Source organism: Amia ocellicauda, chromosome 7 (assembly GCF_036373705.1).
Source record: "Amia ocellicauda isolate fAmiCal2 chromosome 7, fAmiCal2.hap1, whole genome shotgun sequence".
Classification (NCBI taxonomy): domain Eukaryota; kingdom Metazoa; phylum Chordata; class Actinopteri; order Amiiformes; family Amiidae; genus Amia; species Amia ocellicauda.
The window spans coordinates 8179516-8249494 of record NC_089856.1 but is presented as its reverse complement, the minus strand read 5'-3'; the positions used below and the strand labels follow the sequence as shown (position 1 = coordinate 8249494).

The following is a 69979-nucleotide window of genomic DNA, read 5'->3' as shown; positions in this document are numbered from 1 at the left end:
GCTTTCTCCGCCTCGGAATACATGTTTTAAACGGCAAACGTCTCCCCCAAACAGTGTCTAAAATCCACCGACTATCCACGAAGTCCGCCGCGGGGTTTGCAAGCCTGCAGTCTCGCCCAGGCTGTGGGAGTGAGTTACTCAACAACAAGGGCGTTTTTGTCCTCCTCTCCCCGTCGCTGTGCGCGGCTGCTATTCGGTGAAGAGCAGTGATGTTAGCAATCAGGTCTACCTTTCCCCTGCCCGCGAAAGCCCAGCCTCCCTTTTCACTGCCAGAAACAATACACCTGGATTCTTTCTCTCTAAACATCCAGTTGAGCTCCTAATCTGAAGTTGTGTTGCCCTTGTCAATTGTAGGGATTCACAGATGTTGGATTTAAAAAAAGGAAGTAAACGTTCAAGTGCAAATCTAGAAAAAGAAACTCAGAGGAGTAAACAAAACAGACTCATGTGAAACATGACGTGTTCCCCACTTCGGGGTTTCCTGCCTTTGTCAAAGAGACACAAGCGCCTGCCACACAAGTATTTCTAAACCATTTTCTTATTATCTGCCCCCACAGAAGAGGTGGCATGCGTCCCACAGTCAAACAAAGCAACTGGCAAGGATGTGAGCTTGGCAATTTGTCAAAGGAAAAAGAAAAAAAGAGATGGGTACTGACACATCTCTACCAAATAAAGATGTCGGTGGAAACAGTCTTAGTCATGTAGTTGGAGTAATACAAATATGCAATAGTGCACATGCTAAAATAAAGTTTACAAACATACAAAAATTAACAAATGTACATTTTAATATATACATATATATATATATATATATATATATATATATATATATATTTTAATAATTGAACATGTAAATTGTATTAGAATACCTCAGAATTAGGGGAACTACATGGATTTCTGTTTGAAAACTCATCTTCCTCAAAACGAACTGTAACCTAGAATCCTTCTGGCATTTTCTAGAAAGGTGTTGGCAGTCATAAAAAAAAATAATGTTTTATCATAAAACAAATAACAAAGCTTTACCATGAGTGGGATTAAAATGCAGACATACACCCCCTGGAAGTCCAACACCTTAACCATAGCCTGGTTAAAACAAGAAAACAACAACAGTCTGACAATGCTGTGATTTTAGGATATTTAGGGATGTGGTTTCACAGACCCAAATCAGCACTAGTCATGGACTATGTTCTCTTTTAGATAGAGTATTCATAGATTAGACATAGACAAGGACTGTGAAACTAGCCATTAGAGTATATTTACAACTCCAATGATATATCCCCTTCAGTCACTGTGTCATTGTGTACACCTTTTTCATCAGGCATAAATGCTAAAAATGTGTTTGAAGGGCTTATTGTAAGTGTAGGAAATATGCAACCAAATTATATACTTTAGGACACATTCCTGTATTGTTTTCTTCTGGGATGTTGTAAGTTAAATTCCAGGCCAGGGATGACTCTTATTTTTTCTGTCATCCACATGCTTCTATTAAGCAATCTACTTATCAGTCAACCAGATAAATCAATGGATCTCAGCAAAAACAAAGCAGTGCATCCCTTCAGCTCCCAAAATCTCCTATTTCTGTTTCCATTCTCCACTTCTAATTTAAATCTCACTTCTCTCACTTGGCTTCTCACTGGGTCAAATGAGGGTTCCAGACAGTATCCCAGGGACTGGATCCTCCAATCCAATAGGTAAAGAGGGCAGATCCAAATCAATGGATATTATGCTCCACTCTCTACCTCAGCAATTGCCAATCCTGGACCTGGAGGGCCATTAACCAGCAGGTTTTCCAGCTCTAGTTAAATCGCTGTCACTCTCAAATCAGGGAAAACAATAAGTAGTTGAATTATAGTGCACAGGTGAAAGCAAAAAACTGAAAATGCTGCTGCTCTGCATGGCCACATTTGGCCCTACCTTATTATCCTAATCTTTTAAAACATCAGGAAGTTCTATACACTCCAAACAGCACTTCAAGTTCAGTTCTTGTAATTTATACAGAGAAATATGAAGAAACCTTAGCAAAAACCAATTGAGAAGTTTGCATCTCCAATTAGTATAAATGGATTCATTTGGAGTTTTAATATTTTCCTCTCTGTGACTTTGTTTAGTTAAGTTTATATGAATCACTATCCACTGACAAATCTGAGATGATTATTTTTGATCTACAATTTGTTTTATGAAATCAATGTACCTATATTTCTTTTAGTATCAGCCAAGCTGTTTTAACATAAGTTAACCAAAGTAAGGTAGTGTTTGGTATTATGGACTGGACAGGACAGGGAGTTATTTACTATCAGAAATAGAAGCCAGAACAATGCTTTAATATATATATTAAGCAGGATTTCAACTTGCCTATTGACACTTCATTGGATTTCAATTCCAACAACTTAAGCACTCGGCTACCATGGCTACCTAAGCAATTCTCTGAAGAAAAAAAATAAGGAATTTAACAACAAAGTCATAAGTGCTAAATAAATTGTATGTTTATGCACTGGCAAACACAAATAGTGGTGAATTGTTCAAAATATAAAGTATTAATAATACCTGACATAAATACTAGAATTACAAATTTGTAATTGTTTTAATATTTTGTCCCCTTTTCTCAAAATTATAAAAGGCATCTACAACCATGAAACAATATCAGCAAAAATTACAGATTATTGATTGTTATTTTCACATCACAAAGAGAAGATCAGTTAGTAAGTACTGCAAAAATCTTCCTGATGTCTAGTGACTACATCCCACATCTTTGAAGCTTGAATCAATAATTTATTGTTACTCATGTTTTGCAGTTCACAAGCAAAAAGTATGCTTTTACACATGTTCCAATTTGTATTTTTCCCCTATATATTTTTCTCCAAATCACCTCATTCTCACCCTCCTTCTCATCTACGAATCTTGGAGTCTTCCTTGACCCCTGCCTCCTCTACTCCCAGCACATCTCCACTTCTAGCATGCACTTAGCATTTCTTCCTTTGCAGCATACAAGGAATCTGATCTATCCACACCGACTACTCAGCAAAGCTCCTGGTACTCTTCCGCTGACTACTGCAACTAAATCCCCTCCCCACCATCCAATCCAGCACACCCACCAGATGTTCTTCTTACAAAGATTCATCCAGACTACTTCACTGCTGTGGCTTTTTTCCACTGGCTCCAGATCACAGCTCACATACAGTTCAAGACTGCCGGCTCTAACAAAACTGTTAATTCTACAACTATAACACCTCAACCCTTCCCTGTGGACAATATCGCACCCAACCTTTAATACACTTTTTAACTTGCACTTACATGCTCTCCACCTTAATGCTCCCTACTATCATTCCTTATTTCTTCTTATTTCATCGTTTCTCGTTGACAAAAAAATCAAGCAGTTGACCAGGCGACAGAAACCAAGTGAGCAAAATTTAGAAGCATGTGGCCATTACAGTGTCATATTTGCAGAATGATTGCCTTCCTGAATCAGCTCATCCAAGAAGATTTCATTTGTGAATGTTGTCAGCATGTTGAAGTCCTACAGATCAAGGTCCGTGATTTTGAGGCTCAGCTTATTGATCTGCGCTGTATTAGTGATATGGAAGAATTGGTCAATCAGCCAATGAGAGAGATGGATTGCACACCAAAACCTAGGAGAGTTGAGACCTTAGAGCAGGAAAGTGTAGAGAACTGCTGAGTTACAGTAGGTCATAACCACAGAAAAGGGCGCACACAACCCTTAGAGACACCCCAAGAGCTAGAATTGCCCAACAGGTTCCAACTGCTAGACAGCGAATTGGACAGTGACGGCTCAGAGGGTGATGGGATGGCAGTTGAGCACCAGAGCACCATGGTACCCACTCCCCTCTAGAACAGGGAGGTACTTATAGTAGGAGACTCAATTCTTAGAGGTGTAGATCACAAAGTGTGTTCTAGTGATAAGGAGACCCGCATGGTATCTTGCCTGCCTGGTGCTTAGGTTGCAGATCTCCCGAAACTAGTATAGAAGGGCTACTGGCCAAAGCTGGGGGGAATCCACTGGTTATGGTCCACATTGGAACCAATGATATAGGAAAAGGTAAGGCAGAGGTTCTTCAAGACAAATTTGAAGAGGAAAGAAACTAAAGAGCAGAACTAACAGGGTAGTTTTCTTCAAAATACTTCCGGTACCACGTGCCAGGCCAGGGAGACAGGCAGAGATTAGAAAGTTCAACATGTGGTTGAAATCCTGGTGTAGGGAAGAGGGTTTTAGGTTTATGGAGCATTGGTCTTTCTTCTGGGATAGATGGGACCTGTACAAACCGGATGGTCTACATCTAAACAGAGGGGGGGCTAATGCATTGGGAGAGCGTATGTGCAGAGTAATTGAGAATCTTTTAAACTAGGGACCAGGGGGGCAGGGAGCTCTGACAATGGGAGATGTTCCACTAAGGAAAGAAAACAAAGGGAAACTCAAATTAGATCCTAGTAACAAAACAGAATCTTTGTGGGTTAAACTTTTGAATAAAAGATCTGGAGGATTAGTGGTAGTGGCGTTTTACAGACCACCCGATTCAGATATTCAGAAAGATGTTGTACAATGTAATCAGCACTGCATGTAGCAAGGATGTGGCTGTTATAAGGGGGGATTTCAATTTCCCAAACATAGACTGGGAAAGCCCAGTTGGGACTACAGAGCAGAAATAGAAATGGTTGAGATGGTAAATGACTGCTTTCTACCTCAATCTGTCAGGGAGCCAACCAGAGAGAGTGCATGTATTGATTTGATCTTTTCAAATGACTAAGATCGAGTTAGAGGGGCATTAGTCAGAGAACAAATGGCAAACTGTGATCACAATATGGCTTGCTTTGAGACCTACTTAAAAAAAAACAAGGACCAAGTCTAAAACAATGGTCTACAATTTTAGAAAAGCAAACCTTGAAGGTATGAGGTGGCAGAAGAATTAGACTGGGGCACACTGGATACAGATTCAGCTGAAAATTGATAGTTATATTTTAAGAATATACTACCTGAGGCTCAGGAGAAATGTGTACCAAACTTAGCAAATTGAGGACCAAAAATGGTTTAATAGAAGTATGCAAAAAAATATAAAGAGAAAGAAAATATTGTATAGCACATACAAAAGGAATGGAGACTAAACAAAATACAAAGAATATATAGAACTCCAAAGAGATATTAAGAAAAGAATCGGGAAAGCAAAGAGTGAAATAGAAAGAAACATAGCTCTTGGAGCTAAAACTAATGCAAGTGAGTTTTAGAGTTTTTTTCAATACTACAACAGCAAGAGGTCAATAAAGGAGGAAGTGAAACAGATAAAGGGCAAAAATGGAAGTATCTTAGAAAAGGAACAAGATGTGGCAAATGCTCTAAATGAGTATTTCACAGAGGTTTATACAAAAGAAAAAATGGATGACATGTCACAGTCCAGTCAAACTCTAAGAGAGATCAGGATAAATGAGGAGGAGGTACTAAAGGGACTAGCAAAATTAAATACAAACAAATCACCTGGGCCAGATGGTATATTTCCAACAGTACTTAAAGAAATGAGGGAAATTATTTATAGGCCACTAACTAAAATATTCCAATTGACACTTAGAACTGGGAATGTGCCAACCGACTTGAAGACAGCAAATGCCATACCAATCCACAAGAAAGCCAGTTTCTAAAACTGAGCCAGGAAATTACATTGCAGACCAATCAGTCTCACCTGCATCACTTGTAAAATGTTTAGACAGAAAATCAAGGCGCAGAAAACCATATTCTTGGAGATAGTCAACATGGGTTTAGATCACGTCTTACTAATTTATTATAATTTTTTGAACATGCAACTGCAGCTGTAGATCATGTGAAAGCATATGATATGATATACTTAGATTTTCAGAAAGCTTTTGATAAGGTTCCACACCAAAGACTGATCCTCAAATTGGAAGCTGTAGGCATTCAGGGTAATGTAAGTAGATGGATTATGAACTGGTTGATGTCTAGGAAACAGAGGGTGTCGATTAGTGGAGTTGCTTCTAACTGGAGTGAGGTTGTTAGTGGAGTTCCACAGGGATCAGTACTAGGGCCTTTGCTTTTTCTAATCTATATTAATGATCTGGACTCTGGGATAGCTCCTTCAGTTTGTTTTTAACTAGTCACGGCACTGCACCGTGTCCTGTGAAATCCGTGTTCGGAAAGTTTTTAATACACTCGGTTATTAACTGTAAGCAGTAATTGTTTCTGTACGTGGATTTCACTCCATGCTGCTTATTAAACTGTAATTTCTTTGTGATCCCACACGGCACTTGAGATTATATTTTCCAACATAATGTAGCGGATCTCTACCCTGTTTGTCTACAAGGCGAGCACACATCTCCGCATTTTTCGCATCTGAAGCATTTCCTCAGTGGGGTGACGGACGCTTACGGCCACGTCTGGCAGCAGATAGTGAAGCGTCCACAAAACCCCGCCAGTGGAAACGGGGCATAAATTACTAATGGACACCGAATAAGCAAGATGTGTCAAATGGCCTCCTCTCGTTAACTTTCATACTGTCATAACTGTCATAACTTTCTTATGTTCTTATATTCTTTTTATATATTTGATTGATCTTGATCTTTGTTAATTTTACTCTAGTTAGGGCTATGCAGGAGAAGATCTCTGTTTTATTACAAAGGAACTATATTCAGTCTGAAGCAGGAACATATCTCCCAACAACTAACTGACTGAATCAAATGATCAAACTCATAAAACCAGAAACATTACGAACTCTCATTTTCCATCTTTTAAGTATTCTTTTTATTTAGTTTCTTATAGCAGGTTACAAATCAATTAACATCTTTATTTTTTATTTTTAAACTCCTCTTATAAAGAATTTAAATTAAAAGACATAGCACCTTTAAAACCCAGCCATCACAACCGGAATAACTGTGATATATATCAGAAGAAATATTTTTAAACTAAGATTTTTGGCTGTGTACAGCTAAACAAGAATACATGATTGCTTAAAAGTATGTTAGTTGTAGTCAGCTGATATGGTGTGACTATCTTGCTAATCTCTCAGTAATACAGAGCTGCAATATATGTGAAGAAAACTGTGAAGAAAAGCTTGAGATCTAAACTCAGCTTGATTACCTTCCACATCTTTAAAGTGCTGAGGAATAATTTACTTTGACTCTTGTTTAACAGGACACATCCACAAAATAGACTTTTAGACATATTCCTTTGGTGATTTCTTCCCATATACTCAGTTATTGTATGGATTTAAATATGTTCCTTTGTTTCATTTCCTAATATTGAAACATTGTATTACTGATCTAAATTGAAAATGTGCTTCCTATGCCAAAGAGTAATGCCAAAGATTCAAACATCTAGAATATATATGTCTGTATTTGGCTAAGCAAAAGTAACACTGGATAATTGTTAGACACATTCAAAGATGAGTATTTTTTGCACAAGTTCCTTCCTGACAAATATGTACAAAATATGTTTTAATTCATATTTTAACCTGTATATCTTTCTATAAGATGGGATGAAAATGGTTGTCTCAGTACTTCCCATTCACTTTATTTTGTAATTGGTTCATTCATTTCACTATAATTAGTTCTAATGTGTATTTTCTAAATTGTGTTTCTTTAATTTGTATATTATGTGACAAGTATGCCTAAGGTTGTCTGCTAAGAAGTAAATTATAATAATTATTTAAATGAGAATATTATTGTATCAAGTCCTTAAATTGAAGATTAAAATTGATTTCTAAAACCTGATAGATTATGACTCTCAATGTACCAGAGTTGGCCACCACTGGGCCTAGCAGATTAGTTTGTTGGTGTCTTGCCATAAATTTCCCCTCTCTGCAACGCTGTAAACATGTCTTCATTTTCAGCGTTTGTGGTTTCCTACTGGGAAAGAGAAGTGACATAGTGTAACTGCAAATTTATTGTAAAGTAACAGATGCCTCAAATAGCGTCTTAAAAGTCATCACTTGGCAGACCTACAAAGTATTGCTGTCATTTCACCTGTTGCTCATTTTTTTTTTTTTTTTGCTTTTGACACCTCTGATGGTAACACTATATTGTTTTTTTGCAAATAAGTGATGAAGAACTTTTCATTTGTTAATACATATAAGGTTCCAAACAGTCTACCTGAGCAATAGGACATGTTTGGTATTGGTATGAAACAGAACCAGAAGATACAGATTTAATTACACCAACATATAAGCCAGGCCAGGTCAGGGCCAGGTCTGGAGACATACCCATTATATTTCAAGTACAACTTAACCATTCAGCCGTCACAGCTAGCTGTTGGGAAGAGCTGCAAAATCCTGGGGGGTGGTAGTATAGAATATATATTTTGTAGTTGTGTATTGCAAAACAAAAATACTGGTGAATTGTTTAATCCTTACGCACCCAGTGTGACATATATAGATGGGTGACAAATTAAAGGAAAAACCAATATAAAGTGTCTCAGTAAGGTGTTGGTCCACCACAAGCCGCCAGAACAGCTTCAATGCACTCATTCTTCGAGTCTCTGGACTCTACTGGAGGGATGGAACACCATTCTTCCAAAAGATATTCCCTCATTTGGTGTTTTGATGATGGTGGTGGAGAGTGCTGTCTAACACGTCAGTCCAAAATCTCCCATAGGTGTTCAATTGGCTTGAGATCTGGTGACTGCAAAGGCCATAGCATATGATTCACATAATTTTCATACTCATCAAACCATTCAGTGAGCCCTCGTGCCCTGTGGATGGGGGCATTGTCATCCTGGAATAGACCACTCCCATCAGGATAGAAATGTTTTGCACCACTAAAATCTCTAATGTGCATTAGTCTTTGTAATGAGGGGTTTATACACTGCAACCCTACTATAATATCCCTCTCAGTGTAGTTTTCGAGGGACTGTTCTTGCTGACACTTTGACATTCTCAGTCACCTGGGAAAGAGTTGCTCTTCTGTTTTTCCTTACATATCGCAGTAATACACAAGTGTCACAGTCATCGAATGTGTACCTTCAACCACAATTTCCAACCCTATTTACTTTAGTCACTGTTCCTTTTGAAACACTAGCCAGCTGAGCTTTGTGACTGAAGCTCCTGCCATTCGTGCCCAATAATGATTCCTCTTTCAAAGTCACTTAGATCCTTTTCTCTTGCCATTTCGATCCAAAATCAAGGTCAACTGGGCCTGCTCAGCATTTTTATACATGCCACATTCTCCTCCAGAATGAGTTGATGTGGGAGCAGGGGCTCAGCAGGCCGCTCCTCCTTGGGCTCTGTGAGACACCGAGCCTCCCGGGGTTCTGCGAGGCAACTTACGCCATCTCGGGTGCCTTCCTCCTCCTCCTACTCCTACTTCTCCACCAGCTTGGAGGCTTCCCAGGCTAGGAGATCCACCTTTCCCTCCCCACCGCCTCCATGCGAGTGCTCTCCGGAGAGATGCCCACACTCCCCCAGGAGAAGATCCCTAGGGCAGAGGCGCTCGCAATCCCCTAGGCGCGCACCCCTTGACGCACCCCGCCCCACTGGTCTCTGCTGCCCAGGAGACAGGGAGCATCGTCCTCCTGGAGTGATACAAAGGAGGAGTTCAAGGCGACCCTACTTTGCCAGATGTGGGAGATGACAAAGGCCATGTCCAAGCAGCAGCAGATGCTGGACACAATGTAGGTGGAGAGACGGGCACCACTCGAGGGGACACAGAGGAGATGGTCTTGCTGCCGGAGCACTTCATGGGCTGATGGTGGAGTTCCGTGCCCTTATGAGGAGAGCAGCATAGGTGGTGGAGGTCGAAACTTAAACTGAAACAAACCACATGATTGGTTATTGATATATTTTGGAAGGAGTCTCGATATTTTGGGGGAAGCCCGAAGCCAGAGAGGACTCTGAAGGCCTCAGAAGTTTAACAGTTTGGAGTTTATCATTCATGACATTTGAGAAATCAATTAGAAATGTTATTCTGTGATTCATAACTCTAGAATGTGTAATATCATTTAGTTTTGCTTAAATATAAATGAGTGCTGCATTAAACTGTTTTGTTGACAATTTTAAAAATAAAACCTGTCAACTCCGAGAAATATCTTCTCATTCCTGTTTAACTGTTTAGTCTGAAATTGACACAAGTTAATAGATACTAGATTATTGGTGGCCCTGCCTATCCTTAATCATTGAATAATAATCAGTTAAGGGAAATTGTGGTAACAAGTAATGATAGGATCTTTCTCGGCACCTAAACATAAATGAGATGGATATATATATAACGAGAAGTTACCTGACATAAATACTAACCTGTGTAGTTATTTAATGTCTGACTAACAATACTAATGAGAGACTCACCTTCGTCTTACTAACCGGTATTGTAGTCAATGTGTTTATAACCTTTTTTGTTTAACGATTTGTGTGATATCATATGCGATCCCATGGTCTTTGATTTGGTCACGGAAGTGATTTGTCTTTGATTTGTTGATCTAGAGTTGAATTTTATATAATTAGTGTAGTGCTACATTTAGTCTTTGTTTTTAATACATTTGACAATTTATATCTTTGGATTTGGTGTCTGCATCCAATATATATATATATATATATATATATATATATATATATATATATATATATATGATTTTTTTTTTCTAAAAAATAAATAATTGAAAATATTTAAATATTTAATTTAATTTAATTTTTTTAAGAACTTTCAGGAAATTGATTTGATCTCAGGTGAGCAGTTTGAATTGAAAGATAGACTAAATTATAAATTAGACTGTGTGTGAGGAGGCTAACGTTTCAGTCATAGGGAACTTTCACACTGCTTGCGACATGACAACGCAACACTGAAGCGACACGATTACAATAGAAACTGCGATTTTGTCGGTAATTTACGTTGTACAACGTTGTGGTGACGTTGTGTGTTAGCTGAGGTGTAGGAGTCTCCAGTTGACAGAAATCTGAAAGGTAAGGTTATTATTATTATTATTATTATTATTATTATTATTATTATTATTGGTATTATAACACAGTTACATTGCTCTAAACTTGCATTAACAAATAATATGGTAGTTTCTCTTCGTGCTCATGGGAACCATATACACTGGAGAAATGTCCTCTTATGTGTTTACCATTTTAAATACTTTTTTATTTACTTCATAGGCTTATTAATATGTTTTGCTTTAAAATAAATAAAAATGCAATAAACATTTGCATACATTTATATAGGACTACCGTATATTACTTTATATGCCCATATAACTTATTAAACGCCTTTGATATTCTGAATTACATGATTTATGTTAAACATATTGGCAACATTAACATTACTTCATCTTCCTTGCAATATATATATATATACACAGTGAGGGAAAAAAGTATTTGATCCCCTGCTGATTTTGTACGTTTGCCCACTGACAAAGAAATGATCAGTCTATAATTTTAATGGTAGGTGTATTTTAACAGTGAGAGACAGAATAACAACACAAAAATCCAGAAAAACGCATTTCAAAAAAGTTATACATTGATTTGCATGTTAATGAGGGAAATAAGTATTTGACCCCTTTGACTTAGTACTTGGTGGCAAAACCCTTGTTGCCAATCACAGAGGTCAGACGTTTCTTGTAGTTGGCCACCAGGTTTGCACACATCTCAGGAGGGATTTTGTCCCACTCCTCTTTGCAGATCCTCTGCAAGTCATGAAGGTTTCGAGGCTGACGTTTGGCAACTCGAACCTTCAGCTCCCTCCACAGATTTTCTATGGGATTAAGGTCTGGAGACTGGCTAGTCCACTCCAGGACCTTAATGTGCTTCTTCTTGAGCCACTCCTTTGTTGCCTTGGCTGTGTGTTTTGGGTCATTGTCATGCTGGAATACCCATCCACGACCCATTTTCAATGCCCTGGCTGAGGGAAGGAGGTTCTCACCCAAGATTTGACGGTACATGGCCCCGTCCATCGTCCCTTTAATGCGGTGCAGTTGTTCTGTCCCTTTAGCAGAAAAACACCCCCAAAACATAATGTTTCCACCTCCATGTTTGACGGTGGAGATGGTGTTCTTGGGGTCATTCCTCCTCCTCCAAACACGGCGAGCTTGATTTTGGTCTCATCTGACCACAACACTTTCACCTAGTTCTCCTCTGAATCATTCAGTTGGCAAACTTCAGACGGGCCTGTACATGTGCTTTCTTGAGCAGGGGGACCTTGCGGGTGCTGCAGGATTTCAGTCCTTCACTGCATAGTGTGTTACCAATTGTTTTCTTGGTGACTATGGTCCCAGCTGCCTTGAGATCATTAACAAGATCCTCCCGTGTAGTTCTGGGCTGATTCCTCACTGTTCTCATGATCATTGAAACTCTACGAGGTGAGATCTTGCATGGAGCCCCAGACCGAGGGAGACTGACAGTTATTTTGTGTTTCTTCCATTTACGAATAATCGCACCAACTGTTGTCACCTTCTCACCAAGCTGCTTGGCGATGGTCTTGTAGCCCATTCCAGCCGTGTGTAGGTCTACAATCTTGTCCCTGACATCCTTGGACAGCTCTTTGGTCTTGGCCATGGTGGAGAGTTTGGAATCTGATTGATTGATTGCTTCTGTGGACAGGTGTCTTTTATACAGGTAACAAGCTGAGATTAGGAGCACTCCCTTTAAGAGAGTGCTCCTAATCTCAGCTCGTTACCTGTATAAAAGACACCTGGGAGCCAGAAATCTTGCTGATTGATAGGAGATCAAATACTTATTTCCCTCATTAACATGCAAATCAATGTATAACTTTTTTGAAATGAGTTTTTCTGGATTTTATTGCTGTTATTCTGTGTCTCACTGTTAAAATACACCTACCATTAAAATTATAGACTGATCATTTCTTTGTCAGTGGGCAAACGTACTAAATCAGCAGGGGATCAAATACTTTTTCCTTCACTGTATATATATATATATATATATATATATATATATATATATATATATATATATAAAAAATAATTATATTTTTGCATTTTGTGCATGTGTCGGTATCTCGCAAAATCGCTTTGCCGCACAACAAATTGCATTTCGTCCGGTGTGAATAGAGCTTTTTAGTCTTAATTTTTAAGCTCAACTAACTTGCAGTAGTCTGTCAAAATAAGACTAGTCTAATTATAGGCTAGTCTAATATAGTTTTATGCAAATAGCCCCAGTCCTGAGTTTAAATACCAATTAGGATTTGTAAGTCCTACTCTTTTATGTCTACAAAGAGTAAATACAAATGTAAAGCTTAATCGTATTGTCCTTTTGTGACATTCACCTTATAAACACTTCCGAGTTCTGCCACCAGATGTCTCCCTTGTCCTTCTGAAGCCGTGTCAAGATCCCCGCTGCACATCATTCACTCCTTCTGTCTTAATTGATTAATTATCTCCACCTGTTCCTTATTGCCCTAGTTTACCCACCACAGTATATATAGCCCTTCGTTCCATTCCCTCCTCCCTAAGTATGGTCTGCCATTTAGCTACATTACCAAGCCTTAGGCTTTATTGTATCCTGCCTTTTGGATATTCCCAGTCTAGTCTGTACACCTGATCGAGTGATCCTCTGCTCGTGACCCCTACAACGATTATTGTCTTTATCCTCTGGATTTGTTTACCTGCATCCTTCTCCTGGAGTCTCCTTTCAAGGATCGCGTGTCCGCACCTTAATCCCCATCCCAGCTTTAATCCCTGGTACACTGCAGTTACACGTTTTCCCCTGTGTAAATATATATATTGCAGCTGTTGTTGTGTGTTTGCCGTGACATCCTTGAATTCCCAGTTCCTCACAGCCAGGTTTTGAAAGCCTTTGTATGCTACAGAGCAGTGGTTCTCAACCTTTTTTCACCTTAAGTAGTCAAACCTGCGGACCTTCAACACCCCCTTATTATTTTTTATTTTTCACGTTATGTTGATAGTTATTACATATATTACTGTGGTTAAATTATTATTATTATTATCATCATATGAACAGATTAACAAAAAATAAAAACACCACAAATTAAATTGCATCTTACCTGATACTAATGAGATATTTGGGCTTGTTTGGCAGCACACAGCTTGTCCAGTTGAGGAGTAATTTCAGTTAGACAAGCACGTAGGTCATTTTCAAAATTCATTCTTGAACAGTGTTTGTTTTTTATGCTGGTGAGAGCTGAGAATCCACTTTCACAAAGGTAAGTGGTAGCAAATGGAAGGAGGACTTGCAGAGCTCGGTTAGCAAGTTCAGGAAATTCACCAGACACGTATAACCAGAATTCAGCAGCAGGCATGGTTCCATGGGCACATTTCATATCAGTGTCATTTCTCAGCTTAATCAATCAATCCTCCTCCTTAGAGATCATTTCAAGGAATTCCACATCAGTAGGTAAAAGGGGATTTATGATCCACATCATGTCACTGAAGTACTTTCTGAACTGGCAACAAAGGGAATCCATGTGTTCTGTTATAATTTCACAAAGTCAGGCGGTCAGCATCAATTTAGTCAAAGTTCAATAATTCCTGAAGGAGCAGGAACATGCTCACGTTCCCTTTGCATACTCGTTTCTGCCACAGATCCAGTTTCTCAATGAATGCGGTCACTTTGTTTGAAAGTGTGACAAGAGTTGACTGGCACCCTTGCATGCTAATATTAAGTTCATTCAGGTGGCCGAAGATATCAGCAAAATTAGCAAGTCGAGCAAGCCAATTGTCCTCTGAGAATCTGCCTGCTAATTTGTGATATTTTTCTTCCAAAAACACCTTCAGAGACTCACGAAGCTTGAAAACAAGATTTAAAACCTTTCCTTTGGAAAGCCACCTAATATCAGTTTACAGGAGAAGGTTGTGAGGCGTACATTATTGAAAAAATAAGTGTATTCAATGGGTGTGCTTTGATAAAGTTGACCACTCTTATTGTCTCATCAAGTACATGTTTCAGGTCATCAGGCATCTTTCTCATGATTAGGTTTTCCCTGTGAAGCATGCAATGCGTTGCTTTTGCTAATGGTGCAGCCTTTGTCCCATCATTACAGCAGCACTGTCTGTGCACGCACCATAACACTGGCCCCAGTCTAGGTTGTCGCTTTTCATGAAATTATCAAGACACTTATAAATCTCATCACTTGTAATTTTTGTTGGTAGTGATTTGCAAAACAGCAATTCTTCTTCTATTTTACCATTATGGATGTATCGCACATACACTGACAGCTGAACCTCACCTGACACATCTACTGATTCGTCCAGTTGTAAACGATATTTGCCACTTGCTTTTATAAGGTGTAGTAATTGGTCTTTCATGTCAGCTGCAATATCTGTAATTCACCTTTTGATGGTGTCATTTGATTCAGGCACATTCTTCAATTTATTAGCAGCTTCGTCCCCTTACATTTTCCCTTACATATCAATTGCAACTGGCATTAGTAAAGTTTCGGCAATTGTATTCTGCTTTCTGGCTTTGGCAATTCTAATTGCTAGCTTGTAGGACGCTTTGAGTGCTTTCTCAACAGCTGACACAGTTCTTATCATCTTTTTTGGTTTTTTGAAACAACCACCAACATAAAGGCACATAAAACCAAGCTGAATGTAGCTGTTGTCATATTTCCTGAGTTAATTTTTGGTTTTTCTTCTTTCTTTCTCCTGTGTTGTATTTTTGATGTTTTCTGTTACAAACGTATCCATTGTATTTATAAAAACACACACTGGAAGAAAACTGACTGTCCCATTATTTTTTTTCTTTGCACTGTACACAACTGCCGTAAAGCAGACGTGTGAGTGGCACGTGATGAATAAAAGATAAATCAGAACCTCAGCTTTATGTCTCTGTCATTAATGTAAACACATCATGAAGTATTCTGCGCACTGCTGAACAGAAGTGGAAGAAGTCCAAACTCCCAGCTGCCCTTGAACTCTACCACTCTCTACTGTCCACATTCTCCTCCTCACTCACCTCAACCAAGAAGTCTTACTTCCAATCACGCTTTGAATCCTCTATCAACAACTCCCACAAACTCTACTCCACCTTCTCCTCCCTCTTTGCCCCCCTCCCCCTCCTGCCTCCTTCTTCTTCTCCAAGATCACAGTCATCCGCAAGCTCTTCAACAGTGCCCCCTCCTCTCCCATCCCACCCAAGTCTCCCACCGATCAAGCTTCCTTTGCTTCATTCTCACCTCTTTCGAACTCTGAACTTTCCTCTCTCCTCCTAGGTCACAAACCCAGAACATTTGCCCTGGACCCTCTCCCCACTCGCCTCCTCTAAGCGACTGCTCCTGATCTACTCCCCTTCAATTCCTCCCTCCTCAACTCCTCACTACTCACTTGCTGTTTCCCCTCTGCTTTTAAACAAACTGCTGTCATCCCACTCCTCAAGAAACCAACCGCCCTGTCTTCCTACTCCCCTTTCTTTCAAAGACCCTCGAGAATGCTGTCCACTGTCAGCTGTCTGCATTTCTTTCCCATCATTCACTTCCTCTGCAATCCGGCTTCCGCACAGCTCACTCCACTAAGACTGCCCTCCTGGCTGTCACTGACTCCCTCAGCTGTGCTCGGGCAGCTTCCCTCTCCTCAGTCCTCATCCTCCTTGATCTCTCCGCAGCATTTGACACTGTCAATCACTCCATCCTCCTCTCTTGCCTCTCTGACCTTGGAATCTCTCACCTGGTTCTCCTCCTACCTCAGCGACCGGACCTACCAAGTGACATGGCGAGGTTCCTCATCCACCCCCCAACCTCTCCTCACAGGCGTACCCCAAGGCTCCGTCCTGGGCCCCCTCCTGTTCTCTCTCTACACTCGCTCCCTGGGCCCCCTCATCGCATCCCATGGTTTCTCCTACCACTTCTATGCTGATGATGCCCAGATCTTCCTGTCTTTTCCCTCATCCGACACCCTCATCCCCTCTCACATCTCTTCCTGCTTGTTTTCTATGTCTGCCTGGATGCACTCACACCACCTCAAGCTCAACCTCTCCAAATCTGATATCCTCTTTCTCCCCCTCTTCCTCACCTTCTGCTGACCTCTCCATCTCAATCCCCTTAGAATCTATGACACTCTCTCCCTCTTCTTCCGCTAAGAATCTAGGAGTCACCCTCGATCCTGCGCTCTCCTACACCCAGCACATCACCACGCTGACACGCACCTGTAGATTCTTCCTGAGCAACATAAGCCGAATCCGTCCCTTCCTCACCAACTACTTGACTCGGCTGTTCGTCCAGTCACTGGCCGGCCTGCCTTCATCTACTACCCGCCCGCTCCAGCTCATCCAGAACTCTGCGGCTCGTCTGGTATTCTCTCTGCCCCGATTCACACACGCTACTCCACTGCTCCACTCCCTCCACTGGCTCCCGATACCGGCACGCATTCAGTTCAAGACACTGACCCTCACCTACCGCTGTCTCACCACACTGCACCAAGCTACCTTCAGTCCCTCGTCTCTCCATACATCCCCTCCAGACCACTGTGGTCTTCCAGTGCCAGAAGACTAACTCTGCCTCCTCTCCACTCCCCTTCCTCCAGAGCCGCTCCTTCTCATCCCTGGCCCCTAAGTGGTGGAACGACCTTCCCACTGAAGTCAAAACAGCAGAGTCCTTCTGTTGATTACTCGAGACACATCTTTTCAGACACTACTTGTAATTTATACAAAACATTGTATAAGATCGCACTTATACAATGTTTTGTCATACGCTTGCCTTTGCGTTACTAGCACTTGTATTGTTTATTTTGATATCCCCTACTCTCCCTTTCCCTTAGCTCTTAACTTTCACTTGTTTAATGTATATCTCATATACACTTGTGTAGACTGTGAATTAGTAAAATGTATTATGCCATGAATTACACTGTATTATTGCACTTTGTATTGTGCTTATATTTTGTAAGTCGCCCTGCACAAGGGTGTCTGCTAATAAATAAATAAATAAATAAATAAATAAATAAATAATAATATTCCTGTGCATCGATCTCAAACACATTATTTTCACTAATTTAAAGTTTTCTTATCTAAATGATAAATTACAACATAGCTAGGTGAAATCTGTATACTGCCAAGTCACTATATCGACTTGGCATGTACAACATTAAACTGTGTGTGATTATTTGCAAGCATGTTCGCAGACCTCCTTGATTATACTGGTGGGCCACAGGTAGAGAACCACTGTTATAGAGGTCTCTTATTTATTTAGATGTGTTGAGAATGGACATTGAACACTCAACGCACAGAAATAATAATTTTCCTATGAACTGTAGAACTGAGAATTTCAGTTATTCTCACAGAGCTTTGCATCAGTGTATGAACAGTATTAACACATCTGGTTACAAAGAACACTTGTTGTCTCAATTGTGTCCTTGTGTGTATCTCAGTGGTATTTTGTCTGTATTGTGCTTTAATGTAATGTTGACGTCCAACTAAATGTTCTTATCTTTCGGGTCAGTTGTTTAATGCAACTTTTAGACTTGTAGATCCAAAGATACATACATTTGAAATGGATAATGTATTAATTAGAATCCCCACTGAACTATGCTGCTTACACCTGTAAGCATATCATACCTAATGTCATGCATAACTGGTTTGTTTTAGCAGAAGATCATTGTTTTCATCCCCGGCATGCAGTTCTTTGCAACTTTAGGCCTCCTTTTCAGCTACGTATGTGAACACACTTATGCCCCCTAAAACCTCAACTGTGAATGAGGTCTCTGGAAAAAGCAGGACTAGTAAGTGTGAATGGGGTCTTAAATCATATTAGCAACTTACAGCACTTAAAATTTTACCTTCATCAAAGCCATGTCCACTTTTTAAAGGCCAAAGGAAATGCTATTTGTGTTACAGGATTAACCTTAATCACGTACCTGATAGTGAAACCAATTACAAGCACAAGAGCATGACATTTCTCTTCTACAAGGCAACAAGAGAAATAATGATGTTACGTTGAGCAATAGCCTTAATGTCCTACAACAATAACTCTGAAATAGTGTAACATAAGGTGGTAAATTAATTAATTAAAGGTGAGAAGCCTGACCAATGTATTATTTAGCTATTTTACAGGTTTACTGACAAACACCACCTCAGTGATGAACTTACAGAATGTAATAACCATTTACTCCTGGTAGACAACCCCACAGTACATGAGACAGTGCAAGGAATACATTATTAACAATTGATATATTTCTTACTATTCAGTCACAATAGAAAATGCCAAACAGCACAAAAATATAAACCTTTTTCCACAAGGGGGTGCTATTGTGCTTCAGACAGGGAAGGCCCAAGCAGTAAGAGGAAAACTAAATGTCCTAACTATATATATATATATATATATATATATATATATATATATATATATATATATATATATATATATATATATATATATATATATATATAGTGACCCAGCTACGATGTGGGAAAAGGTTTTGTGGTCAGATGGGACTTTTTGAGTAACGTCTTCTCTCTTGCCACCCTGACTTATGTTGTACTCTTTTCCTAATCTATGCATTTGTATTACTTTAACTTCTGTAGAATGCTCTTTGGTCTTCATTTTCCGTCATATTCACAGCCTAACCAGTGATCCTTCAACAGATAGTTATTTACTATTTGTTCCATGTCGAGTCTGAATCACTCAGCGTGTCTTTGGTCACTGTACTAAATGGAAACTGCTTTGTGATAAATTATCAGATGCATATAAATATAGGGTTGGTTCCATAAACATTTGAGTGAGAATATGTGAAGTGTTAAATAACCCAAACAGGTAGCAAAATGTTATGTTGGGTGTGGCAGAGAGTGAAACACATACCCAAACTTGTCCGAAGCACGCACCTTTTTAAAAATGTGACATCCACCCATGAACTCTCATAAACATCCACAGATGCATGCAGACATTGTTGATATGTTAAAAATGAACTAATCAGATAACCAAGAACACAAGGTAATATTTGTTTATTTTCTTTTTGTACACATGTTTTCTGCTACTAGCACAAAATGTAGCTGACTGGTTATCTTTTTTTTCATACAAATGTCTTTAGATGAGGCATTTAATAATTAAAAAAACACAAGAATATAACAGATAATGAGATGTTCAATGTTTTACTCTCATGTAACACTAGTGGTATATGTTTTGAGAGAATGACCCATATAAATAAATAAATAAATAAATAAATAAATAAACTATTAAAATGATGTATATATAAACTAGCAATACAATAATAAAATATAAATCTAACTGAAATGTAAATACTTAAACTAATATCCCTAAAAATAATGACAAAAGCTATGGGCAATGCAACCAAAAATATTCAAGGCAGGAATATTACATAAAAGAAACACAAAAGAAAACATAAAGACAAAAAAATAGAAATTGTGGCTCCTCTATAGTCTCTATAGGCTACATCTCCAAAGACCAAGTAAACCAAGCAAAAAGGAATACCAGATCATTAATCAACTGGATAAATTAAATGAAACTGTTCTTCAAGGCCCCCTATTCTAAACCAATGATCATCTAGGGATCCTCTGAATCTCGGTCACATGTTTATCTATAATATTTTATTACCATTATCTAATAAACATCTTCTTGATTCTCTTGAATGTCTTACCACCCTCATTATTTGAATGCACCCTGAAGTTCACAGAATGCCAAACATGGTTGTCCTCAGTGAACTAGTACAATGAGTCTAAGACATTGCTGTTGAGAACTGAACAGAGAATTGAAATCCATGGAATCCAAAAATACTTGTTTAGGAGGAGTTCAGCTCTTTAATTGGCAACCTTTCAATGGCATTGCCTCACCTTGGCCCTTTGTGGCATGTTGCTGTGTTGTATTGTTGGGGCTAAGGGTGTGAATGGCTAAATGTTACTGCTACTGCTGCCCTTCAATGGACTGAAGTCCAGTGTGGGGTGTACCTTTCCTAGCGCTGTGTGTCTAATGGATTACACATGTATAGGGCAAAGTTTTGATTTGGTATGTTATACTTTAGGGGTTCTTAATTGTTTCTTTTGTAAGCGTAGCCTGCCATCTGGCCTCTTTGTGTTTGTACAGGCAGGTGGCTCCCAATGTCAGCCTTTTCTTGTGTTTATATTTCTCTTGACACAATGGAATAACGACAACCGTATGCAATGAACAATAAGGAGGGATTTTCTTTAGAAGTCATAATTGACTGTCAAATTAATGACATGTATGAGTCATTGCAATGCAGTATAATATTATTTGGTCAATTAGACTGCCCTGCCTCATGGGGAATTAGTCAAAATCATTCTATTCAGTATTAATCATCATCATCAACGTCATCATCATCATCATTTGAATTCCAAACGTGCTGTACTGTACTGTACTGGATGTTACCTGAACAGGAACACATTGAATTATAGGTGCTTTAATCACCTGGCTTTCAACCAGGATGCTGGTTGCTTGTTGCACAACTGACAGACCAGCAGGCAGAGACAAACAACTGTGGATCTCTGAGGGTGTGGAGTATGTGTGCGTGTGACTGTGTGAGAGAGAGCATGACAATAGTTTTAAACGGACTGGGGGCATGTGGAGAAGAGGGAAACAGGAGAGATTTATGTGCATCTGTGTGTCTCTTGACATAAAAACTGGATGACATCACTTTTTCTTATGCTAAAATCTTTAAAGGCAGAGGTTTTATGTCTGGGATCAAATAAGCTTTGAGCTAAAAGTACACCGTTAATATTCAATGTAGACCTTTAACATCAGTCCCAATGCAACCATACAAAATCTGTCTGTGCATTTGGATTCAGACCTTTCCTTTTTAATTGGGGGATATACTAACAGTACAGTAGAATAGTCCTATTATAATAGGAGGTTATAGCAAAAACACTACAGAATGGTTCCATGGTTACCATTTCCAGCTAAATCATTTTTGTTTTGTCTTAATTCTGTTAAGATCTGTGTGACAAATAATAAACTCTCTTGACTTTAGTCACTGCAAAACAATGGGGGATGAAACTTAGTCTGTCTGGATTGAATCACAGGAATCATTCCTACAAAAACCAGAATGGGATGGAAAAGTTTCCTAGTGCAAAACAAGTGACACAACATGATAAAAGTGCATACATTGTTTATTTATTAATATTTGCAATAGGTGCATTAAACATATCAGCATATAATTGCTTTGGTATAATAAATAAATGCATTTCAGCCACACACACTCTCTTTCTCTCTTGCCATACACACACATTATTTCTATAATAAATCAAAGGGCATGTTTTGCATACTCCACCCTTGTCATATTTGATGTGTTAATAGCCCAGTTGTTTAACTTGTTTCTCTCCAGCCACAAATACAGGGTACAGCATATTCGCAAAAAACCTCTGTCTGACTTCTGACTTTAGTCTGACTGACTAGTATTGAATATTTTAGTAATGTCCCAACATGCCTCCTTTCCACCTGTTCTTACTTTTATTATTATTATTATTATTATTATTATTATTATTATTATTATTATTATTATTATTATTTATCTTGGTCTGTCCCAGTTGAAGGTCTTTAAAAGTATTACAAATTATTAAAAAAACCATAACAATCTCCCAATGAATGTGTGCTAAATCTAACTGTTTATTTGAATAGAACCTAATTATTTTTGATCAATTTCACTGCAGCTTCCAGAAAGTTTGGTTCCTTATAATTAGTAGACTTTTGAAATCCACAAGCTTCAATTTGTGCTATACCTATAGAAGCACATGCACATACACACACATAGACATACACAGATCAACCCATACAAGCACGTTTAATATGACATTCAAAGATAGATGCCCTGGATAAGGGCGTCTGCCAAGAAATAATAATAATAATAATAATAATAATAATAATAATAATAATAATAATGTTGATTAAATAAGTTAAACATAGTATCAAATACAGATTTCAGATTTTTGAAAATATTACTTCGACAACATTTTTAAAATATGTATTAATATGATATATTTGAATGTAATGTGCTGTTTGTAATTAAATAATAATGTTCCTGCAGGGCCCAGCTATGCAGATACATTGTTTTTAACGCGTTTAACAAAGTCCACTACCTGAGATGGATAATACTCTTAATAATAAATAACGCTACTACTACTGCTAATAATAACAACAATAAAATGTAAAAATAAGAAACCTAGCACAACTCAGTAAGAGGAACTGAATGACATTCATTAAAAATTCTTCATGTTTTTAAGGATACAGCTTTACATTTTCTGTTAGACATCTGTGGATTTCACAGTGATTTTTAAAGTGAACACTCAGTTTTAAATCAAATAGGAATCTCAATGAGACTGAAAGTGTCACCTGTGTAACCTAAAGCAACACCATCACATACCAACACTGGTGTTTCCTATGAGGAGAAAGTTGATGCTGGGGTGAGTGATTAAAAGTAGTAGTTCTGCAGATGTGAATTGTCAATCAGTGCAGTGATGGGAGTTGTAGTTCAGTAATGTGAACCGCTGTGCAGTATATGTCATTTGTAGTTGTTTGGCAGTTAATTGGGATCTAGACAGCCTGTATAGAAAGGGGAAATAGCAACAGAATTTGTGTTTGCTTAGCACAAAACATTTTAGTCTGGTTGATTCCGATGTCTTTTGTCTCAAAGGATTACTAATCTCACATCTGGGCACCCTGAGGCAGGTTTAAGGTGTGCCTTTTGTCCCTGTAGGTGGCTATGAATGTAGAAGAACTGGATAATATACAACACCCAGAGGCAGCGCTAAGCTTCAGTTGAATTGCTTCATTAATTGCAGCCACAGGGAAGTCTGATGCAAATGTATACAAAAGACAAACACCTTGCCGTGTGTCTATCTGTGAATAATGTATTATTATTATTATTATTATTACTACTACTACTACTACTACTACTACTAATAATATAACAACAACAACAACAACAACAACAACAATAATAATAATAATAATAATAATAATAATAATAATAATAATAATATCTTATGTGCATTGTACAGTGAGGGAAAAAAGTATTTGATCCCCTGCTGATTTTGTATGTTTGCCCACTGACAAAGAAATGATCAGTCTATAATTTTAATGGTAGGTGTATTTTAACAGTGAGAGACAGAATAACAACAAAAAAATCCAGAAAAACGCATTTCAAAAAAGTTATACATTGATTTGCATGTTAATGAGGGAAATAAGTATTTGACCCCTTCGACTTAGTACTTGGTGGCAAAACCCTTGTTGGCAATCACAGAGGTCAGACGTTTCTTGTAGTTGGCCACCAGGTTTGCACACATCTCAGGAGGGATTTTGTCCCACTTTGCAGATCCTCTCCAAGTCATTAAGGTTTCGAGGCTGACGTTTGGCAACTCGAACCTTCAGCTCCCTCCACAGATTTTCTATGGGATTAAGGTCTGGAGACTGGCTAGGCCACTCCAGGACCTTAATGTGCTTCTTCTTGAGCCACTCCTTTGTTGCCTTGGCTGTGTGTTTTGGGTCATTGTCTTGCTGGAATACCCATCCACGACCCATTTTCAATGCCCTGGCTGAGGGAAGGAGGTTCTCACCCAAGATTTGACGGTACATGGCCCCGTCCATCGTCCCTTTGATGCGGTGCAGTTGTCCTGTCCCCTTAGCAGAAAAACACCCCCAATGCATAATGTTTCCACCTCCATGTTTGACGGTGGGAATGGTGTTCTTGGGGTCATTCCTCCTCCTCCAAACACGGCGAGTTGAGTTGATGCCAAAGAGCTCGATTTTGGTCTCATCTGACCACAACACTTTCACCCAGTTCTCCTCTGAATCATTCAGATGTTGGCAAACTTCAGATGGGCCTGTACATGTGCTTTCTTGAGCAGGGGGACCTTGCGGGTGCTGCAGGATTTCAGTCCTTCACTGCATAGTGTGTTACCAATTGTTTTCTTGGTGACTATGCTCCCAGCTGCCTTGAGATCATTAACAAGATCCTCCCGTGTAGTTCTGGGCTGATTCCTCACCGTTCTCATGATCATTGAAACTCCACGAGGTGAGATCTTGCATGGAGCCCCAGACCGAGGGAGACTGACAGTTATTTTGTGTTTCTTCCATTTGCGAATAATCGCACCAACTGTTGTCACCTTCTCACCAAGCTGCTTGGCGATGGTCTTGTAGCCCATTCCAGCCTTGTGTAGGTCTACAATCTTGTCCCTGACATCCTTGGACTTGGCCATGGTGGACAGGTGTCTTTTATACAGGTAGCGAGCTGAGATTAGGAGCACGCCCTTTAAGAGAGTGCTCCTAATCTCAGCTCGTTACCTGTATAAAACACACCTGGGAGCCAAAAACCTTGCTGATTGATAGGGGATCAAATACTTATTTCCCTCATTAACATGCAAATCAATTTATAACTTTTTTGAAATGCGTTTTTCTGGATTTTGTTGTTGTTATTCTGTCTCTTACTGTTAAAATACACCTACCATTAAAATTATAGACTGATCATTTCTTTGTCAGTGGGCAAACGTACAAAATCAGCACGGGATCAAATACTTTTTTCCCTCAATGTATTGCATACTGTAACTTCTCTAGCTCTCTAGGATCAGGGCTGGAGACTCTGCTCTGATAAAAGCTTCAGACAATGGTAATATATAATTACCTGAATTAAAAGTCAGACAATATTTCGCTCAGTTTTAGACTTGTCCACTGTCTTACCTGTTTAGAACAGGCCGTTTCTGGTAGTGTATTGCACTGGATAGGATCGCCTTCGCTGCCATCTCCTCCTGAGTCCCGCACAGCAGCCACACAGCACACACTGTAATACGGAAAGAGAGAGAGGCATTGCTCACTGACACAGCACTCCAATACAGATAAAGAATGAGAGAGAGACACTGCTCCTGACACCGGATTGTGTTACAGAGAGAGAGACACTGCTCCTGACACCGGACTGTGTTACAGAGAGAAAGACACTGCTCCTGACACCGGACTGTGTTACAGAGAGAAAGACACTGCTCCTGACACTGGACTGTAATACAGAGAGAGAGAGAGAAAGACACTGTTGACACAACAGGGAAAGAGTGAAAGAAAGAGTGAGAAAGAGACACTACTCAATGACACAGCACTCATACAGGGAGAGAGAGAGAGACTACACACAGCCAAACTGCTCCTGAGACACTTACACAGAGCGCGATCCAGCAAGGTAGCAGGATGAGGGCAACCCCGATGGGGACAGCAATGGCGACACCCCAGATGCCAGGATCTCTGCTGCCAGGGGTGGGTGTCACTACGGGCAGCAGGACAGGTGAAGGTGGTGTGGTGGAGATTAGGGTCAGGCTACCTTTGTCTGTGAATGGAGAGACAGCACAAGTTCAGTGCACATTCTCACATGGTCGTTTACATTACTGATAAACTGAAATGTACCACATGGCTTTGTCTAAAAGCATGGCGGTGATTAAGCCACAAGCACAAACACTGTCATACATCGCTGTGATTATTCCCCACTGTGGTAACTGTGGTTAGAAATCACCCGGTAATGCATTGCATAGCATTGTACTGAGTAATTACAGTGCAGCTCCTGTTTAGTGTAGATACAATGTAGTTGACATCTAACTGCATAAACCATGTGTGTGATTATGACCACAAATATGTGAAAGATTTTTAATTTGAGCAAATACTGAGAATGGATTCATTTTAAAACCCTGGTGGCATCAGAGCTGCTGTAGCTGCTAAACTCACCGCTGACTTCCAAGAGCGCAGACAGGAATGTGCTGGGGTTGGCAATATCTCCATCTTTGAACTTGTACACCACACTAGCATAGATTATGTTTGATGTGACACTATGGAATTAGTGAGAAAGAGAGAGAGAGTCAGTTTATATGAACAAACAGTCCAATTGGAACCATTGCGTTACTGAAGTCTTTGAAGTTGTGGATCTGGACTTGACTGTTTTACCCTCAGGTTTTCTACCTTCCAGAGACGGAGGGAAATTGATTGCAGAACCTACCCTTGCATAATTAACGCATAATTAATTGACCTACCTTTGCAAATAACAAATTATAAACCTCTACCAATAATAAACCCATATGGAACAAATATATAATAGGTTGAAAATATAAGGTGAGGTACATTTCTACAATATATTTAAAAATATATAATATATATATATGAATTACAGACTAAAACATATTTAAAACATATTCCATATATTTTAAATTTACAACAACAGGGCAATATTGCTATTACGTCAAATATAAGCTTCAAACAATTGCATCATATTTAATATATATATTTAGTTTTTTTATGGTGAAATTTGGGATTAGGTTACAGAGAGAGATGGAGATGGAGGTTTAATTAGATTAAATTGTAGCTTGAGGAGAAGTCAAAGTTTTAATTTGGTCTACACTGAAGACTGACTGAGAGTCTCAGTTTTATTTTTTCAGTAAAGATGTGGTGATTGGAAGAAAGGAAAATAAAAGGCACATGATCTTAGTTTGTTGAGGAAATGCTAGGGCATGGTTAACTCAGGAAGACTCACTTAAAGGAATTCAGAGGAAGATGAAAAGGTGGGGCCTGTGAGTTTGAAAGCATGGTTTTGAGCTGGAAGAAACAACAATAAAAAAACAGAATTAATTGAGATAATGAACACACTCAAATAATTTCAATATCGTTATCAACATTAGTGCAAGATTTGGGGTAAAATGCATTTGCGATGTTCATTAAATATTGTGAAGATTGTGTTCACCCCTATTCACCAAGATGAGACCATCTAATTACAGGTCTGCTAATCCAATCCAATCAAACTCAGAAGAAAGTCTCTCATTGATGAAATGGGGATAAACATATCTTAAATGTATTTCGAAGAGCATAGCAAATGCTTTTTACCACAATTTTGCTGAAGCACAAGTTCATTTAAGGGATCATCATAACTGATTGCTGGAGTACTGTCACTGTTGGTATTACAGTGTGAACAATGAGTGTTATTCTGTAAGGTCTTGTAACAGAAGGTAGTAACAGTTACAGAAATTATACATTTCCATCACCTTATCAATGCTCATTGTGACCCAAAGTATAAGCTGGTTTACTTCTTTTTACTGGAGTATAAGTAGCTCTTAGTGTTACAATCTGGACAATTGGTCCTTTGGTGCAAAGACTTGACCAGATCAGTAGTGGAAAGGAAATTGATTTTAAATGGAAAAAGGGGAAGCCCTCAATAGCAATAAGCAAATTGTGACAGCTGAAAGTCACACAGGGTAAGGAAGCACCTGCTCATAAACAAATAAATAAATAAAACACTTTATGATAACAGGCTTGTAATCTGCAGTTTGCTGGTTAGGTCAAAATTTAGAATTGTTCTTAGCCTCAGTACTTTATCTGGGAGATGTTTCTGTATGTACTGTTCTCTCAGTATCTCACCAGGTCATTCACGGCCTCATCGATCTCTGTGTATGTCTCGTTGTTGAACTGTATTGAGTCATCGATGATAACATTACTCGTGTGGAAGAGCATGATAATGGCAAAGGCGTTGTCAGATATTTCTGAGAAACAGAGAGAGAGATGGGGAGATGGAGGAAAGAGATAGATGTGAGAGAGGGACACAGACAAAGGTTTGCCATTTTTGGTATGGTAAGAAATTTATGAGAAGAATGCCATTTCATTCCTTCAATTCCTAAACCTAGAATTTTCATCTCTTTAACACTCCAATGCTATATTAAAAATACAAATACACTCTTGTTCTTGTTTATTCTTCCCCTCATTGCTGTAAATATACTGTAAAAAAGGACTGATGCTGTAGATAGGATCCAGCAGATCAACATTTACAATGGAGAGGGACAGAGACAAGGAGGGATGCATACTTTCATAGTTGATTTCAGTGTAATCCAGGGACAATGCCCTCATAGTCCTAAAGCGGTACAGGTACAGATCATTCGCAATCTTCATCACTTCCTCCTTGCTAGGGACTTCCTTGGAAATGTTGAACTCAAGGCGGATTGTAACAATAACTTCTCCAATCCTGCATGGAGGCAAAGAGAAAAAGAGTGAGAGAAACAAGTTGTCAGCAAAAGGAACCACATAGTGAGGCATCAAAACATTAGAATTTAAAAAAACTGTGAAGATAGGGAATCACACATAGAGCTGTCTCAAATATTATTGGTGAAGTGTACTTTACCTTGAAGTTGGAGCCGCAGTTGTAGTTTGAACTGGAACTGGAGTTGCAGCTGGAGACACCACTGTAGTTGTAGCTGCCATTGTGGGTGGAGCTGCCATTGTAGTTGGAGCTGCAGTTGTTGTATCAGTTTGACCTTAAATTCATCAGGAGACATGTGCAGTCAATTAATTTTCACCACTTTTGGTTCAGCGTTGAGCAGACCAGAGTTAAAGACCAGCTTAATCTTCATGGATGTATGAACAAGACAATAAATCTGACGATACAATCATTCAGTGAATTGCCCTATCACTAAGACAATCTCTAAAGAGCCCAATAATTTGAATCAGGAGAAGACTTTGAACCTACCATTGATGCTCAGAATGGCTGTTATGTCTTGGTCTGGTCCTGTGATGTTCAGGACCACAGTGAGTAAAGCACTCAGGCTCTGGATGTCGTCTTCCTGGAAATGGTACACGACTTCAGCCTGGACCGCATTGTTGTCGTGGCTGTGGAATCAGAGGGAGAGAAGAGGAAGAGGGACAGAGTCATTTCACTTGCACAGGATTTCCCCAAACTTATGTTTGTTTACTTTGAAGGAATTGCAGGAGTTGGTATTGTGGTGAGATGTTGTCAAGGAGTGGAGACGTCATTAGGAAGTGACTTGCCTGAATGTGGCAGGGGGGAACTTGGTCTGCTTTTTACCTAGCACCTCCGAAAGGATTTCTTGGAACTGAAAACATAATTAGACACAAATCATGTGAAATGACTCGATGATCTTTGTCAATCTCATGCCACTCAGTAATTAGGTTATGTCATTAGCTTGATCCTGACTTGTGTTCAGGAGAAGGAACACATACTATGGGTAATTCCCAAGGAAGACTTGATGTGTGCAACATCTTCCATTGACCTCTACAGATTAGACAAGTAAATTGAGTGTCAGTGTGTATTCTTCAGTAAGAGTCTCACCAAGGCATCAATGGGGTCTTGAATGTCGCTGAATGTCTGGTTGTTCAAACTGGAGCCTTCTGGAACATTCAGCTCATTTATGAGGATGTACACAGTGATGGCATATTCGGTAGGTTTGGGTTCTGTAGGGGAATATTTTCGAGAATTTTAAAGTAAGCTTTTAGATCAGTAGCAATACTTTTAGTGTTTGAAGACACACATTAGTTTCCAAAAAGATACCAGCTCACTGAAAGGGATCTAAAACATGTAATGAGACACTTTTCACTGTATTTCCTGGTGAACGTACTGTCAGAGGTGATTTTGGTGACGCTCACTGGGTAGACTCCCAGGGATGTGTAAGGAGCCAGGAAATCAGTGAAGGCTTGATAGATCTGGCTTTCATTGGCAGCAGGGTTATTGCTGTTGAACTCCAGTCTCAGGACAGCGATGACCGGACTACAATTGTGAAGACAAGGAAGCACACAGAGTCATGTCAATACATTGGATTTTAATATTGGTTCTGTCTCAAATATGTTTGCCAAGGTGAGGGTTTACCTTGTAGCTGGAGCCACCATTGTAGGTGGAGCTGCCATTGTAGTTGGAGTTGCAGTTGTTGTATCAGTTTGACCTTAAATTCATCAGGAGACATGTGCAGTCAATTAATTTTCACCACTTTTGGTTCAGCGTTGAGCAGACCAGAGTTAAAGACCAGCTTAATCTTCATGGATGTATGAACAAGACAATAAATCTGACGATACAATCATTCAGTGAATTGCCCTATCACTAAGACAATCTCTAAAGAGCCCAATAATTTGAATCAGGAGAAGACTTTGAACCTACCATTGATGCTCAGAATGGCTGTTATGTCTTGGTCTGGTCCTGTGATGTTCAGGACCACAGTCAGTAAAGCACTCAGGCTCTGGATGTCGGCTTCCTGGAAATGGTACACGACTTCAGCCTGGACCGCATTGTTGTCGTGGCTGTGGAATCAGAGGGAGAGAAGAGGAAGAGGGACAGAGTCATTTCACTTGCACAGGATTTCCCCAAACTTATGTTTGTTTACTTTGAAGGAAATGCAGGAGTTGGTATTGTGGTGAGATGTTGTCAAGGAGTGGAGACGTCATTAGGAAGTGACTTGCCTGAATGTGGCAGGGGGGAACTTGGTCTGCTTTTTACCTAGCACCTCCGAAAGGATTTCTTGGAACTGAAAACATAATAAGACACAAATCATGTGAAATGACTCGATGATCTTTGTTAATCTCATGCCACTCAGTAATTAGGTTATGTCATTAGCTTGATCCTGACTTGTGTTCAGGAGAAGGAACACATACTATGGGTAATTCCCAAGGAAGACTTGATGTGTGCAACATCTTCCATTGACCTCTATAGATTAGACAAGTAAATTGAGTGTCAGTGTGTATTCTTCAGTAAGAGTCTCACCAAGGCATCAATGGGGTCTTGAATGTCGCTGAATGTCTGGTTGTTCAAACTGGAGCCTTCTGGAACATTCAGCTCATTTATGAGGATGTACACAGTGATGGCATATTCGGTAGGTTTGGGTTCTGTAGGGGAATATTTTCGAGAATTTTAAAGTAAGCTTTTAGATCAGTAGCAATACTTTTAGTGTTTGAAGACACACATTAGTTTCCAAAAAGATACCAGCTCACTGAAAGGGATCTAAAACATGTAATGAGACACTTTTCACTGTATTTCCTGGTGAACGTACTGTCAGAGGTGATTTTGGTGACGCTCACTGGGTAGATTCCCAGGGATGTGTAAGGAGCCAGGAAATCAGTGAAGGCTTGATAGATCTGGCTTTCATTGGCAGCAGGGTTATTGCTGTTGAACTCCAGTCTCAGGACAGCGATGACCGGACTACAATTGTGAAGACAAGGAAGCACACAGAGTCACGTCAATACATTGGATTTTAATATTGGTTCTGTCTCAAAAATGATTGCCAAGGTGAGGGTTTACCTTGTAGCTGGAGCCACCACTGTAGTTGTAGCTGCCATTGTAGGTGGAGCTGCCATTGTAGTTGGAGCTGCAGTTGTTGTATCAGTTTGACCTTAAATTCATCAGGAGACATGTGCAGTCAATTAATTTTCACCACTTTTGGTTCAGCGTTGAGCAGACCAGAGTTAAAGACCAGCTTAATCTTCATGGATGTATGAACAAGACAATAAATCTGACGATACAATCATTCAGTGAATTGCCCTATCACTAAGACAATCTCTAAAGAGCCCAATAATTTGAATCAGGAGAAGACTTTGAACCTACCATTGATGCTCAGAATGGCTGTTATGTCTTGGTCTGGTCCTGTGATGTTCAGGACCACAGTGAGTAAAGCACTCAGGCTCTGGATGTCGTCTTCCTGGAAATGGTACACGACTTCAGCCTGGACCGCATTGTTGTCGTGGCTGTGGAATCAGAGGGAGAGAAGAGGAAGAGGGACAGAGTCATTTCACTTGCACAGGATTTCCCCAAACTTATGTTTGTTTACTTTGAAGGAATTGCAGGAGTTGGTATTGTGGTGAGATGTTGTCAAGGAGTGGAGACGTCATTAGGAAGTGACTTGCCTGAATGTGGCAGGGGGGAACTTGGTCTGCTTTTTACCTAGCACCTCCGAAAGGATTTCTTGGAACTGAAAACATAATTAGACACAAATCATGTGAAATGACTCGATGATCTTTGTCAATCTCATGCCACTCAGTAATTAGGTTATGTCATTAGCTTGATCCTGACTTGTGTTCAGGAGAAGGAACACATACTATGGGTAATTCCCAAGGAAGACTTGATGTGTGCAACATCTTCCATTGACCTCTACAGATTAGACAAGTAAATTGAGTGTCAGTGTGTATTCTTCAGTAAGAGTCTCACCAAGGCATCAATGGGGTCTTGAATGTCGCTGAATGTCTGGTTGTTCAAACTGGAGCCTTCTGGAACATTCAGCTCATTTATGAGGATGTACACAGTGATGGCATATTCGGTAGGTTTGGGTTCTGTAGGGGAATATTTTCGAGAATTTTAAAGTAAGCTATTAGATCAGTAGCAATACTTTTAGTGTTTGAAGACACACATTAGTTTCCAAAAAGATACCAGCTCACTGAAAGGGATCTAAAACATGTAATGAGACACTTTTCACTGTATTTCCTGGTGAACGTACTGTCAGAGGTGATTTTGGTGACGCTCACTGGGTAGACTCCCAGGGATGTGTAAGGAGCCAGGAAATCAGTGAAGGCTTGATAGATCTGGCTTTCATTGGCAGCAGGGTTATTGCTGTTGAACTCCAGTCTCAGGACAGCGATGACCGGACTACAATTGTGAAGACAAGGAAGCACACAGAGTCACGTCAATACATTGGATTTTAATATTGGTTCTGTCTCAAATATGATTGCCAAGGTGAGGGTTTACCTTGTAGCTGGAGCCACCACTGTAGTTGGAGCTGCCATTGTAGTTGGAGCTGCAGTTGTTGTATCAGTTTGACCTTAAATTCATCAGGAGACATGTGCAGTCAATTAATTTTCACCACTTTTGGTTCAGCGTTGAGCAGACCAGAGTTAAAGACCAGCTTAATCTTCATGGATGTATGAACAAGACAATAAATCTGACGATACAATCATTCAGTGAATTGCCCTATCACTAAGACAATCTCTAAAGAGCCCAATAATTTGAATCAGGAGAAGACTTTGAACCTACCATTGATGCTCAGAATGGCTTTTATGTCTTGGTCTGGTCCTGTGATGTTCAGGACCACAGTCAGTAAAGCACTCAGGCTCTGGATGTCGGCTTCCTGGAAATGGTACACGACTTCAGCCTGGACCGCATTGTTGTCGTGGCTGTGGAATCAGAGGGAGAGATGAGGAAGAGGGACAGAGTCAATTCACTTGCACAGGATTTCCCCAAGCTTATGTTTGTTTACTTTGAAGGAATTGCAGGAGTTGGTATTGTGGTGAGATGTTGTCAAGGAGTGGAGACGTCATTAGGAAGTGACTTGCCTGAATGTGGCAGGGGGGAACTTGGTCTGCTTTTTACCTAGCACCTCCGAAAGGATTTCTTGGAACTGAAAACATAATAAGACACAAATCCTGTGAAATGACTCGATGATCTTTGTTAATCTCATGCCACTCAGTAATTAGGTTATGTCATTAGCTTGATCCTGACTTGTGTTCAGGAGAAGGAACACATACTATGGGTAATTCCCAAGGAAGACTTGATGTGTGCAACATCTTCCATTGACCTCTACAGATTAGACAAGTAAATTGAGTGTCAGTGTGTATTCTTCAGTAAGAGTCTCACCAAGGCATCAATGGGGTCTTGAATGTCGCTGAATGTCTGGTTGTTCAAACTGGAGCCTTCTGGAACATTCAGCTCATTTATGAGGATGTACACAGTGATGGCATATTCTGTAGGTTTGGGTTCTGTAGGGGAATATTTTCGAGAGTTTTAAAGTAAGCTTTTAGATCAGTAGCAATACTTTTAGTGTTTGAAGACACACATTAGTTTCCAAAAAGATACCATCTCACTGAAAGGGATCTAAAACATGTAATGAGACACTTTTCACTGTATTTCCTGGTGAACGTACTGTCAGAGGTGATTTTGGTGACGCTCACTGGGTAGATTCCCAGGGATGTGTAAGGAGCCAGGAAATCAGTGAAGGCTTGATAGATCTGGCTTTCATTGGCAGCAGGGTTATTGCTGTTGAACTCCAGTCTCAGGACAGCGATGACCGGACTACAATTGTGAAGACAAGGAAGCACACAGAGTCATGTCAATACATTGGATTTTAATATTGGTTCTGTCTCAAATATGTTTGCCAAGGTGAGGGTTTACCTTGTAGCTGGAGCCACCATTGTAGGTGGAGCTGCCATTGTAGTTGGAGTTGCAGTTGTTGTATCAGTTTGACCTTAAATTCATCAGGAGACATGTGCAGTCAATTAATTTTCACCACTTTTGGTTCAGCGTTGAGCAGACCAGAGTTAAAGACCAGCTTAATCTTCATGGATGTATGAACAAGACAATAAATCTGACGATACAATCATTCAGTGAATTGCCCTATCACTAAGACAATCTCTAAAGAGCCCAATAATTTGAATCAGGAGAAGACTTTGAACCTACCATTGATGCTCAGAATGGCTGTTATGTCTTGGTCTGGTCCTGTGATGTTCAGGACCACAGTCAGTAAAGCACTCAGGCTCTGGATGTCGGCTTCCTGGAAATGGTACACGACTTCAGCCTGGACCGCATTGTTGTCGTGGCTGTGGAATCAGAGGGAGAGAAGAGGAAGAGGGACAGAGTCATTTCACTTGCACAGGATTTCCCCAAACTTATGTTTGTTTACTTTGAAGGAAATGCAGGAGTTGGTATTGTGGTGAGATGTTGTCAAGGAGTGGAGACGTCATTAGGAAGTGACTTGCCTGAATGTGGCAGGGGGGAACTTGGTCTGCTTTTTACCTAGCACCTCCGAAAGGATTTCTTGGAACTGAAAACATAATAAGACACAAATCATGTGAAATGACTCGATGATCTTTGTTAATCTCATGCCACTCAGTAATTAGGTTATGTCATTAGCTTGATCCTGACTTGTGTTCAGGAGAAGGAACACATACTATGGGTAATTCCCAAGGAAGACTTGATGTGTGCAACATCTTCCATTGACCTCTATAGATTAGACAAGTAAATTGAGTGTCAGTGTGTATTCTTCAGTAAGAGTCTCACCAAGGCATCAATGGGGTCTTGAATGTCGCTGAATGTCTGGTTGTTCAAACTGGAGCCTTCTGGAACATTCAGCTCATTTATGAGGATGTACACAGTGATGGCATATTCGGTAGGTTTGGGTTCTGTAGGGGAATATTTTCGAGAATTTTAAAGTAAGCTTTTAGATCAGTAGCAATACTTTTAGTGTTTGAAGACACACATTAGTTTCCAAAAAGATACCAGCTCACTGAAAGGGATCTAAAACATGTAATGAGACACTTTTCACTGTATTTCCTGGTGAACGTACTGTCAGAGGTGATTTTGGTGACGCTCACTGGGTAGATTCCCAGGGATGTGTAAGGAGCCAGGAAATCAGTGAAGGCTTGATAGATCTGGCTTTCATTGGCAGCAGGGTTATTGCTGTTGAACTCCAGTCTCAGGACAGCGATGACCGGACTACAATTGTGAAGACAAGGAAGCACACAGAGTCACGTCAATACATTGGATTTTAATATTGGTTCTGTCTCAAAAATGATTGCCAAGGTGAGGGTTTACCTTGTAGCTGGAGCCACCACTGTAGTTGTAGCTGCCATTGTAGGTGGAGCTGCCATTGTAGTTGGAGCTGCAGTTGTTGTATCAGTTTGACCTTAAATTCATCAGGAGACATGTGCAGTCAATTAATTTTCACCACTTTTGGTTCAGCGTTGAGCAGACCAGAGTTAAAGACCAGCTTAATCTTCATGGATGTATGAACAAGACAATAAATCTGACGATACAATCATTCAGTGAATTGCCCTATCACTAAGACAATCTCTAAAGAGCCCAATAATTTGAATCAGGAGAAGACTTTGAACCTACCATTGATGCTCAGAATGGCTGTTATGTCTTGGTCTGGTCCTGTGATGTTCAGGACCACAGTCAGTAAAGCACTCAGGCTCTGGATGTCGGCTTCCTGGAAATGGTACACGACTTCAGCCTGGACCGCATTGTTGTCGTGGCTGTGGAATCAGAGGGAGAGAAGAGGAAGAGGGACAGAGTCATTTCACTTGCACAGGATTTCCCCAAACTTATGTTTGTTTACTTTGAAGGAAATGCAGGAGTTGGTATTGTGGTGAGATGTTGTCAAGGAGTGGAAACGTCATTAGGAAGTGACTTGCCTGAATGTGGCAGGGGGGAACTTGGTCTGCTTTTTACCTAGCACCTCCGTAAGGATTTCTTGGAACTGAAAACATAATAAGACACAAATCATGTGAAATGACTCGATGATCTTTGTTAATCTAATGCCACTCAGTAATTAGGTTATGTCATTAGCTTGATCCTGACTTGTGTTCAGGAGAAGGAACACATACTATGGGTAATTCCCAAGGAAGACTTGATGTGTGCAACATCTTCCATTGACCTCTACAGATTAGACAAGTAAATTGAGTGTCAGTGTGTATTCTTCAGTAAGAGTCTCACCAAGGCATCAATGGGGTCTTGAATGTCGCTGAATGTCTGGTTGTTCAAACTGGAGCCTTCTGGAACATTCAGCTCATTTATGAGGATGTACACAGTGATGGCATATTCGGTAGGTTTGGGTTCTGTAGGGGAATATTTTCGAGAATTTTAAAGTAAGCTTTTAGATCAGTAGCAATACTTTTAGTGTTTGAAGACACACATTAGTTTCCAAAAAGATACCAGCTCACTGAAAGGGATCTAAAACATGTAATGAGACACTTTTCACTGTATTTCCTGGTGAACGTACTGTCAGAGGTGATTTTGGTGACGCTCACTGGGTAGATTCCCAGGGATGTGTAAGGAGCCAGGAAATCAGTGAAGGCTTGATAGATCTGGCTTTCATTGGCAGCAGGGTTATTGCTATTGAACTCCAGTCTCAGGACAGCGATGACCGGACTACAATTGTGAAGACAAGGAAGCACACAGAGTCACGTCAATACATTGGATTTTAATATTGGTTCTGTCTCAAATATGATTGCCAAGGTGAGGGTTTACCTTGTAGCTGGAGCCACCACTGTAGTTGGAGCTGCCATTGTAGTTGGAGCTGCAGTTGTTGTATCAGTTTGACCTTAAATTCATCAGGAGACATGTGCAGTCAATTAATTTTCACCACTTTTGGTTCAGCGTTGAGCAGACCAGAGTTAAAGACCAGCTTAATCTTCATGGATGTATGAACAAGGCAATAAATCTGATGATACAATCATTCAGTGAATTGCCCTATCACTAAGACAATCTCTAAAGAGCCCAATAATTTGAATCAGGAGAAGACTTTGAACCTACCATTGATGCTCAGAATGGCTGTTATGTCTTGGTCTGGTCCTGTGATGTTCAGGACCACAGTGAGTAAAGCACTCAGGCTCTGGATGTCGGCTTCCTGGAAATGGTACACGACTTCAGCCTGGACCGCATTGTTGTCGTGGCTGTGGAATCAGAGGGAGAGAAGAGGAAGAGGAACAGAGTCATTTCACTTGCACAGGATTTCCCCAAACTTATGTTTGTTTACTTTGAAGGAAATGCAGGAGTTGGTATTGTGGTGAGATGTTGTCAAGGAGTGGAGACGTCATTAGGAAGTGACTTGCCTGAATGTAGCAGGGGGGAACTTGGTCTGCTTTTTACCTAGCACCTCCGAAAGGATTTCTTGGAACTGAAAACATAATAAGACACAAATCATGTGAAATGACTCGATGATCTTTGTTAATCTCATGCCACTCAGTAATTAGGTTATGTCATTAGCTTGATCCTGACTTGTGTTCAGGAGAAGGAACACATACTATGGGTAATTCCCAAGGAAGACTTGATGTGTGCAACATCTTCCATTGACCTCTACAGATTAGACAAGTAAATTGAGTGTCAGTGTGTATTCTTCAGTAAGAGTCTCACCAAGGCATCAATGGGGTCTTGAATGTCGCTGAATGTCTGGTTGTTCAAACTGGAGCCTTCTGGAACATTCAGCTCATTTATGAGGATGTACACAGTGATGGCATATTCTGTAGGTTTGGGTTCTGTAGGGGAATATTTTCGAGAATTTTAAAGTAAGCTTTTAGATCAGTAGCAATACTTTTAGTGTTTGAAGACACACATTAGTTTCCAAAAAGATACCATCTCACTGAAAGGGATCTAAAACATGTAATGAGACACTTTTCACTTTATTTCCTGGTGAACGTACTGTCAGAGGTGATTTTGGTGACGCTCACTGGGTAGATTCCCAGGGATGTGTAAGGAGCCAGGAAATCAGTGAAGGCTTGATAGATCTGGCTTTCATTGGCAGCAGGGTTATTGCTGTTGAACTCCAGTCTCAGGACAGCGATGACCGGACTACAATTGTGAAGACAAGGAAGCACACAGAGTCACGTCAATACATTGGATTTTAATATTGGTTCTGTCTCAAATATGATTGCCAAGGTGAGGGTTTACCTTGTAGCTGGAGTTGGAGTTGCCATTGTAGGTGGAGCTGCCATTGTAGTTGGAGCTGCAGTTGTTGTATCAGGTTGACCTTAAATTCATCAGGAGACATGTGCAGTCAATTAATTTTCACCACTTTTGGTTCAGCGTTGAGCAGACCAGAGTTAAAGACCAGCTTAATCTTCATGGATGTATGAACAAGGCAATAAATCTGATGATACAATCATTCAGTGAATTGCCCTATCACTAAGACAATCTCTAAAGAGCCCAATAATTTGAATCAGGAGAAGACTTTGAACCTACCATTGATGCTCAGAATGGCTGTTATGTCTTGGTCTGGTCCTGTGATGTTCAGGACCACAGTGAGTAAAGCACTCAGGCTCTGGATGTCGGCTTCCTGGAAATGGTACACGACTTCAGCCTGGACCGCATTGTTGTCGTGGCTGTGAAATCAGAGGGAGAGAAGAGGAAGAGGGACAGAGTCAATTCACTTGCACAGGATTTCCCCAAGCTTATGTTTGTTTACTTTGAAGGAATTGCAGGAGTTGGTATTGTGGTGAGATGTTGTTAAGGAGTGGAGACGTCATTAGGAAGTGACTTGCCTGAATGTGGCAGGGGGGAACTTGGTCTGCTTTTTACCTAGCACCTCCGAAAGGATTTCTTGGAACTGAAAACATAATAAGACACAAATCCTGTGAAATGACTTGATGATTTTTGTTAATCTCATGCCACTCAGTAATTAGGTTATGTCATTAGCTTGATCCTGACTTGTGTTCAGGAGAAGGAACACATACTATGGGTAATTCCCAAGGAAGACTTGATGTGTGCAACATCTTCCATTGACCTCTACAGATTAGACAAGTAAATTGAGTGTCAGTGTGTATTCTTCAGTAAGAGTCTCACCAAGGCATCAATGGGGTCTTGAATGTCGCTGAATGTCTGGTTGTTCAAACTGGAGCCTTCTGGAACATTCAGCTCATTTATGAGGATGTACACAGTGATGGCATATTCTGTAGGTTTGGGTACTGTAGGGGAATATTTTCAAGATTTTTAAAGTAAGCTTTTAGATCAGTAGCAATACTTTTAGTGTTTGAAGACACACATTAGTTTCCAAAAAGATACCATCTCACTGAAAGGGATCTAAAACATGTAATGAGACACTTTTCACTGTATTTCCTGGTGAACGTACTGTCAGAGGTGATTTTGGTGACGCTCACTGGGTAGATTCCCAGGGATGTGTAAGGAGCCAGGAAATCAGTGAAGGCTTGATAGATCTGGCTTTCATTGGCAGCAGGGTTATTGCTGTTGAACTCCAGTCTCAGGACAGCGATGACCGGACTACAATTGTGAAGACAAGGAAGCACACAGAGTCACATCAATATATTGGATTTTAAAATTGGTTCTGTCTCAAACATGATTGCCAAAGTGAGGGTTTACCTTGTAGCTGGAGTTGGAGCTGCCATTGTAGGTGGGGCTGCCATTGTAGTTGGAGCTGCAGTTGTTGTATCAGTTTGACCTTAAATTCATCAGGAGACATGTGCAGTCAATTAATTTTCACCACTTTTGGTTCAGCGTTGAGCAGACCAGAGTTAAAGACCAGCTTAATCTTCATGGATGTATGAACAAGACAATAAATCTGACGATACAATCATTCAGTGAATTGCCCTATCACTAAGACAATCTCTAAAGAGCCCAATAATTTGAATCAGGAGAAGACTTTGAACCTACCATTGATGCTCAGAATGACTGTTATGTCTTGGTCTGGTCCTGTGATGTTCAGGACCACAGTCAGTAAAGCACTCAGGCTCTGGATGTCGGCTTCCTGGAAATGGTACACGACTTCAGCCTGGACCGCATTGTTGTCGTGGCTGTGGAATCAGAGGGAGAGAAGAGGAAGAGGGACAGAGTCAATTCACTTGCACAGGATTTCCCCAAGCTTATGTTTGTTTACTTTGAAGGAATTGCAGGAGTTGGTATTGTGGTGAGATGTTGTCAAGGAGTGGAGACGTCATTAGGAAGTGACTTGCCTGAATGTGGCAGGGGGGAACTTGGTCTGCTTTTTACCTAGCACCTCCGAAAGGATTTCTTGGAACTGAAAACATAATAAGACACAAATCATGTGAAATGACTCGATGATCTTTGTTAATCTCATGCCACTCAGTAATTAGGTTATGTCATTAGCTTGATCCTGACTTGTGTTCAGGAGAAGGAACACATACTATGGGTAATTCCCAAGGAAGACTTGATGTGTGCAACATCTTCCATTGACCTCTACAGATTAGACAAGTAAATTGAGTGTCAGTGTGTATTCTGCAGTAAGAGTCTCACCAAGGCATCAATGGGGTCTTGAATGTCGCTGAATGTCTGGTTGTTCAAACTGGAGCCTTCTGGAACATTCAGCTCATTTATGAGGATGTACACAGTGATGGCATATTCTGTAGGTTTGGGTTCTGTAGGGGAATATTTTCGAGAATTTTAAAGTAAGCTTTTAGATCAGTAGCAATACTTTTAGTGTTTGAAGACACACATTAGTTTCCAAAAAGATACCATCTCACTGAAAGGGATCTAAAACATGTAATGAGACACTTTTCACTTTATTTCCTGGTGAACGTACTGTCAGAGGTGATTTTGGTGACGCTCACTGGGTAGAATCCCAGGGATGTGTAAGGAGCCAGGAAATCAGTGAAGGCTTGATAGATCTGGCTTTCATTGGCAGCAGGGTTATTGCTGTTGAACTCCAGTCTCAGGACAGCGATGACCGGACTACAATTGTGAAGACAAGGAAGCACACAGAGTCACGTCAATACATTGGATTTTAATATTGGTTCTGTCTCAAATATGATTGCCAAGGTGAGGGTTTACCTTGTAGCTGGAGCCACCACTGTAGTTGGAGCTGCCATTGTAGTTGGAGCTGTAGTTGTTGTATCAGTTTGACCTTAAATTCATCAGGAGACATGTGCAGTCAATTAATTTTCACCACTTTTGGTTCAGCGTTGAGCAGACCAGAGTTAAAGACCAGCTTAATCTTCATGGATGTATGAACAAGACAATAAATCTGACGATACAATCATTCAGTGAATTGCCCTATCACTAAGACAATCTCTAAAGAGCCCAATAATTTGAATCAGGAGAAGACTTTGAACCTACCATTGATGCTCAGAATGACTGTTATGTCTTGGTCTGGTCCTGTGATGTTCAGGACCACAGTCAGTAAAGCACTCAGGCTCTGGATGTCGGCTTCCTGGAAATGGTACACGACTTCAGCCTGGACCGCATTGTTGTCGTGGCTGTGGAATCAGAGGGAGAGAAGAGGAAGAGGGACAGAGTCAATTCACTTGCACAGGATTTCCCCAAGCTTATGTTTGTTTACTTTGAAGGAATTGCAGGAGTTGGTATTGTGGTGAGATGTTGTCAAGGAGTGGAGACGTCATAAGGAAGTGACTTGCCTGAATGTGGCAGGGGGGAACTTGGTCTGCTTTTTACCTAGCACCTCCGAAAGGATTTCTTGGAACTGAAAACATAATAAGACACAAATCATGTGAAATGACTCGATGATCTTTGTTAATCTCATGCCACTCAGTAATTAGGTTATGTCATTAGCTTGATCCTGACTTGTGTTCAGGAGAAGGAACACATACTATGGGTAATTCCCAAGGAAGACTTGATGTGTGCAACATCTTCCATTGACCTCTACAGATTAGACAAGTAAATTGAGTGTCAGTGTGTATTCTGCAGTAAGAGTCTCACCAAGGCATCAATGGGGTCTTGAATGTCGCTGAATGTCTGGTTGTTCAAACTGGAGCCTTCTGGAACATTCAGCTCATTTATGAGGATGTACACAGTGATGGCATATTCTGTAGGTTTGGGTTCTGTAGGGGAATATTTTCGAGAATTTTAAAGTAAGCTTTTAGATCAGTAGCAATACTTTTAGTGTTTGAAGACACACATTAGTTTCCAAAAAGATACCATCTCACTGAAAGGGATCTAAAACATGTAATGAGACACTTTTCACTTTATTTCCTGGTGAACGTACTGTCGGAGGTGATTTTGGTGACGCTCACTGGGTAGATTCCCAGGGATGTGTAAGGAGCCAGGAAATCAGTGAAGGCTTGATAGATCTGGCTTTCATTGGCAGCAGGGTTATTGATGTTGACCTCCAGTCTCAGGACAGCGATGACCGGACTACAATTGAGAAGACATGGAAGCACACAGAGTCACGTCAATACATTGGATTTTAATATTGGTTCTGTCTCAAATATGATTGCCAAGGTGAGGGTTTACCTTGTAGCTGGAGCCACCACTGTAGTTGGAGCTGCCATTGTAGTTGGAGCTGCAGTTGTTGTATCAGTTTGACCTTAAATTCATCAGGAGACATGTGCAGTCAATTAATTTTCACCACTTTTGGTTCAGCGTTGAGCAGACCAGAGTTAAAGACTAGCTTAATCTTCATGGATGTATGAACAAGACAATAAATCTGACGATACAATCATTCAGTGAATTGCCCTATCACTAAGACAATCTCTAAAGAGCCCAATAATTTGGATCAGGAGAAGACTTTGAACCTACCATTGATGCTCAGAATGACTGTTATGTCTTGGTCTGGTCCTGTGATGTTCAGGACCACAGTCAGTAAAGCACTCAGGCTCTGGATGTCGGCTTCCTGGAAATGGTACACGACTTCAGCCTGGACCGCATTGTTGTCGTGGCTGTGGAATCAGAGGGAGAGAAGAGGAAGAGGGACAGAGTCAATTCACTTGCACAGGATTTCCCCAAGCTTATGTTTGTTTACTTTGAAGGAATTGCAGGAGTTGGTATTGTGGTGAGATGTTGTCAAGGAGTGGAGACGTCATTAGGAAGTGACTTGCCTGAATGTGGCAGGGGGGAACTTGGTCTGCTTTTTACCTAGCACCTCCGAAAGGATTTCTTGGAACTGAAAACATAATAAGACACAAATCATGTGAAATGACTCGATGATCTTTGTTAATCTCATGCCACTCAGTAATTAGGTTATGTCATTAGCTTGATCCTGACTTGTGTTCAGGAGAAGGAACACATACTATGGGTAATTCCCAAGGAAGACTTGATGTGTGCAACATCTTCCATTGACCTCTACAGATTAGACAAGTAAATTGAGTGTCAGTGTGTATTCTGCAGTAAGAGTCTCACCAAGGCATCAATGGGGTCTTGAATGTCGCTGAATGTCTGGTTGTTCAAACTGGAGCCTTCTGGAACATTCAGCTCATTTATGAGGATGTACACAGTGATGGCATATTCTGTAGGTTTGGGTTCTGTAGGGGAATATTTTCGAGAATTTTAAAGTAAGCTTTTAGATCAGTAGCAATACTTTTAGTGTTTGAAGACACACATTAGTTTCCAAAAAGATACCATCTCACTGAAAGGGATCTAAAACATGTAATGAGACACTTTTCACTTTATTTCCTGGTGAACGTACTGTCAGAGGTGATTTTGGTGACGCTCACTGGGTAGATTCCCAGGGATGTGTAAGGAGCCAGGAAATCAGTGAAGGCTTGATAGATCTGGCTTTCATTGGCAACAGGGTTATTGCTGTTGAACTCCAGTCTCAGGACAGCGATGACCGGACTACAATTGTGAAGACAAGGAAGCACACAGAGTCACGTCAATACATTGGATTTTAATATTGGTTCTGTCTTAAATATGATTGCCAAGGTGAGGGTTTACCTTGTAGCTGGAGCCACCACTGTAGTTGGAGCTGCCATTGTAGTTGGAGCTGCAGTTGTTGTATCAGTTTGACCTTAAATTCATCAGGAGACATGTGCAGTCAATTAATTTTCACCACTTTTGGTTCAGCGTTGAGCAGACCAGAGTTAAAGACCAGCTTAATCTTCATGGATGTATGAACAAGACAATAAATCTGACGATACAATCATTCAGTGAATTGCCCTATCACTAAGACAATCTCTAAAGAGCCCAATAATTTGAATCAGGAGAAGACTTTGAACCTACCATTGATGCTCAGAATGACTGTTATGTCTTGGTCTGGTCCTGTGATGTTCAGGACCACAGTCAGTAAAGCACTCAGGCTCTGGATGTCGGCTTCCTGGAAATGGTACACGACTTCAGCCTGGACCGCATTGTTGTCGTGGCTGTGGAATCAGAGGGAGAGAAGAGGAAGAGGGACAGAGTCAATTCACTTGCACAGGATTTCCCCAAGCTTATGTTTGTTTACTTTGAAGGAATTGCAGGAGTTGGTATTGTGGTGAGATGTTGTCAAGGAGTGGAGACGTCATTAGGAAGTGACTTGCCTGAATGTGGCAGGGGGGAACTTGGTCTGCTTTTTACCTAGCACCTCCGAAAGGATTTCTTGGAACTGAAAACATAATAAGACACAAATCATGTGAAATGACTCGATGATCTTTGTCAATCTCATGCCACTCAGTAATTAGGTTATGTCATTAGCTTGATCCTGACTTGTGTTCAGGAGAAGGAACACATACTATGGGTAATTCCCAAGGAAGACTTGATGTGTGCAACATCTTCCATTGACCTCTACAGATTAGACAAGTAAATTGAGTGTCAGTGTGTATTCTTCAGTAAGAGTCTCACCAAGGCATCAATGGGGTCTTGAATGTCGCTGAATGTCTGGTTGTTCAAACTGGAGCCTTCTGGAACATTCAGCTCATTTATGAGGATGTACACAGTGATGGCATATTCTGTAGGTTTGGGTTCTGTAGGGGAATATTTTCGAGAATTTTAAAGTAAGCTTTTAGATCAGTAGCAATACTTTTAGTGTTTGAAGACACACATTAGTTTCCAAAAAGATACCATCTCACTGAAAGGGATCTAAAACATGTAATGAGACACTTTTCACTGTATTTCCTGGTGAACGTACTGTCAGAGGTGATTTTGGTGACGCTCACTGGGTAGATTCCCAGGGATGTGTAAGGAGCCAGGAAATCAGTGAAGGCTTGATAGATCTGGCTTTCATTGGCAACAGGGTTATTGCTGTTGAACTCCAGTCTCAGGACAGCGATGACCGGACTACAATTGTGAAGACAAGGAAGCACACAGAGTCACGTCAATACATTGGATTTTAATATTGGTTCTGTCTCAAATATGATTGCCAAGGTGAGGGTTTACCTTGTAGCTGGAGCCACCATTGTAGTTGGCGCTGCAGTTGTTGTATCAGTTTGACCTTAAATTCATCAGGAGACATGTGCAGTCAATTAATTTTCACCACTTTTGGTTCAGCGTTGAGCAGACCAGAGTTAAAGACCAGCTTAATCTTCATGGATGTATGAACAAGACAATAAATCTGACGATACAATCATTCAGTGAATTGCCCTATCACTAAGACAATCTCTAAAGAGCCCAATAATTTGAATCAGGAGAAGACTTTGAACCTACCATTGATGCTCAGAATGGCTGTTATGTCTTGGTCTGGTCCTGTGATGTTCAGGACCACAGTCAGTAAAGCACTCAGGCTCTGGATGTCGGCTTCCTGGAAATGGTACACGACTTCAGCCTGGACCGCATTGTTGTCGTGGCTGTGGAATCAGAGGGAGAGAAGAGGAAGAGGGACAGAGTCAATTTACTTGCACAGGATTTCCCCAAGCTTATGTTTGTTTACTTTGAAGGAATTGCAGGAGTTGGTATTGTGGTGAGATGTTGTCAAGGAGTGGAGACGTCATAAGGAAGTGACTTGCCTGAATGTGGCAGGGGGGAACTTGGTCTGCTTTTTACCTAGCACCTCCGAAAGGATTTCTTGGAACTGAAAACATAATAAGACACAAATCATGTGAAATGACTCGATGATCTTTGTTAATCTCATGCCACTCAGTAATTAGGTTATGTCATTAGCTTGATCCTGACTTGTGTTCAGGAGAAGGAACACATACTATGGGTAATTCCCAAGGAAGACTTGATGTGTGCAACATCTTCCATTGACCTCTACAGATTAGACAAGTAAATTGAGTGTCAGTGTGTATTCTGCAGTAAGAGTCTCACCAAGGCATCAATGGGGTCTTGAATGTCGCTGAATGTCTGGTTGTTCAAACTGGAGCCTTCTGGAACATTCAGCTCATTTATGAGGATGTACACAGTGATGGCATATTCTGTAGGTTTGGGTTCTGTAGGGGAATATTTTCGAGAATTTTAAAGTAAGCTTTTAGATCAGTAGCAATACTTTTAGTGTTTGAAGACACACATTAGTTTCCAAAAAGATACCATCTCACTGAAAGGGATCTAAAACATGTAATGAGACACTTTTCACTTTATTTCCTGGTGAACGTACTGTCAGAGGTGATTTTGGTGACGCTCACTGGGTAGATTCCCAGGGATGTGTAAGGAGCCAGGAAATCAGTGAAGGCTTGATAGATCTGGCTTTCATTGGCAGCAGGGTTATTGCTGTTGAACTCCAGTCTCAGGACAGCGATGACCGGACTACAATTGTGAAGACAAGGAAGCACACAGAGTCACGTCAATACATTGGATTTTAATATTGGTTCTGTCTCAAATATGATTGCCAAGGTGAGGGTTTACCTTGTAGCTGGAGCCACCACTGTAGTTGGAGCTGCCATTGTAGTTGGAGCTGCAGTTGTTGTATCAGTTTGACCTTAAATTCATCAGGAGACATGTGCAGTCAATTAATTTTCACCACTTTTGGTTCAGCGTTGAGCAGACCAGAGTTAAAGACCAGCTTAATCTTCATGGATGTATGAACAAGACAATAAATCTGACGATACAATCATTCAGTGAATTGCCCTATCACTAAGACAATCTCTAAAGAGCCCAATAATTTGAATCAGGAGAAGACTTTGAACCTACCATTGATGCTCAGAATGACTGTTATGTCTTGGTCTGGTCCTGTGATGTTCAGGACCACAGTCAGTAAAGCACTCAGGCTCTGGATGTCGGCTTCCTGGAAATGGTACACGACTTCAGCCTGGACCGCATTGTTGTCGTGGCTGTGGAATCAGAGGGAGAGAAGAGGAAGAGGGACAGAGTCAATTCACTTGCACAGGATTTCCCCAAGCTTATGTTTGTTTACTTTGAAGGAATTGCAGGAGTTGGTATTGTGGTGAGATGTTGTCAAGGAGTGGAGACGTCATTAGGAAGTGACTTGCCTGAATGTGGCAGGGGGGAACTTGGTCTGCTTTTTACCTAGCACCTCCGAAAGGATTTCTTGGAACTGAAAACATAATAAGACACAAATCATGTGAAATGACTCGATGATCTTTGTCAATTCTCATGCCACTCAGTAATTAGGTTATGTCATTAGCTTGATCCTGACTTGTGTTCAGGAGAAGGAACACATACTATGGGTAATTCCCAAGGAAGACTTGATGTGTGCAACATCTTCCATTGACCTCTACAGATTAGACAAGTAAATTGAGTGTCAGTATGTATTCTTCAGTAAGAGTCTCACCAAGGCATCAATGGGGTCTTGAATGTCGCTGAATGTCTGGTTGTTCAAACTGGAGCCTTCTGGAACATTCAGCTCATTTATGAGGATGTACACAGTGATGGCATATTCTGTAGGTTTGGGTTCTGTAGGGGAATATTTTCGAGAATTTTAAAGTAAGCTTTTAGATCAGTAGCAATACTTTTAGTGTTTGAAGACACACATTAGTTTCCAAAAAGATACCATCTCACTGAAAGGGATCTAAAACATGTAATGAGACACTTTTCACTGTATTTCCTGGTGAACGTACTGTCAGAGGTGATTTTGGTGACGCTCACTGGGTAGATTCCCAGGGATGTGTAAGGAGCCAGGAAATCAGTGAAGGCTTGATAGATCTGGCTTTCATTGGCAACAGGGTTATTGCTGTTGAACTCCAGTCTCAGGACAGCGATGACCGGCCTAAAATGATGTCATCAGTTAGAGCATACAAAGATGTCACATTTTCACAGTCAACTCTCTTTTCTTACTCACGTAACCAACTTTTTGAATTGTACACGAGTTATACCCTTCATGCATGCACATGTCCTTTCTTGTTCTTTTTTTTGCATTGAAATGTTATCACATAAATATATATCAGGTTTTCCTTCAGCTCTCCTTAGTTCAATAAATAATATTTTACTTACAATGTTGTTGGAGATGCAGATGTATCTATTGATGTTGCAGCTGAGGATATTTGCGTTGTTGATGCTGTCGTTGTGTTAGTCTCATTGAGAACTTGTCCTTCTGTTATAAGTATTGGGTAAGTTCTTATATTTGTTGTAGCTAGAGCTGTAGTTACAGTAGTTGTTGGGGTGGTGGTGTCTGTCACTAGAACTGTATGTGTATTGCTTGTGGGACCTGTTACGGTTTCTGCAACATTATCTAGAAGAAAAAAACACAAATTAGAGTTTTTCAAATGTGTTTGAAGAAGTTATCGAGAATTCTTGTAGTGGTGGGTTTGTGGATTTAAGTCGTGCTTGTAGAGAAAGCTGTGGTTGTGTTGGTAGTGGTATGTGTAGTGGTAGTTGTACTAGGAACTATAGTTATGCTGTGGTGGGAGCTGTGATTGTGGTTGCTGTGGGAGCTGTATTTGTGGTGCTTGTGGTAGGTGTAACAAAGCTGGTTGTATTCAGAGATTGTTTTGGTAGCAGGTTGAGCTATAGAGGGGTGTCAGTCTCAAGATTGCCTAAATTCAAAAATCCATAAAATGTTTGTTGTAGCCGTCATAGGTAAGATTGTATGCCTTTGTCTGTTGAAATATAATGTTCCACATATTTTTCTTGTTGGATATCATTGGATATAATGCAGATGTTCAGTAGCCAATAATGCTAAGCTGTGAAAATAACATTTTGTTCAGTTGACTTTTGGAAGAAACAGGTTTTGTTGAGAACTTACCTGAGGTCACAGTGGGAGCTATGTTTGAGGTAGGAGGTTGAGTTGTAGGGGTGTCAGTTTCAAGATAACCTGAATCCATAAAGCCGGAATCAATAAAATTAGAGTTTGGCCAAGTTCAATAGAGCATAGGTTAACACAACATGTAATGGATAGGGTTTTTGCCTTTCATAATTGCAATAAAGTGATCCTAGTACATTAATTATCCTGGCCATTAGTATATCACCAGCCTCTGGTCTTGCCACTCTGACAATCACGCAGAGAGTGTTTTTGTTTTTTTGTTTTTTTATTACCAAATTGTAAGAAAAAGCTATGAATGGCTTATTGGGCAGGCTTTACATTTAAATAACATGTGTTTGATAGACACTTTTTGTTGTAAATGCTTTTCAGTTGACCATTGAATTATCAAGTTCTTGACCTACCTGATCCTTCTTCATACATTGTGGTCATAGGGGCAGCTGTATTAGTGTCAACCTCAAGAAAACCTAAATATAAAACACAACAAAAACTGAACATTTCAGGGCTGTTTATAGAGGTTTAAGAGAAAGTGAGTTTCTAAATGTAGTTGAGGACAGACTTTTGAACCCTTAGAAATTGAGGAACAAAAATAAAAGTTGATAATTCAGATTGGATCCAACATAACATAACTGTAACAGGCTCATAAAGAATCATTGTATGAAGCTGATTTTTATAAACTAATGGGAACTTACTATTGAGAATAATATTATTGATATTATATTGGGTTGTATTGATATTGGGTAAGGGTTTAGATAAAACCTATCATGCTTTGGTTAACAAAGCTTCTCATTAGGATTTGTTTAGTTGACCATTAAATTACCTAGTTAGTTTGGTGACCTACCAGGTTCAGACACATTTCTCTTCCGCCTCACTTCTTTGCGCCCCTCTGTGAACTCTTTGCTGGCTTCTAGGAATGTATCATCCAAAATAACTACTGCATCACCACAATTGGAGCTGATTGAACAAAGAGAGAGAGAGAGAGAGAGAGAATCTGAGCATTTATGTATGGCAGTAATGATGGGCAGAAATAATGCCTGGCTGTGTGTCACTAGGCAGCAAATGTGAATCAGTGTTGGGGATGGGGTGGAATTGCATTAAGTATGTAAGTTAATGTTCTTGTGCATGCATGCATGCATTCCATGCAAGAGTATGTGTTGGTGTGTATATGCTTGTGGGTGTCTGGGTGTGGTTTAAATTGTACATTTTGATCTACATTTTGATGTCCAATTTCTCTACTTGGGATTGCCACACCAGACAGATACTATACATCATATGCCTTGTATGTAGTATGAATAGCAGCCATTGAAAATGCATTTACCGATATGTAAAGCTACTTGCAATGCTAATATAAATCATAAAATACTTCCTATCTTACTGTTTCATTAGAATATTGCATAGTGAAAGCAATTAATGAACTAGCATGGAGGGGGGCGTGGGTCGACGGAAATAGCAGGGGATTGGAGTTTTTACCTGGTGGCTGAGGTCTCTGGCAGTGCGGTGAAAATCAGAAAGGCTGTCAAACAGGAGAAAAGGAAAAAAAATGAAAAAAGATTGTAATTTCCTCTTTTGTAGAATAATAATATTATTTTGAAGTTACTGAATTTACATAGGAAGAGGCAAAGGATATTTGCATAAAGGCAGTCTCATGTAAACCATTGTTGCATCTGCGCTAGAGTGTCAGCATCTTCTGACTCTCTCACCTGCAAGGAGGACGATCCAAACAATTACACCCACTTTCATCCTCCAAACTATGGTTGGACAGTCGTCTGTACCTAAAGAAATACAAGAAGTAGAAGAAGCATTAGGAGGAGAATAAGAGGAAGGAGAAGAATGATGATGAAGAAGAAAGATATAGAAGAAATCGGTAGTAGTAAGTTCTCCTCACAGGAGCTCCTGTAAATTACAGTACCAACCAATCAATTTGAACATGGCCTGTCATTGCAGATGCCTCTAAGAAACATACACAGCCTGAGACGCAGACAGGGTTAATGTGGTGATAGGTGATAGGAATAGCAAACCCTTACAAAAATATGCCCTAGAAAATGTACTCTGGGAATTGCACACCTTTAACACGGTTGTAACTGTGGTTGTACATTGTTTTACAGTTAGTTCCTATTTCCTATTTCTGCACTGTTCTTTACTACACTGGATCATGGGAATACCATAGTATACCTTGTTAAATATTTCTAAAGCATGTTTAGTATGGTAGTTCGTGATTTATTCATGGTCCATTGTAGTAAAGCACAGTGAAGGCATATTTAATCTAATGAAAACTGCTGTGAAACTATGGTAAAATCGGAGTAAAACCATATTAAAATGTAAAAATTGTATGCTACATTAATACGGGTAAACACACATACAGGAAACACCAGGAGCATCACAAAACCACCTGCAATTATTATGAGAAATAGCGCATGGGTCTTTAAAAAAATGGCTGACAGGGTGCTGACATGGCCGACATAACTGAACTGGTAAAAGCTCTGGTAACAGCCACGGCAGCACAACAAGAGCAAACCAGGACACAACAAGAGACCAACCGGCTGCAAGCACAACAGCTGGAGCAAGCTAGGCAAGAACACCAAGCAATACTGAAGAGGTTGGAGAGTCTGACAACCTCCAGTGTCACACCAATAGAAATAAGCTCCACCCATGTACACCATAGCCGATGACTACACACGTTTAAAAGCGGAAATCCTGGCATGGGCAGGAGTTACGCCAGCAGTAAGGGCCCAAAAATATAATGCTTGGGCTTATCAACCGGGGGTGCCTCCACTCTCTCAGATGTTTGACCTCATCCACCTTGCCACAAGGTGGTTGAATCCCAAGGTGAACAATGCCAGGAAGGTGGTGGAGGTCATCGCGATGGACCGGTACCTATGCAGTCTTCCTACACCTCTGCGGAAATGTGTGGGGCAAGGCAACCCCACCACAGTTAACGAGTTTGTGGAACCTGTTGAACGGCAGCTAGCAGCAGAGGAACTGGCCAAACAAAACTACGTCTACCACTCCACAGAGCCCTACCCGGACTAAGGGGAAGCCACGTTCCCTGCCAAGGGCAGGTAGGACTTGGATACCACCAATGGGGGGGAAGAGCGGTCTCTGACCGTGAAGGGACAGTATAACTGGACTGACATGGACTTTAGCAGATATCAATGCTATAGATGTAAAAAACTGGGCCATATTGCAAAGTATTGTAAAGAAGAAGAGCCTATGGATTGTAATCTGGGGAATCCATTTTGTGGAAATATAATTGTGTCTGGGTTAGACAAGGGAAAATATCCATATCTGTTAACAGTGGCAGTAAATGGCAAGATAACTAAAGCTCTCATTGATTCGGATGGTGCGATTACCTTAGTAACCACAGAGGTTATTCCTACCACCCCATTGGATAACAGTCTCAAGATGGGGATCACCTGCATCCATGGGGACATAAAGTACTACCCCACGGCTAACATAATGATGTGTATTGGTAATGTGTATCCCACGATTACCCCAGCAGGTGATTCTAGGCAGGGGACTATCCAGATTTTATCAATCTGGTACAGGTTCAGAAGGAATTGCACAACCCCCAGGACAACTCTGAGATGGTAACTGAGCATCATGAGAGCTTAATGAGTCTGTTCCCATTTAATGACAATGATGTGTTTATACCCCCAACTAGGATAAAGAGCAAGAAAACCAGACTACAGTGGCATTTAGAAAAGAAAAGGGGTACACCACTGGCACACCTAGTTCTGGTGGGGAACACAGGAAAAAGAGTTAGCAAGGTGGTGGGGACACAGTGTAATGGGGAGGAAATAACCATGGCCACTGGGGTCCTAGGTTTGGGGCCAGAAGGTGTTGAGGACAATGCTGGCTGGACTAATGCCTTCCAACCAGATAGTGAGAATTTTGCCAGGGAACAGCAGAATGATCCTTCCTTGGTTAACGTCAAAACAAGGGTGGTCTTTGTAAACGGAGAACCAGTCGAGGGGGCAATAATAAATCCCCAAGAACATTTCATTGTAAAAAATTACTTGCTCTACAGGGTTACTCGTATCAACGACAGACGGGTAGAACAGTTGTTGGTACCAATGGCATATCGGAATATGGTGTTAAAACTCGCTCACAGCCACTTGTTTGGAGCTCATTTAGGTGAGGAGAAGATGCTACAGAGGGTGCTGCGCAGATTTTACTGGCTAGGGCTGTGGAAAGCGATAGAGAGGTTTTGCAAGTCCTGTCCTTAGTGCCAATTAACAAGTCCCAGACCACATCTACGAGCACCCCTACAACCCATGCCAATTATTGAGGTGCCATTTGAGAGGATTGCTATGGACCTCGTAGGCCCCAAATGCTGGCCCATACCACAGGACAAGAAACAGGTGTGAGCCTTTTTAGGGTTGGTGGGTTACTATTGCTGATTCGTCCCAGATTTTTCTTCTATAGCAGCACCTCTCACAGATTTAATTAAAAAGTGTGCTCCGAACAAGGTAAAATGGACTAATGGCACCAAAGAGGCATTTGACAGTATTAAAGACATACTGTCTCAGGGACCTGTTTTGAAGATGCCGGATTTTACTAAACGGTTTATATTACAGACTGATGCTTCGGAGGTGGGGATCGGGGCTGTTCTGTCTCAGATGTTTGAGGACGAGGAACATCCTATTGTTTACTTAAGCAGGAAGCTGTTGCCCCTGGAAACAAAATACGCCACGGTAGAAAAGGAATGCTTGGCGGTAAAATGGGTGATCGAAGCCCTTAGATATTATTTGCTAGGCAGGGAATTCACTCTGGTTACGGACCATTCACCCTTGAAATGGATGAAGGAGAACAAGGAGAGAAATGCTTGGGTAACCAGGTGGTTTCTAGCCTTGCAATTGTACAAGTTTGTCATAGAGCACAGGAGTGGCTCGCAGAATGCCAATGCAGATGGCTTGTCAAGGGTTTATGATGGTTGTTCATTGGCCACTCGAACCGGTGGATTTGAGCTGAGGGAAAGGATGTGTGAGAAATAACGCATGGGGGCTTTAAAAAAATGGCTGACAGGGTGAAAAACTACAATTCCCAGAGTGCTTAGTACTGGCTGACTAGGAAGGGTGGGGCCCTCTGGCTATATAAGGCAGACCGGAAGACAAAGGAAGGTGGGTTGGGTTTGGTGAGTGGAGGGAGCATGCCAAGTGTATGGTATGCGTTTTGGTTTTGGTTTTGGTTTTGGTTTTGGTTTTGGTTTTGGTTTATCAGTGGTTGTGTACAATAATGGAAGCAAAGTCAAATAAGATTAAAGGAAGCACTCAAACAAAAGAGGGTCAACTAGTGGAGTTATTTCTATGACCAAAACAAGAAGAATAAGAAAACAACTACAATTTCAAGGAATCCAACCCAAGGACTTCAGGGTGTACCCATGGCCTGCAGGTGCAGCAGTGCTTAGCAGAGGGAGACAAGCCCCAGGACCCTTCTGACTTAGGACTCCATCTTTGGAGAAAGGACCGGTTGAGTGACAACTGGAGACTAGTCTTAGTCTGGTTTTAAACAGTTGTGTACTGGGTTGTAAGAGTAAACCGGCTAGCACCTGCAGCAGAGGACAATAACTTCTGTTACTTGGTCCAGTATTTCAAACTACCTTAAGATTACACCACTGAATTTAATTCTTAAATTGGCATCTCTCCATGTATGGCAGCCATTCCATTCATATTTTAACTTGGAATTTGGGGGAAATGTTGTTAGTAGTTTATAGAATAAAACAAAAATGTTAATTTTACCCAAACGCATACCTATAAAAAGTAAAACCAGAAAAAGATAATTTTGCAGTGGTCTCAAGTTTTTCCAGAGCTGTATATTGTTAAAATACACTACCAGTAAAAAGTTTTAGAACATCTCCATTGTTCCAGTTTTTATTTAAATGTATGCAGTTTAAAATCTGTGTACTCTGCAATTAAAGCATAGAACAAATAAACAATTTGAGAATTTGTTTAACAAAATGTAACCCCTTAAACTGACAAACCCCTCTGGTACCCTTAAAAGGGCACCAAATCTGTGTGCTTCTATGTAATCCCATGTGTACTCCTCACTGTTTGCCAAGTGTTTGGTATCCAACGATGTGAAGCATTCTCTAATGTGAAAAATGTTTTTTATACCCCACCTGCATTTATGCGCCCCCCCCCCCCTCTGCATTCTGAAATGGGGGTGGGGGGAAACTTGGTCTGAGTAGGAATACAAAATCTCAGAAAATATTGACAATTATGACATTCTGGAACCAGACAGTCTACTGATCAAACAAAGATCATCCACATTTTAGTAGAAGTAACAGATACCTGTAGAGAGCTCAAAATGTCAAGATGGGGAAAACTCTGTTTGCAGTGTACTAATACAGAATGGTTTTACATAATTGGATCTGACTTCCCTGTGTTTGATATAACATCAAATAATTGGATTAATCGTTAGGTTTTTCTGACCAAAATAAGCCTATTTGCAAAGAAATCCAATCGAAACTGAGTGATCTGTGATTGTCTGAATGAGACCCCCCAAGCAGACTGCGCGTTTACCCCCCGGGCTCTAAATGACAGCAGGCAACACAGAAATTGTAAATCGGATGTGCTGGTGGCCAAGAGAAAAAGCTTTCAAACTATGTGCGCATTGTAGGAATACAGTGTAACTTTTATACACCGGAGCAGGGCGTAACACTGTCAAATCATGGTTAAGAGGGTGTAGTATATAACTCTAATATGTACATTATTTTTAACCTAAACTTTTTTTTTTAACCTGGCAGTTTACTGCTTACCTTTGTACCATTTCAGGTTATTCACTATTCATTTGGGTGTTCTAAAACTTTTGACCACTAGTGTCTTCCTGACTCTAATCCATTGATTCATGTGATATGTTAAAAATGTACGGCAAGGTTAACTTCTACCACATTTTCATTAAATGTATGGATTACGCCTTATATTTTAAATATATCCTGTATATTTTACATGTACAAGAAGGGGGGCAGTTTTGACTTGCTTATCATTAAATGAAATAATGAAATATTTGGTCCACATAGCATGTTATGTAACATCACATGAATTTGTAATGAATGATGTATAGAGATAGTTTTAAATAAAGTTTACTCTCTCGTTTGTTTTCATGTTGCCCTTATCTTCCCTCCCCAAATGCATTTGTTATCCAGCTTATCTATGCCCCCTGCCCTGTGTGCACTCTCCCATTAAGATTGGTTTAACTCCCTCTTTCTCACATTTTCATGTATAGATCAGTAACTGAATAAAAAAAAAACTACCAATGATTCTATTGTTACTACTGCTACTGTTACTGCAATTACAATTACTACTGCTGCTGCTATTATTACTACTTTAAATGCTACTTCTACTACCACTCATATTAAAAATAGTACATGCTACTATAATATTATGAATAATAATAATAAAAGGTCTTATGTCTTAACAGCCAGAAACAGTACTAGTGTCTGTCAGTCTCTGTGTATGACTGTCTGATCTGTCTATCTGTATCAGTATTGCCAACCTGGTAATCTACTTATTGGTCTATCAATCTTAAATCCTATCAATCTATATTTCTGTATCTGTTTGTCTACCTATTTGTCTATCTTATTCCCAACATTAACATCTATGTAGCTCTTACCTCAATCACTCTGTCAGGCTTGTTTGTGTTGTGTTGGATGGAAAAGTCAATCCAGCAATCTCTGCTGTAATGGCAGTAGCAGTAGGAGTAATAGTGGTTGCAATGTCTGAAATCCACACCCCTCTGGTGTACCTTATAATTGAAATTGTGACATAGGACTTCTCTTCTGCCGCCCTCTAATTATTAAATATAATTTGTTTCACATGGTTGGTATTGGAGAACTGGATAGTCTTCATTCCTTTGACTGAAATATACCAGAGACCATTAATAACTAAGTTGATTTATGTATTCTTTTTGTTGTGATTTTGATTTTGTATTAGGATTATGAGCACAGTTATTTATTAATGGTGCTTGTTTATTGCCCAGTTGTGTTGATTCACTTTGAAAAATGCACTCACTCTCACACTTACACAGGGTGACACGGGTACACTCTCTCCCACACACTCACTAACACACTGACATGCTCACACACTCCTCATTATGAAATTTCTATATAAATGCAAACCGGTCACACTTGAATGTACTGGCCATAACACCTAACTATCAATTGCACAGCAATTAGACACTTCTGTAAACTTAAGCACATTATTCAGAGGTATTAAAGGGGAACCTCTCACCAAGACCCCTTGTTTTTTTCTTACACATTTTCCTTTTCACACTTCCCAAAATGTACTTTCTTATGAAAGCAAGCCATTCTCCCTAAGAAACCGAGCGAGTGAGAAGAAAAGGGAGAAAAAGTTAATGTTTTCCCTTTTGTGAGTGACTCACAATATCTTTGTGTAAAGAGACATGCTATTCATTTAAGGTGTGGCTATAATTCAAGAAGACGTGACAACTTTCTGTGATGAGGGTGAGGATTGTGTCGCAAAAAAACAAATTAGATTTTTATTTCCCGTCTTTTCTTATGGACTGAGATCTAGAAGGGTCCTGATTTTTCCAAAATTAGGTAAAAAAAAAAAAAAAAGACCAGAGCAACAGTTTGAATATGACTACTTACAATTCATTATTCATGGAGGGGGGGTTCTAACTATTCTTAGTGATTAGAAAAGCTGTCACTGTGTTAAAGTTTTATGTCCCTTTTAAAACATTTTAAGGGTTGTTGCAACAATCATCCTTCCTTTAACTCATTACTTTATCAGTGATTCTCAACCAGGGAGCAGGGTCGGGGTTAGGGACAGTTTAGCATGATGTTCCTATGACAACAAACGAGCATGAAGGGTGCAAATGGCCTCCTCTCATTTGCAAACTTTCTTATGTCCCACATGTTCACCTCACGGCCATTATCCATGACTATGTCGCCAGAGTTTCACAGTAATCTTATTTCACCATTTATTTCTCTATTTACACAGTCTGTGTCAGGGGAGTGGAGCGTAGAGGGTGGTTATTATTTTTGACGCCTTTTTGTTTTGTTTAATGAAGGAGATCTCTGAGCTTTGAGGTATGTTGAACACTCCTTTGCTTTTGGGAGATATGTTTCAGAGACTGGTTTTGCTTTTAATTGGTGTAATTAGACTATACTTGTATAATATAATGTATCCTTATATAGGAAATTATTAGTGTTTTTTAAATGTATAAAAAGTGTTTCTTTAAAGGTGTAACTCAGACTTTGGACTTGAATGGCGATGGTATCATGCCTTGAACTGCACTGTATTATTGAACTTTGTATTGCTCTTATATTTATCGCATGTTCTTAGTTTGAAACTTCCAATCGGTGCTACCTAAACAAAAAACTGAGTGAAGCAACACATGACTTGACGTGTGGAGAAAAGTGTGATGGTAAAAAAAAAATGTAAAGACCTTTCAGGGCCTAACTGATATTTTTGATTTACAAAAGGCAGAAACCAGCTAAAAACTGAATGAGAGATATCAAATACTTTTACATGTGGTGTTTTCTCTGCATTGCGGCTCTATTTATTTAATTCTCCACATCTCCTAAGACAAATTGCAATACACTTGCACAGTTAGTACGGAGTTGCATACTATCTAGTACAAAACTATCTTGGGATCATCCCCAGCTTCGTACTAAATTAGTTCCCATTGCAAAGAAAAGATAACTAGAAGCAGAAAAAAGCTGGGTTCTAGCCCATCTAGATGGCGGCATCTATAAATTAAAAAATGAGAAAAATAAAAGCTTTAGTAAATAAAAAAATATATATATATAAATTTTATATACATTTTATTTTTAAGGTTATATTGTTTTATTATTCCGTTTGTAAATAAAAAAAAAAAAAAAGAAAGGTAAAGACGTTAAAAAATGACTGTAAAATATGCATCAATGTCAGTCTTTTATTGTGACAAATCTAAACATGACAACATGGTATCAGGTCAGAAGTAGACCGTGAGATTAGATACTGACACGGGTGACCAATGATCTCCCGTGCCCAACTCCTACAGCAGACAGGAAAAATGGCTGAACTGTACTGCACTAGCAACTCCCTCTACTTGTTTATTGGCAAGGGCTGTGACACAGATCATTGCTATTTTTTTCTAGCACAGTGTAGAAATTGGACTTGGTCATGATAGGGATAGTGTTTCCAAAAGAACTCTGGAGAACTTTTTGAACAGCTGTAAAAGCAGGTACACCAGGCCGTGGATCTTTATGCAGCATTCTCTTGAGCATACTGGAGAGGGCATCCACTGTTTTCACAATATCCTCAACTAGTGATTTCACAATAGGATTTCCAGTATCGTACAAATCGCCAAACTTGTGAGATATTAGAGTGAGAATGACATCTTCAAGCAGAGATTCCTCAGACATATGTAAACGTAAACCCACGGCAGCAGGAGTTTTCTTTCTCTGGGGGGGAAAAAAAATATATATATATATATATTATATATAATGCACAAAAAATGCAGAGCATACACGCATAGTATTTTATTCATGTTTGTAAAACACCTGATAAGGCTTGTTATTTATAACCTTCTCAACTAATTGTATTACTTGCTCATCTACACTTGCCAACAAGTCACTAAACCATCTTGAAGGTAGAGTGCATGTTTCTAATCTATGCAAAAGAGATTTCACTTCTCTTTCAGTCTGTCTGGTGATACACATTCCACATAGGGCACGTGCAACACATAACGCAACATTTAGCAATCGGGTGACACTTATTTTGTCCCATATGAGAGCTACACTACTCCAGACATTCCCTTGCTCATGATCTAAACTTACTGCTGTGCTTGGCTGGGGTCTCCTATTAAACAGGCCTCACACTTATCAACTAATTCATGGCCTATACAATGTTTTAACACTAGAGCGACACTGGCCTTTACGGTATGTGTCATCACTAGTGTTGCATGTTCATCATGGTTTTTACAATTATATCTCACACCTTTTTATTATTTTTATTTCTTGGCAGATGCCCTTATCCAGGGTGACTTACAACCTTCCCCGTCTGAATCAAAACTCTTGTGGTTTCTAGGAAGGCAAGAAGAGAAGCATGCAATGTTCAGTCTTGTTCGGGGTCTTAAATACCTGACAGAGGAGTCAATATCACTGGTGTCAGGTACTCCATTATTCTAATGAAGAGAAACGAAAATAACACTTAAAACTGTAATGAGTGTCGGTAAAAGTACATGACTATACACAGTTGTAGGACCTCTATATTTACCTCTCTTTCCGCTGATGGTCCAACTCCACCATCATTGTCTGAGGTTTTATCCTCACTGCCATGTTCATGGTCCTCATCATCATCTTCAGACTCGTCACCAGTGTTGACACCTTCGTCTTCATCAGACATTGGGGCAGCTTCACTGGGGCTCGGAGGAGGAGCGCTGACACCATTCTTTTGTTAAACGTACCAATAAGAAAAAATATTTAAATTCACTTTTCATTGAAATTCATATATACACGCATACAGCCTAACAACATGTAAACGCGTGGGTGTAAGGTTTTATAAAAAAAATGTAAAAAAAGTAAAATAGTGTTACCTCTTTCAGGTCCCCGCCTACTGTCCGTCTTAATTTTGTGTTAGGCGCGCCAGCATCTTCATCAGCAGTGTGGTCTCCAGTGCCTCGGTTCCACTGGCCATGCCGTGCCATGCCGTCCCAGAGCTTTTTTTGCAAAACCAGGCTGTTGTGAAGTCCGTCCCTCTGATGGAGGAGCAGCGACTGTGGGTTTGGTTTGTGTTTCGTGTTAAAAACAGAGACGGAGAGCAACACTATGAGGAGCCTGACGTGGAGAGGACTTTTGTGTCCGTTTTATTCTTTGTGCTTTACATGATTGTAAACCACGTAATAAATGCATGTTTCTGTTCAGAGATATTAGGAAGAGATAAACATGTAGAGACATTATATTCACACAAGCATATTCACATAAGAATAAGTTTCCATTTGCAACAATAATACTAAATAACAATACAGATTTGCCATTATTATCGTCTTCATTTGTGCTAGTGTATGTGTATTTTAAACGGCACAGCGTGACTCCCTTAATTTATTACTTACTACAGATTTGTAACTGCAAACAATACTTTTTGCCGTATTATTTATAATGTACTTATCAGACGTCCTTAACCCGGGCACGTTTCATGATGAATCATCCAGCTACAATATAGCAGGTTATAATTGAACTAAAGTGTGCGCGTCTCAGTCATGGCGTTTATGGACGCATTTATTAAACAAGTCCATAATGTTTTAGAGGGAAACCCAGATCTGCTGTAGTTATTTATTAATTAATTTAACTTGTAAATGGGCACACGTTAACTAAATCATGTTCGCCTTCACACTGACTGTCTCTGCGGATTGTCCTGCACACCATTCACACAACACAGCCTGAAACGCCAGCCAGCTGTTCATAAAATATTAAGAATATCGGCTGCTACCATCCGATTATTAACCTTCAGTTTATTTTAACTAGTCACGGCACTGCACCAGTCCTGTGAAATCCACGTTTTTAATGCACTCGGATATTAACTGTAAGCAGTCATTGTTTCTGTACGTGGATTTCACTCCATGCTGCTAATAAAACTGTAATTTCTTGTATTACACAATGTATCTGATCTCTTCCCTGTCTGTCTCAAGTCAAGCGCACCCCTCCGCTCCTGAAAATGAATCCTGTCCTCAGTGGGGATGGACGCTTATGGACACGTCCAGCACCAGATTGTTAACCGTCCACAAAACAGACGAGTCCAGACGCTTAGCCAGTGGAAACGGGGCTTAGGGGGCGTCTTCTTAGCAGGTGTAGCCATATTGCGCTATGAGATTACACCGGTTACCGCAGACCTGTTCTGTCCCGATCGGGTGACATGTTTATTGACGTTTACAGTGCCCCCTTTATACTGTAAATGGGGGGGCAGTGGCTCTTCAGAGGAGGCGGGGTGTGGGAGGAGTTGGGTGCGTGTATGGGGGACACATGGGTACAGTCAGCATTTGGGCCCATGACGTTAGTGTCCAGAACGAATGTGGCATAACACTTTTATCTCTCCAAACGGTCACCTCACCCTGTGTGTACATTTTGAACAAGGTTTTGAACGAGAGACCATGACCATAGCACGCATAGATAAAGATGTATGCGGGGATAAACTTTATAGACCCCAACATACCGCCCCAACTGAATTCTGTTGAGAAACATTTCTCAAACATTCAGTGCCAAAATTAAGATTAACTTGATTATGAACATGAAGGTGATTATTAACATGATTATGAAGAGGATTATGAACGTGAACATGAAGAGGATTATGTTCACTGGATAGGACAATAAGTGCACTGGCTACCGCCCACTAGCTCTGACTGGCAGAGTTCAATGTTTTGTCACATTGGGGGGGAAAAAAAAAAAAGAAATGCAAGAGACGCTACGAAATGTAGAAGTGCACTGAGAAATGTGAATAGCAAAGAGACAAACAGGAAATAAATATATACATGTTGAAACTAATGAATGTATAAATAAATGTTGAAATAAACAAATAAATAGATATACCTAAAAAAAACATCATCCATACGTCATAATTCGGAACCAAAAAATACCAGTGATTGGTGATGAAGATGAAGATGCAGACTGTGCACTTTTACAATGTTGCCATAGAAAGTGGTTGGAAGTCAGAGGGGTTCCGGCCACAGCGGGGACTCAAACCCCATTCTCCTGCAAACATTGGTCCAACGGCAACGTCGTGTCCCTGGCCAAAAATAGTCGCGGTAGGACGGCATAAATCTGTAAAAATATGTAACGCCGAACATTTCCTAAAAATGCATTCAGATACGTTTCATAACTTTCATTTTGGAACTATTTTTCAACCATGATGGAATGCGTCAGAGGGACGTCTTTTCAACGGTCATTAAACAAGAGGTTCCAAACCTGTTTCTTCTGCTGAACACAGAAGATATTTTGAAAAATATGGCTTACCAGACCGTTTCTAGTTCCTATTGACTTCCATAGTAATCTTTTTTTTCCCATACTATGGAAGTCAATGGGCACCAGTAACTGCATACAAGTTTGGAACAACTTGAGGGTGAGTAAATGATGACCATTTTTTTTGGTGAACTAACCCTTTAATCAGTGTATTTTTGTGAGCAACAAATTCAGTCATTCAATTATCTTTTTAAGGTGCTTCAGCATAAACCCAGAGAAGGGAACCAAAGTTGAATCGAGGAAAAACAAAAAACGGCTCCCAGTGAACCCCTGAGTCCTTGCACTCATAGCAGACCTTGCTGATCATGAATGGAGAGCAGATTAAGGTTGGACAAAACCTTTTTGACAGATGTCTAAAGATTACGTTGGCACTGAGAATGTTTTACAACTTTGTGTTATCTGGATTTACACTGAAAGATGCTTGAACTTTGAATGTCGAAAACTACTTAAATGGGAGTCCTGTCCTCTTAGAAAGATATTTTTGGCTTATATACTATCTTGTAGTTATGGTACTATACCAGTAATGATTTGAGCAGCCAACAAAACATTGTGTGTACTTAAAATAAAATGTCACATTTTTATTTTGTATGGTTATGCTTTTCATGTCCTTTCAATTTATACATTTAAGTTTTCCTACAGGAAGATTTGTTTTGTGCATCTGAGATTGTAAAAAGCTGTATGTTAATGCTTTCCAAGTATTTGGTTCATAATTAATCCATTCTGTTAATAGAATGGTGTGCTGTCTTGTTCAAGTTATTGAATGTGTGGCTTTCTGGTAAAGATTGCAATTCAAAATGTTTGTTCTGCAAGTTGAACCCAACCGGCAGTACATTCTTTTACTGCTGTTTTAAGGAGAAGCATATGGTTGTCCAAAGTATTTAAATACCACAAACCGTAAATGCATAAAGTGTATTTGCTTTTCATACCAGTTCTGAATGCGTTTTTTTTTTTTTTTATGGCAACCAAAACTGCAAGTTTTACCGTAAATGTTACAGTTCACTTCTAAGTATACCGTAAACGGAAGAATATTTTGACCATATTTTTACGGTAGATTTCTGGCAACCACAGCTGCCAGTTTTTACCGTAAATATTACGGGATTTTTTTACAGTGTGAGGCTCCTGAGCGCTGCACTATGTAGTGGTTAAGGCGCACAACTGGGAGACTGGTATTTTTGGGGTCCGAATTATGATGTATGGATGATATTTTTAAGGTGTATATATACTTTTTTTTTACAAATATTGAATTTCATGGAGTTACACGGTTTCAGAGTATGGAGGACTATCCAAACTGAAATTTAAAATAAATACACAGAGAAAATAAATGCATGATTAAACAAATACATGGACATTTAGACCTATTTATATATTCATCTATTTAATGGTTAATTTATTTGAACATTTATTTATTCATTCATTAGTTTCAACATGTATATATTTATTTCCCGTTTGTCTCTTTATTTGCATTTCTCATTGCACTTCTACATTTCGTAGTGTCTCTTGTATTTCTTTTTCTTTTTCAATGTGACAAAACATTGAACTCTGTCAATCAGAGCCAGTGGGCGGTAGCAGTGCTATCCAGTGCACATAATCATGTTCATGTTCATAATCACATTCATCTTAATTTTGGCACTGATCACCCTCCATAATCTACTGCAAGCTGTATCTGAAATTGCTCTAAATACACTGAAAGGCAACATCCACTCGAGTGCTAAACAATTTTGGAAACTCAAGAAAAGTGGCAACGTTCTAAAAACTCCAAGTAAAAAGACCATGTTTGTTAAGAGAGAAATCTATTGAACCAGTCTGGGGGGTTTATCGGTAATTTACTGAGGATCGCCCTCCCCCTCATTACCAGCTTACTGGCCAAATTAAAAAAAATAAAGTTCACAGAGAAAATGTATTTAGTTCCTCAGAAACGGATGGAACGAATTAAAGAGGACTTTCCAGTTGAACACGACATCGGAAAAATAGTCACGTATAAATTGGATGGGGAAATTAAAGATATTCTGCAAAACTCTCAAATGGGTGAATATGAAAAGGCGAAACGCTACGCACTAGTGTTACAGCGGTACCTGGCCCTCACGTGGCAGAATCCGAAAAAGCCACTTTAACTTTGCAGATGCCTGATGCCGATACCCCGGCCGAAATAACACCTGCAGAGCCTGTTTTTCACTATTTTAGAGGCTATACCACAGAGGCAAAAGACTGAAGAAAATGGTGTCCAACAACGCTTGAGCACCAGAGCACCATGGTACCCACTCCCCCCAGAACAGGGAGGTAGTTATAGTAGGAGACTCAATTCTTAGAGGTGTAGATCACACAGTGTGTTCTAGTGACAAGGAGACCCGCATGGTATCTTGCCTGCCTGGTGCTCAGGTTGCAGATCTCCCTAAACTAGTAGACGGGCTACTGGCCAAAGCCGGGGGGAATCCACTGGTCATGGTCCACATTGGAACCAATGACATAGGAAAAGGTAGGACAGAGGTTCTGCAAGACAAATTCAGAGTTAGGAACAAAACTAAAGAGCAGAACCTACATGGTAGTTTTCTCTGAAATACTTTCGGTACCATGTGCCAGGCCAGGGAGACAGGCAGAGATTAGAAAGTTTAACACGTGGTTGAAAGCTTGGTGTAGGGAAGAGGGGTTTAGGTTTATAGAGCATTGGTCGTTCCTCTGGGATAGATGAGACCTGTACAAACCACACATTCTACATCTAAACAGAAGGGGGGCTAATGCATTGGGAGAGTGTATGTGCAGTGAAATTGAGAATCATTTAAACTAGGAACCAGGGGGGCAGGGAGCTCTGACAAAGGGAGATGTTCCTCTAAGGAAAGAAAACCAAGGGAACCCGCTAGTAGGAAAGTCCTGAAATGTTTGTACCTCAATGCCAGAAGTATAAGGAACAAGATGTTAGACCTGGAAGCCACAGTGCTGGCATGTGACTATGATGTTGTAGGAGTGACAGAAACATGGCTTACAGAAAATGATGGGGATGAATACAAGTTGGAAGGATACACACAGTTTAGGAGAGACGGGCAAAATCGAAGAGGGCGTGGGGTAGCATTATATGTGAAAAATGACATTGAGGCAGAAGAACTTGTATTAGATCCCAGTAACGGAACAGAATCTTTGTGGGTGAAACTTTTGAACAAGAGATCTGGAAGATTAGTGGTAGGAGTGTGTTACAGGCCACCCAACTCAGATACTCCGCAAGATGTTGCATTGTACAATGTAATCAGACCTGCATGTAGCAAGGATGTGGCTGTTATAATGGGGGATTTCAATTTCCCAAACTTAGACTGGGAAAGCCCAGTGGGGACTACAGAAGCAGAAATAGAAATGGTTGAGATGGTAAATTACTGCTTTCTAACTCAATTTGTCAGGGAACCAACCAGGGAGAGTGCATGTATTGACTTGATCTTTTCAAATGACCAAGATAGAGTCAGGGGGATCGTAGTTGGACAACCAATGGCAAATTGTGATCACAATATGGTTAGCTTTGAGGCATTCTTTTTAAAAAAACAAGGTCCAAGTCTAAAACAATGGTCTACAATTTTAGAAAAGCAAACCTTGAAGGTATGAGACGGCACTTAGAAGAGGTAGACTGGAGCACATTGGATACAGAGTCAGTTGAAAATGGATGGGTATATTTTAAGAATATACTACTTGAGGCTCGGGAGCAATTTGTACCAACACTTAGCAAATTGAGGACCAAAAAACACTGGCCAAAATGGTTTAATAGAGGTATGCAAAAAAATAAAGAGGAAGGAAATGTTGTATAGCGCATACAAAAGGGATGGAGACTAAACAAAATGCATAGAATATGTTGAGCTGCAAAGAAATCTTAAGAAAGGGATCAGGAAAGCAAAGAAGGAAATGGAAAGAAACATAGCTCTTGCAGCTAAAACTAATGCAAAGAGCTTTTTTCAATATTACAACAGCAAGTGGTCAAAAAAGGAGGAAGTGAAACGGATAAAGACCAAAAATTGAGGTATCTTGGAAAACGAACAAGATGTGGCAAATGTTCTAAATTAGTATTTCACAGAGGTTTTTACAAAAGAAAAAACAGATAACATGCCACAGGTTAACAATCAGTCCAGTCAAATCCTAAGAGAGATCAGGATAAATGAGGAGGAGGTACTAAAGGGACTAGCAGAATTAAAAACAAACAAATCACCTGGGCCAGATGGTATATTTCCAACAGTACTTAAAGAAATGAGGGAAATATAAGTCGCCCTGGATAAGAGCGTCTGCTAAATTTTGATAATGTAATGTAGTAGTTCCTATACATGTGCAGGTCTCCATAGTTCTTAACAATAACCATGATTTAAAAGTGGTTGTATCTAACAGGTTGGAAATGTAACTTCACTATTACCTTGCCATATGCAAATGTGACATGTTCATTCTGATCAGTCTTTATTTCAATGCTGATGGTGTAGAATTGATCCATGCTCAGGGGGACATATTACCCGTTTCCACTGGCGGACCCGTCCAGATATGTCCGGCTCCGGACGCTTAAACTGGTGTTTCCACTGGCTAAGCGTCCGGACGCGTCCGTGTTTTGTGGACAGTTAACAATCTGGTGCTAGATGTGTCCGTAAGCGACTGTCCTGCCATTGAGGACATGATTCGCTTTCAGCAGCCGAGGTGTGCGCTGGACTTGCAGACACGGCCAAGATCAGATCCATTCTATCGGAAGATATAATCTCAAGTGCCATGTGCGATCACGAAGAAATTAGTTTTATTAGCAGCATGGAGTGAAATCCAGGTACAGAAACAATGACTGCTTACAGTTAATATCCGAGTGTATTAAAAACCGGTGCAGTGCCCTGACTAGTTACAAATAAACTGAATAATAATAATTGCATTGGTAGCAGCCGATGTTATTAATATTTTATGAACAGCTGGACGGTATTTCAGGCTGTGTTTTGTGAATGGTGTGCAGGACAATCCGCAGAGACCGTCAGTATGTAACTTGCCCTGGTTAAGGACGTCTGAAAAGTAAATTATAAATAATACCGTAAAAAGTATTGTTTGCAGTTACAAATCTCTAGTAAGAGTAATAAATTAAGGGAGTCACGCTGTGCCGTTTAAAATGCATATATACCAGCACAAATGAAGACGATAATAATAACAATACATATTTGCTATTTAGTATTATTGTTACACATGGAAACGTATTCTTATGGGGACGTGCTTGTCTGAATATAATGTTGTCTATACATGTTTAGCTCTTTCTAATATCTCTTAACAGAAATGTGTATTTATTACGCTGTTTACAATCATGTAAAGCACAAAGAATAAAACGGACGCACAAGTCCTTTCTACGTCAGGCTGTATTGCTCGTAGTGTTTCCTGTCTATGTTTTTAACACAAACGCAAACCAAACCCACAGTCGGTGCTCCTCCCATAAGAGGGACGGACTTCACAATGGCCAGCTTTTGCAAAAAACGCACTGGGACGTGTCAGCCAGTGGAACCGAGGCAGTAGTGAGGCTTATCATATAACAGCGTAACAAACTTGCCTTATTCCCCCTTTTTAGGCACACAACGCAGAAGTGGGGCATAAGTGTCACCCACTAGTTGGTGTTCGATTTTATATCTGTATAAACATACATGTGATTAAACCCAGCAGTAATATCCGCAGGATGGGGCAATTTTTTTCCTGCTTCTCGGGAATGAACCCCATGACGTGTGCTAGTTGGCCCCTGGTACAAAACAATAAAGTTGAATCACCGTAAAGCCTCACGCTTTTACTAATATATTTGTATTGAAAGTATACATTGGGTGGTGTGGGGACTGCCTTGACCGCATTATTCATGGCTGTTAACAATACACCAATGTTTTTATAGTAGCCTTGTGATATTTCATAATACCAATTTGTGTCGGTTGTTTCAGAAAGCAATTCGAAGCTCTGTTTCCTGTCAAACATATTGACGGTCATGGGGTAGTGCATCTCCACCATCCCTACCTCCCATTTACCTGATAGATCAATGGATCAGAGAAGTTGGAGCTCTTGTTATTAGAAAATAGATCCTGTGAGGCGTTGTTGGTTAAAGTCCGGTCAAATCAGTTTTCACTCATTTTTTGAGCTTCTCACAACCCCGGTGGTATGTCTTTCAACTCTGAAGCTTTGATCGTACTATTAATTTTAACCCCCCAACCCAGCCATTTGACTAAAACTTGTT

General features: G+C 40.2%; 5 protein-coding genes and 9 long non-coding RNA genes across 14 annotated transcripts in view; all 14 read right to left on the bottom strand.

Moving 5' to 3' along the window:
• The window catches only part of LOC136752668 (leucine-rich repeat flightless-interacting protein 1), a 15272-nt gene extending 14800 nt beyond the window's left edge, over positions 1 to 472 (bottom strand). Inside the window, exon 1 of the mRNA XM_066708177.1 lies at positions 1 to 472. This exon is cut by the window's left edge and continues 73 nt beyond it. Coding sequence (XP_066564274.1) covers positions 1 to 23 — 23 coding nt within the window. The 5' untranslated portion in view covers positions 24 to 472.
• A 21486-nt stretch (positions 473 to 21958) lies between these two features.
• Positions 21959 to 29486, bottom strand: LOC136752667 (uncharacterized). The gene is made up of 9 exons (XM_066708176.1): positions 29333 to 29486; positions 28988 to 29120; positions 28674 to 28831; positions 28234 to 28355; positions 27356 to 27417; positions 26557 to 26657; positions 26001 to 26164; positions 25537 to 25636; positions 21959 to 23403 (listed from the first exon to the last, which is right to left on the bottom strand). The coding sequence occupies exons 2-8, from the start codon at positions 29083 to 29085 to the stop codon at positions 25541 to 25543; spliced, it is 801 nt and encodes a 266-aa protein (XP_066564273.1). The 5' UTR covers positions 29086 to 29120; positions 29333 to 29486; the 3' UTR covers positions 21959 to 23403; positions 25537 to 25540.
• Positions 29487 to 29634: 148 nt separating this feature from the next.
• LOC136754033 (uncharacterized) lies at positions 29635 to 30363 on the bottom strand. The gene is made up of 3 exons (XR_010817500.1): positions 30219 to 30363; positions 29933 to 30054; positions 29635 to 29696 (listed from the first exon to the last, which is right to left on the bottom strand). It is a non-coding gene; the product is annotated as an uncharacterized LOC136754033 (long non-coding RNA).
• Positions 30364 to 30462: 99 nt separating this feature from the next.
• LOC136753822 (uncharacterized) lies at positions 30463 to 32339 on the bottom strand. The gene is made up of 7 exons (XM_066710210.1): positions 32189 to 32339; positions 31886 to 31976; positions 31638 to 31786; positions 31352 to 31473; positions 31051 to 31115; positions 30752 to 30891; positions 30463 to 30539 (listed from the first exon to the last, which is right to left on the bottom strand). The coding sequence occupies exons 2-7, from the start codon at positions 31939 to 31941 to the stop codon at positions 30463 to 30465; spliced, it is 609 nt and encodes a 202-aa protein (XP_066566307.1). The 5' UTR covers positions 31942 to 31976; positions 32189 to 32339.
• Positions 32340 to 32490: 151 nt separating this feature from the next.
• Positions 32491 to 33219, bottom strand: LOC136754032 (uncharacterized). Its single transcript, XR_010817499.1, has 3 exons — positions 33075 to 33219; positions 32789 to 32910; positions 32491 to 32552 (listed from the first exon to the last, which is right to left on the bottom strand). It is a non-coding gene; the product is annotated as an uncharacterized LOC136754032 (long non-coding RNA).
• A 685-nt stretch (positions 33220 to 33904) lies between these two features.
• LOC136754030 (uncharacterized) lies at positions 33905 to 34638 on the bottom strand. The gene is made up of 3 exons (XR_010817498.1): positions 34494 to 34638; positions 34208 to 34329; positions 33905 to 33971 (listed from the first exon to the last, which is right to left on the bottom strand). It is a non-coding gene; the product is annotated as an uncharacterized LOC136754030 (long non-coding RNA).
• A 99-nt stretch (positions 34639 to 34737) lies between these two features.
• Positions 34738 to 36993, bottom strand: LOC136753821 (uncharacterized). Its single transcript, XM_066710209.1, has 9 exons — positions 36955 to 36993; positions 36763 to 36827; positions 36464 to 36603; positions 36161 to 36251; positions 35913 to 36061; positions 35627 to 35748; positions 35326 to 35390; positions 35027 to 35166; positions 34738 to 34814 (listed from the first exon to the last, which is right to left on the bottom strand). Exons 1-9 carry the CDS (start codon positions 36991 to 36993, stop codon positions 34738 to 34740), a joined length of 888 nt encoding a protein of 295 aa, XP_066566306.1.
• Positions 36994 to 37470: 477 nt separating this feature from the next.
• On the bottom strand, positions 37471 to 38019 carry LOC136754029 (uncharacterized). The gene is made up of 3 exons (XR_010817497.1): positions 37883 to 38019; positions 37598 to 37670; positions 37471 to 37498 (listed from the first exon to the last, which is right to left on the bottom strand). It is a non-coding gene; the product is annotated as an uncharacterized LOC136754029 (long non-coding RNA).
• A 165-nt stretch (positions 38020 to 38184) lies between these two features.
• LOC136754028 (uncharacterized) lies at positions 38185 to 38913 on the bottom strand. Its single transcript, XR_010817496.1, has 3 exons — positions 38769 to 38913; positions 38483 to 38604; positions 38185 to 38246 (listed from the first exon to the last, which is right to left on the bottom strand). It is a non-coding gene; the product is annotated as an uncharacterized LOC136754028 (long non-coding RNA).
• A 398-nt stretch (positions 38914 to 39311) lies between these two features.
• On the bottom strand, positions 39312 to 40021 carry LOC136754027 (uncharacterized). The gene is made up of 3 exons (XR_010817495.1): positions 39908 to 40021; positions 39607 to 39671; positions 39312 to 39447 (listed from the first exon to the last, which is right to left on the bottom strand). It is a non-coding gene; the product is annotated as an uncharacterized LOC136754027 (long non-coding RNA).
• A 1008-nt stretch (positions 40022 to 41029) lies between these two features.
• On the bottom strand, positions 41030 to 41654 carry LOC136754026 (uncharacterized). The gene is made up of 3 exons (XR_010817494.1): positions 41619 to 41654; positions 41333 to 41454; positions 41030 to 41096 (listed from the first exon to the last, which is right to left on the bottom strand). It is a non-coding gene; the product is annotated as an uncharacterized LOC136754026 (long non-coding RNA).
• A 777-nt stretch (positions 41655 to 42431) lies between these two features.
• On the bottom strand, positions 42432 to 44772 carry LOC136753820 (uncharacterized). The gene is made up of 9 exons (XM_066710208.1): positions 44705 to 44772; positions 44457 to 44605; positions 44171 to 44292; positions 43866 to 43934; positions 43571 to 43664; positions 43286 to 43358; positions 43038 to 43186; positions 42752 to 42873; positions 42432 to 42515 (listed from the first exon to the last, which is right to left on the bottom strand). Exons 1-9 carry the CDS (start codon positions 44740 to 44742, stop codon positions 42432 to 42434), a joined length of 900 nt encoding a protein of 299 aa, XP_066566305.1. The 5' UTR covers positions 44743 to 44772.
• A 514-nt stretch (positions 44773 to 45286) lies between these two features.
• Positions 45287 to 46020, bottom strand: LOC136754025 (uncharacterized). Its single transcript, XR_010817493.1, has 3 exons — positions 45876 to 46020; positions 45590 to 45711; positions 45287 to 45353 (listed from the first exon to the last, which is right to left on the bottom strand). It is a non-coding gene; the product is annotated as an uncharacterized LOC136754025 (long non-coding RNA).
• A 2086-nt stretch (positions 46021 to 48106) lies between these two features.
• LOC136754024 (uncharacterized) lies at positions 48107 to 48839 on the bottom strand. Its single transcript, XR_010817492.1, has 3 exons — positions 48697 to 48839; positions 48411 to 48532; positions 48107 to 48173 (listed from the first exon to the last, which is right to left on the bottom strand). It is a non-coding gene; the product is annotated as an uncharacterized LOC136754024 (long non-coding RNA).
• Positions 48840 to 69979: the final 21140 nt, after the last annotated feature.

Bases quoted from the DNA above. Each gene is read 5' to 3' on its own strand.
- LOC136752667 (XM_066708176.1), bottom strand. From the start codon at position 29,085: ATGGCAGCTCCACCCACAATGGCAGCTACAACTACAGTGGTGTCTCCA. The intron at 26,658-27,355 runs GTGAGTCTTCCT...CTAATTCCATAG, and splicing joins CTTCCTCTGAATTCCTTTAA to TGTCACATCAAACATAATCT. The intron at 26,165-26,556 runs GTGAGTTTAGCA...CTCCATTCACAG, and splicing joins TGCGCTCTTGGAAGTCAGCG to ACAAAGGTAGCCTGACCCTA.
- LOC136753822 (XM_066710210.1), bottom strand. From the start codon at position 31,941: ATGGCAGCTCCACCTACAATGGCAGCTACAACTACAGTGGTGGCTCCA. The intron at 31,787-31,885 runs GTAAACCCTCAC...TCACAATTGTAG, and splicing joins GTGGTGGCTCCAGCTACAAG to TCCGGTCATCGCTGTCCTGA. The intron at 30,892-31,050 runs GCAAGTCACTTC...CTGATTCCACAG, and splicing joins TTCCCCCCTGCCACATTCAG to CCACGACAACAATGCGGTCC.
- LOC136753821 (XM_066710209.1), bottom strand. From the start codon at position 36,993: ATGTTGCACACATCAAGTCTTCCTTGGGAATTACCCATA. The intron at 36,828-36,954 runs GTATGTGTTCCT...TTATGTTTTCAG, and splicing joins TTCCTTGGGAATTACCCATA to TTCCAAGAAATCCTTACGGA. The intron at 35,167-35,325 runs GCAAGTCACTTC...CTGATTCCACAG, and splicing joins TTCCCCCCTGCCACATTCAG to CCACGACAACAATGCGGTCC.
- LOC136753820 (XM_066710208.1), bottom strand. From the start codon at position 44,742: ATGGCAGCTCCAACTACAGTGGTGGCTCCAGCTACAAG. The intron at 43,187-43,285 runs GTAAACCCTCAC...TCTCAATTGTAG, and splicing joins GTGGTGGCTCCAGCTACAAG to TCCGGTCATCGCTGTCCTGA. The intron at 42,516-42,751 runs GTGAGACTCTTA...TTATGTTTTCAG, and splicing joins AAGACCCCATTGATGCCTTG to TTCCAAGAAATCCTTTCGGA.